This window comes from Anolis carolinensis, unplaced genomic scaffold (genome assembly GCF_035594765.1).
Source record: "Anolis carolinensis isolate JA03-04 unplaced genomic scaffold, rAnoCar3.1.pri scaffold_12, whole genome shotgun sequence".
Lineage (NCBI taxonomy): Eukaryota > Metazoa > Chordata > Lepidosauria > Squamata > Dactyloidae > Anolis > Anolis carolinensis.
The window spans coordinates 22936035-23008123 of NW_026943823.1; the positions used below are offsets into that span (position 1 = coordinate 22936035).

The 72089-nt window shown below is 42.1% G+C and overlaps 1 protein-coding gene and 1 long non-coding RNA gene across 2 annotated transcripts; one reads left to right on the forward strand and one right to left on the reverse strand.

Moving 5' to 3' along the window:
• Positions 1-35318: 35318 nt before the first annotated feature.
• Positions 35319-52935, reverse strand: slitrk2 (SLIT and NTRK like family member 2). Its single transcript, XM_062963722.1, has 2 exons — positions 52747-52935; positions 35319-41517 (listed from the first exon to the last, which is right to left on the reverse strand). Exon 2 carries the CDS (start codon positions 41472-41474, stop codon positions 38904-38906), a length of 2571 nt encoding a protein of 856 aa, XP_062819792.1. The 5' UTR covers positions 41475-41517; positions 52747-52935; the 3' UTR covers positions 35319-38903.
• Positions 52936-55099: 2164 nt separating this feature from the next.
• Positions 55100-60291, forward strand: LOC134294040 (uncharacterized). The gene is made up of 2 exons (XR_010001019.1): positions 55100-57362; positions 58112-60291. It is a non-coding gene; the product is annotated as an uncharacterized LOC134294040 (long non-coding RNA).
• The last annotated feature ends 11798 nt before the right edge of the window (positions 60292-72089 follow it).

A 72089-nucleotide genomic window follows, 5' to 3' on the forward strand; every position in this document is an offset into this window, starting at 1 on the left:
ACAGACGACAGATGAACACAGGACTTGACTTGAACTCTAGGCAGACAGGACTCAACTCCTAGGCAGACAGATCTCGACTGAAAAGATGCAATCAGTATGCACAAACACTTGTGTCTGGATACTCCCTAGTATCTGTAACAGAAGCATAATACAGGAACAAAAAACTCAGAGAGAGAATACAGGCAGAGTGCAAAGAATATATAAATGAAAAACATCGCTCCACCTGTATCTGATTGATAAAGCTCAAAATACAAGCATACTACCAGTTAAAAGTACAGACCTACTGGCTAAACATGAACTATATAATTTTGCATACATTCTAATACTTTCAACACTCCTCCACAAAATTATATTAGTTCACATTGATAAATTCAATTTCTTACAGAACTCATTATGTTTTTCAAAAGAAAGAGGTTTAGTAAAAATGTCAGCAACATTTTCAGCTGAAGGAATATAATTGAGAACAATTCTTTTGTCTTTAACAAATTGTTGTACATTTGAATATCTGACATTAATATATCTGGACCTTGTTTTCACATTTTGACTGTTACTCAAAGCGATACAGGTTTGAGAATCAACAAAAACTTGCATTGGCAATTCTAAATCAATGTTAAGACTTTTAATCAAAGATCCTAGCCATTGTGCTGATGTCAAAGCGTCAGATAAAGCTGAGAATTCAGCTTCTCCAGTACTTAGTGCTACATTTTTTTTGTCTTCTGCTCTTCCAACACACTGGTGTATTTGCATATTTTATCACAAATCCAGTAATAGATTTATTTTCCTTTAGATTTGCAAAGGAACGATCACAAGGTATTGTTAAAGACTCTTTACCATCTGGACAAATTCTGAAAACTTTTCCAGCTGTTTGCTTTAAATATCTCAGAATTCTTTTCACTCCCTCCCAGTCTGTGTGCGAAGGATTTTCCACACTATGGTACATTCTGGATGATGCAATCAGTTGCAATACAAGCATGGCACAAATTGCATTTAAACACTATCAGTACACAAATCCCACATTAACACATTCTCCACCTCTGAGAAGGACCACTTTTCCCAGCTCTGAGAAGCAGCATTGCCAGAGTGAAAACTGGAGAAGGCTTCTGTCTCTTGAAGGTTTCTGCAGAAGGAGACATTTCAGCAGGTGTTATGTATTCTCTGGTTTGTTGTATGTCTTTCGGGCTGTGTGGCCATGTTCCAGAAGCATTCTCTCCTGACGTTTCACCCACATCTATGGCAGGCATCCTCAGAGGTTGTGAGGTATGGAGAAAACTAAGCAAAGAGGTTAATATATATCTGTGGAAAGTCTAGGGTGAGAGAGGTCAGTGTGAATGTTGTGTAGTTAATCACTTTAATTAGCATTGAAAAGCTTATCTGCTGTCTTCTTCCTGCCTCTGGGGCATCCTTTGTTTAGAGTCGTTAACTGCCCTTGGTTGATTCATGTCTGGAAATCCTCTGTTTTCAGAGTATTGCTTTTTATTTACTGTTCTGATTCTTGAGTTTTTTAATACTGGTAGCCAGATTTTGTTCATTTTCATGGTTTCTTCCTTTCTGTTGAAGTTGTCCACATGCTTGTGGATTTCAATGGCTTCTCTGTGTAGTCTGACATGATAGTTGTTAGAATGGTCCAGCATTTTTGTGTTCTCAAATAGTATTCTGTGTCCAGGCTGGTTCATCAAATGCTCTGCTATGGCTGATTTCTCTGGTTGAATTAGTCTGCAGTGCCTTTCATGTTCTTTGACTCTTGTTTGGGCAATGCTGCGTTTGGTGGTCCCTATGTAGACTTGTCCACAGCTGCATGGTATCCGGTAGACTCCTGCAGAAGAGAGAGGATCCCTCTTGTCCTTCGCTGACCGTAGCATTTGTTGGATTTTCTTTGTGGGTCTGTAGATAGTTTGTAGGTTGTGCTTCTTCATCAGCTTCCCTATGCGGTCAGTAGTTCCCTTGATGTATGGTAAGAACACCTTTCCTCTGGGTGGATCTTTGTCTTGACTCTCATGGCTTGTTCTTGGCCTTGCAACTCTTCTGATGTCTGTGGTGGAGTATCCATTGGCCTGGAGAGCCCAGTTTAGGTGGTTGAGTTCACCTTGGAGGAGGTGAGGTTCGCAGATTCTCTGGTTATGTGGCAAGCAACACTTGTCAATATCCCCTTAACACTAGCCTACACTAGCTTTCAAGGGACATGAACCCCCTGTGGTTTTCACTCCAGCAACCCTAGACAAATATTATGGCCAGACAATAGCAGGAGGCTGTATCTCTTTTTCTTCCTTCTTCATTTCTCTGAGGCATCTATCCCGATACAGCAGGGATCCTCAAACTTTTTAAGCCGAGGGCCGGTCCACAATCCTTCAGACTGTTGAGGGGCCGGATTATCATTTGAAAAAAAAAAATTACAAACAAATTCCGATGCACACTGCACATGTCTTATTTGTAGTGCAAAAACAACAACAACAACAACAACAAGAACAATACTATATTTAAAAATAAAAACAATTTTAACCAACATACATTTATCAGGATTTCAATGGGAAGTGTGCTCCTGTTTCTGGCCAATGAGATAGTCAGGTTAATTAGGATTGTTGTTGTTGTTGTTGTTGTTGTTGTTGTTGTTGTTGTTGTGTGCCTTCAAGTCATTTCAGACTTTGGGCGAGCCTAAGTCTAAAATGTATTTATTTATTAATTATTTATGTAATACAATGTAATAATAATTATAATTGACTATTATACTAAAAACAAAACAATATAATTGACTATTATACTAAAAACAACAACAACAACAAGAACAATACTATATTTAAAAATAAAAACAATTTTAACCAACATACATTTATCAGGATTTCAATGGGAAGTGTGCTCCTGTTTCTGGCCAATGAGATAGTCAGGTTAATTAGGATTGTTGTTGTTGTTGTTGTTGTTGTTGTTGTTGTTGTTGTGTGCCTTCAAGTCATTTCAGACTTTGGGCGAGCCTAAGTCTAAAATGTATTTATTTATTAATTATTTATGTAATACAATGTAATAATAATTATAATTGACTATTATACTAAAAACAAAACAATATAATTGACTATTATACTAAAAACAACAACAACAACAAGAACAATACTATATTTAAAAATAAAAACAATTTTAACCAACATACATTTATCAGGATTTCAATGGGAAGTGTGGTCCTGTTTCTGGCCAATGAGATAGTCAAGTTAATTAGGATTGTTGTTGTTGTTGTTGTTGTTGTTGTTGTTGTTGTGTGCCTTCAAGTCATTTCAGACTTTGGGCGAGCCTAAGTCTAAAATGTATTTATTTATTAATTATTTATGTAATACAATGTAATAATAATTATAATTGACTATTATAATTGTATATTTATATTACATGCAATATTACTAATAATGTTGTGATATAGTTGTATAATATAATGTATGTATATATACTTGTAAACCGCCCTGCGTCCCCTTCGGGGTGAGAAGGGCGGTATATAAATGTCGCAAATAAATAAATAAATAAATTTATTTACTGCATTTATTTACTACATTTGTATCACATTTGTGAAGCTGGGGGACACCTGCTCGAACCCCTGGCCTTTGACCTGTGGGGTCCCGCAAGGGTCTATTTTATCCCCCATGCTATTTAACATCTACATGAAACCGCTGGGAGTGGTCATCCAGAGTTTTGGAGGGTGTTGCCATCTCTACGCAGATGACACGCAAATCCACTACTCATTCCCATCTGACTCCAAGGAAGCCCCTCGGATGCTGAACCAGTGCCTGGCCGCTGTGGCGGACTGGATGAGGAGGAACAAGCTGAGGATCAATCCTGACAAGACAGAGGCCCTCCTGGTCAGTCGTTCGTCGGATCGGGGTATTGGGTGGCAACCTGTGCTGGACGGGGTCGCACTCCCCCTGAAGTCACAGGTCCGCAGTTTGGGGGTCCTCCTGGATTCAGCGTTGACGCTTGAAGCGCAGGTGTCGGCGGTGGCCGGGAGGGCTTTTGCACAACTCAAACTTGTGTGCCAACTGCGACCATACCTCGTGAAGTCTGACTTGACCACGGTGGTCCATGCCCTAGTTACCTCTAGACTGGACTACTGTAATGCGCTCTACGTGGGGCTTCCCTTGAAGACGGCCCGGAAGTTACAGCTGGTCCAACGTTCGGCCGCCAGACTAATAACGGGGGCGAGTTACAGGGAGAGATCTACTCCCCTGTTTAAGGAGCTCCACTGGCTGCCGTTCATCTTCCGGTCCCAATTCAAGGTGCAGACCATCATTTATAAAGCCCTAAACGGTTTGGGACCCGCCTACCTTCGTGACCGTATCTCCTACCATAAACCTGCCCGACCTCTCCGATCATCGGGGGAGGCCCTCCTGTCGCCACTACCTATATCTCAGGCTCGCCTTGTAGGAACAAGGGAGAGGGCCTTCTCTGCGGTGGCCCCTCGCTTGTGGAACTCGCTGCCCATTGAAATCAGGCAAGCCCCCACCCTTTTAGCCTTCAGGGAAGATTTAAAAACATGGCTCTTCCGGTGTGCTTTCGGAGAGTAAATGTTCTATGCTACTCCCCCCTGATATTTATCCTCTAGACTGGTTCACTATCTGATGTCCCGTCCCTCGAGGTTTTATTCTGATCCCTTTCTCACCCAGAGTTTTAATTTTTAATCTAGTTTTTAAATGTAGTATTCATGCGGCCCGCTCGTGTTATATTGCTGTTTTGATCTTATGTTGTACTGTTTATTTTATGTAATGTATTATTTAATTGTATTATGTTATGGTTTATTGTATTGTCTTGGGCATGGCCCCATGTAAGCCGCCCCGAGTCCCCATTGGGGAGATGGTGGCGGGGTATAAATAAAGTATTATTATTATTATTATTATTATTATTATTATTATTATTATTATCACACCCTTCTCACCCCAAAGGGGACTCAGAGTGGCTTGCAAATTATATGTACATACAATATATTCGATTATTAGCATAGCACAATATTAGCATTATATATTACTATATTGAGCTATACTGTAATATCATTAGTAATATTATATGTAATAAAGAATATAGAATTAATATTATTATATGGTATTATTATTAGTGTTATATTGTATTACATTATAATATTATTATCAATATTATATGTATATACAATATATTATATTATAAAGCTGAGGGCGGGGGCCAGGTAAATGACCTCGGAGGGCCGCATCCGGCCCCCGGGCCTTGGTTTGGGGACCCCTGTGATACAGGAATGTTCTGCTTACTTATCATGGTGAGCCACTACTGACAGAGCTGCCCTCGAGGGAGACTTAAATCAAATAGTTTTTCCCCACAAGAACCTTTCAATCTGATAACTTTGTTCATGCCTACCAAAACCTTAACTCCCAAAGGCTCTATCTCGGGAGGGAGTGTGTGTGTGTATCTGTATATGAGGAAGGGGAGAATTATTAGGTTGGAGGGGGTATATTCTGCAAGCTGTTTTTTTGTAATCAGGAGATGAATCTGAACACTGCTCCTATGATTAAGCATGACCCTTTCAATCATTGCTCCCGTGCCATAGGATACCGTAATAATATGGATTGTGGTGCATTGGATGAACAATCGTATGCACACAAAGGGAGACATAATTCTCTCCTTGCTTGCTGTTTCCATCTAATTGAATCCGCAGAGAGGAGAAAAGCCACTTACGATCTCATTACAAGCTTTCTCCGAGTCAATGCCAACCTACAACAATCTCCACTGTCAGGCTGTTAGACCACATCTTTTTTTTTAGTGGAATCGGACAGGATGCATTCACTTTCCTGCTGTTCATCATTAAAAACGCATCCACAAAGCGCACTTGGGCACACGTGACTGGTTCCGTAGTCTTTTGGAAATGTGTCCAAGGCTGGAAATCCTATCATGAAATAACAAGGCCAGGCATATTTATTTATTTTATTTTTACTAACAATATTTATATTCCACCCTTCTCACCGCAGAGGGGACTCAGGGTAGATCACTATGTACACATACATGGCAAACATAGAGACAGAGACAGACACAGAGGCAATTTAACCTTCTCCAGCTTCCTGAGGGTATACTCGATTCCGGCCACAGGGGGAGCAGCTGCTTCATCATCCACTGTGACACCGAGCCCTTGATGGATGCTTCCTCATTCCAAACACTGATGGATGATTTTTATGGTGTCGCAAATGAGTTAAATTAGCCTGCCCACATAAGTGGTACCTAAATTTCCTACTTGATAGATGCAACTATCTTTTGGGTTGCTTAGTTCAACAACGAGCAGGGCTATTTTTTATTTTAATGGTCGGGTGCTCTCTCCGACACGGGCTGGCCTCGAACTCATGACCTCTTGGTCATAGTGATTTATTGCATCTGGCTACTAACCAGCCTGTGCCACAGCCCGGATGTATGGAGCAATAATTGACAATTTTATTGACCTAATTTGTAAACTGATCATACCTGGGCAACTACCAATTATTTGAAAGGGAGCAAGAGAATTCGGATCTTCTACATAGGGACAAATGTTAGCTCCAGTTATCGTGTCTTCTGCACCCTGGGTGAATCACCAGATCCCGATTGTAAACCCAGCTTAAATGGGTTGTTCACTCTGGCGTGATCATATTGGAAGTCCATCCCGGCAGGTTCCCTCCCAAAGCCCCACTTTATGTTTTGCACATGTAACTGCCTCTTTATCACTACTCATTTTTATAGTCTGTCAGTGTTTTAATGAGACCATCCCTTCGCCTTTTCCTGATCGCCTTTATACTAATTACTAGCCCTATCCAGGGTCATGCACAAGTTTCTTTCTCTGCACATGTACGAGGGTTATCCAGAAAGTAGATTTCGTTTTGGAATTAAGAATGAACAAAGTATAGGAGAAAACATTTACCATATGCAGTTGAAAGCCACACCCAAATTCCACTTCTCAACATAGTCGCCATTCAAATCTAGGCACTTATCATAGCGATGAATGAGCTTGGCAACTCCTTCCCCACCAAACTCTGCCACTTGCGTCCTCAACCAGCTGGTCACCCTTCCCGCAGCTGCGCATCGTCACCAAAATGCTGCATTGAGGACGCAATACCAAAATGCTTCCTTCTCAGTGTGATGAGGTGGTTAATGTTGGTCAAAAATTTGACACTCACCAGGTTCAGTAGATCTAGCTAATCCTAGCATGGCAAAATCTAAATTGCATGTATAACAATAACAATAACAATAATAATAACAGTCCTAGACACTTGTATTGGATCACAAGTGTCCGACGTGTGATTCAATACAACAGTCAGCAGAGTGTCTGCTGTGGACTCATCTTGTTGTGTTTCAAATAATAATAATAATAATAATAATAATAATAATAATAATAAGACATTGACAAAATTATGATCTGCTAACATTTAACCTACTGATGCCTCAATTAATGTAATTTTATGGGTATCTGTTTTTATTTCTGAAATTTACCACCCTCGGCTTATACTGGAGTCAATGTTTTCCCAATTTTTTGGGGTAAAATTAGGTGCCTCGGCTTATATTCGGGTCGGCTTATACTTCGGTATATACGGTAATTTTATTGGTATCTCGGCTTATACTGGAGTCAATGTTTTCCCAGTTTTTTTGTGGTAAAATTAGGTGCCTCGGCTTATATTCGGGTCGGCTTATACTCGAGTATATAGGTATGTATTTTGTGCAGAACAAATCCTGAATTCTAAATAGCTGCCACTGATTTCTGGTACCGATTAGAGCTGTGCACAAATCTGTTTTCTTTCGGTGCCTTTGTTTCCTTCGGTACCTTTGGAAGCATGGAATGGGATTCGAACCTGGAAGCCTTCAGGTCAGCAACCCAACCATCAAGTCACAAGGCTTTAACCCACTGTGCCACTGGGGGCTCTAAATCTATATATATATAAAAGAGTGATGGCATCAGGGCAGCGGACAAAACAACAAAACTACAGGCCCCCCAACCTCGAGATTTGACAACACAACCCATCATTCACGGCTCTAGGTTGATACAACAAAAAGAAAAGAAAAATAAAGTCCTAATTCGAGGGAAAGGAATAATTGTTTTTATCCAATTGCTGCCAGTTAGAGGACTAATCTCTGCCCACTTGGTCTCCTAGCAATCACTCAGCCCAGGGGACAGGCACAGTTAAGCCTCACTTACGCCTCTTCCACAGATTATCTAATTTGCACTGGATTATATGGCAGTGTAGACTCAAGGCCCTTCCACACAGCTATATAACCCATTTATAATCTTATATTATCTGCTTGGCACTGGATTATCTTGACTCCACACTGCCATATAATCCACTTCAGTGTGCAGTCGGACACAACTGGACTTAATGTAAGGTAAAACTTTTACCCTTGACCTTAACTACCACCAGTTCCTCAATACTTTATTTCCCAGACCACCAGACTTGGCCACAGCAACGCGTGGCCGGGCACAGCTAGTAATAAATAAATAAACTGGTACCTCAGGAAAACTGCAAATTCCAGGATTCCGTATCATTGAGTGGTCTCGAACTGCATTCATTCCACGGCTTAGTTTATTTCTTTATGTGTGTGTTTTAAGAAGTAAACATTTGGCTGTAATGATTTGTTTACCAAAACCACAGAGGAAACGGTCCCTTGAGGTGTCTTGGCTCCTGATCACTCCCAAGCAACTCCTGAAGCGTGCAAACCACTTTGAAAACAACTTGGGCAACTTTGAGACCAGTTGGAGAGCCCAGCAACGTTGTCTTCATCTCCGTCCAACTCCATCTGCTTTAAGACTTCCTTCCCTCAGGGAAGTCCCTCCCGTTCTGTGTGTGATGAACTGAAAACACCGACTGCCTTGGCTGCCTTGCAAAAGGATCCGGCATTCATCAAGATGGCTTTCAAGATCCTTTATATTTCATTCCCTCCGTGAAAGCAGCTGTAAATTCTGCTTGGGATCACGTACATAAAAAAGTTTGCCTGGTGCCAAGTTTCCTGCGTGACCTTCCAAACTAAAAATCAATGACCTGTTTCCTCCTCCATAGGAGTGATATTGATTAATGTAGAAGATAAGTTACGGAATGGTTCTCAACTTTAGTGTTTTCTTATAGCGTACACCGTATTATTCAGGGGAAATAATTTCCCGACTATGGTCTTTAACACATAGGGCTTTGAGCATATTGTTAACAGCCTTCCCTCTTTTAGGCCTTTTGTGCCAACCCAACCCATCTCTTTGGGTGTTGAAACTATAACGTGTAGAGTTTGTGTACATGTAGTGTCATTTTATAGGTGTGAAAACCTTACAGTTCTGGATTTTCTGAATAAACAACCACACACATCCAAACATTAAATATACAGTAGAGCAGGGGTCCCCAAACTAAGGCCCGGGGGCCGGATGCGGCCCTCCAAGGTAATTTACCTGGCCCCCGCCCTCAGTTTTATAATATAATATTTTTATATCAGTTTTAATAATATAATATATTGTATATACATATAATATTGATAATAATCTTATGTTATGCAATATAATACTAATAGTAATACCATATAATAATATTAATTATATGTTATATATTACATATAATATCACATTATAGTGGTATAGTTCAATATAGTAATATATAATGCTAATATTGTGTTATGCTAATAATATAATATATTGTATGTACATACAGCTACTCTAAATCCCCTTTGGGGTGAGAAGGGCGGGATATAAATGTAGTAAATAAATGCAATAAATAATTAATTTTAAGACTTAGGCTCGCCCAAAGTCTGACATGACTTGAAGGCACATAACAACAACAACAACAACAACAACAACAATCCTAATTAACTTGACTATCTCATTGGCCAGAAGCAGGCCCACACTTCCCATTGAAATCCTGATAGGCTTATGTTGGCTAAAATTGTTTTCATTTTTAAATATTGTATTGTTCTTTCGTTGTTGTTGTTGCACTACAAATAAGACATGTGCAATATGTGTGTGTGTGTGTTTATATATATTTATATATGGACAACGCCGGCTCTTTGGCTTAGAAATGGAGATGAGCACCAACCCCCAGAGTCGGACACGACTGGACTTAACATCAAGGGAAACCTTTAACTTTACCTACTGTGACTTTATTTATCTAATCAGATTCGATTATGTACTGGCAACACTAATGGTGAATAAGGTAAACGTAAAGGTTTCCCCTGATGTTAAGTCCAGTCGTGACCAACTCTGCTGGTTGGTGCTCATCTCCATTTCTAATCCCAAGAGCCGGCGTTGTCCGTAGACACCTCCAAGGTCATGTGGCCATAGGCATGACTGCATGGAGCACCGTTACCTTCCCGCCAGAGCGGTACCTATTGATCTACTCGCATTTGCATGTTTTCGAACTGCTAGGCTGGCAGGAGCTGGGGCTAACAGCGGGTGCTCATTCTGCCCCCGGGATTTGAACCTGGGACCTTTCAGTCGGCAAGTTCAGCAGCTCGGCACTTTAACCCACTGAGCCACCAGGGTGAATAAAGGCACCTTATTCAATAATCAAGCATTTTTGAAACCACTGCAACAGAACCAATAGACAAGCCAGGCTGTTGGTTGAAAGGAATAGATTCAAACTGTTTAACAAAGAATATTTCAGCAGTACATGGGGCATCTTCATTGCTGATGAGATGATGCAAAGGAGCTGTTCTGGCAATGGAAACGCTCGTTCAAAAACAGAAGCGCACCGATCCTGGAGCAATAGATTCACACATGGCTGGCCGCAGAGGTGATCTGCTGGGCGTGCGGCAATAAGCTGGACCGTGAGATGTAACCAGCAACACTTTCCAGGAACTGCAGTGTGACTAACTGCTCTCTGGAATGGGTTTCTTCCCAATACCCTTCAGGGAAGGTTTGTCCAGATGATTTCATCAATTGCACTTCCCTTGCTTGCATTCATTCTGGCTCCATCTTAGCACCTCATCACACTTACAGTCCCGTTCCCCATCCCCCCCCCCCCATTTTATGGGCAGCCATTGTGAGCCATTGTAGGAGTCACGGCTGCCACCAAACAACTTCTGGAAGTCGATCCTGGAAGTCGATCCTGATGGGGCCCATAACCATCTCCGTTCTGTTTCTGAGCGTGCCATGGTGAAAAGGGGCCTCGCAATGGGTGGTCCATGGCAGCAAGCAGAGCCGGCCCTAGGTATTTTTCAAGTGTAGGCGAACAGAATTTTGGCGCTCCCCCCCAAACCAATCACTGAAAAATAAAAGTGTTGGATAAGCGAAAATGTTGGATAATAAGGAGGGATTGAGGAAAAGCCTATTAAACATCAAATTACATTAAGATTTTACAAATTAAGCACCAAAACATCGTGTTTTACAAGAAATCAACAGAAAAAGCAGTCTCGACTGCACCCCCGTATGTTTTGCGCCAGAAGCGACCACTTAATTCGCCTCATTGTTGGACCGGCCCTGGCAGCAAGCTGTCCGTAGCAGTGAGCTGTCATCCTTCTTTGCAGAAGTGGCTAACATCTCTTTCTCTTTGCAAATTTCTTTAAAAAATTATTAATGACAGATATACTGTAATAGAGGCATTGTAGAACAGGGAACAGGCAGTTTACCTTTGCTGGTTTGTTCCAATTATAATATTGTACTTAGCAGAGAGCTGTCATCCCTGTTTAAAGAAATCCATGATTATTCCTTCCTACAGACCGTCTATTGTTTCCAAATGCCGGCTGAGATTTTTTGGCACGGCACCCAGTGTGCCCATCACCACCGGGACCACCTGCACTGGTTTCTGCCAGAGTCTTTGAAATTCAATCTTGAGGTCCTGAGAGCGGCTGAGTTTTTCCTGTTGTTTTTCGTCAATGCAACTGTCACCTGGGATGGCGACATCAATGATCCAAACCTTTTTCCTTTCCACAACTGTGATGTCTGGTGTGTTGTGTTCCAGAACTTTGTCAGTCTGGATTCAGAAGTCCCACAGTATCTTTGTGTGCTCATTTTCCAATACTTTTGCAGGTTTGTGATCCCACCAGTTTTTTACTGCTGGCAATATTTATTTTCTATTTCCTAATAAACTACAAAAGACTTCAACCTGTGTACAGCCTGGTGTGTTCAGCAAGGTGAAGCTATCCTGAGGTGCGACATCTCCCTGCTAAAAGCAGTACCTTTTTTTCTACTCGCATTTCTCCTTTCAACCTGCTAGGTAGTCAGGTGAGCTGGAACTAACGGTGGGGGCTCACCCCGACCCAGGCTCGAACTCTCAACCTTTCAATCAGCAGGATTTTTCTACAGCACGGCTGTGTAGCCATCTTTCTGCCTCCCACCTCTGTGTTTACATCTTTATGTGTTTTACCAACCACATCATTTATTGTTTATAGGATCTGAGCCAAGATGGTGTGCCTCTCCGTCGTTCTGATGCATAGGACGACCCCAACTTTCTTCCTTCTGTGTTAAGGGAAATATTTCAAAGCTCTGGCAACTTTTTAAGAATCAATTAATCTTAATAAAGAATTAGGAGCTTCACATCTGTTGTTTCAGTCACTCAAGGGAGCTTTAAAAACCACAGTAACTTCCCTTTTCTGACTCAGGAAAGTTCAACCTGATAAAAAATTCACATTGCAGAGGAACATTAATGTGCATCCGCCTGTGTGTGTTTGAACTGCAAAAACAAAGTCATAAAAGCGAGATCTGACTTTCCACCATTGAGATATAGATATTGTTAATGACCATCCGCCAATGGCTGTATAATTTCTCTCTCCAAATAATCTATGATGGAAGAGCAAGAACATTCAGTCACATTCCAATAACTCTCTTTATTTTCCCATTTAATGCCCGTGTTTCTATTTTCTCAGGCAGATTTGCTATCATATCTCTCCATTGTATCGCTGCTACCGCTGCTTCCAGTGATTTAGTATAATTTGCCACAGATAAGCAACATAAATACAGTTTGCCGGTTGATAAAATAAAAGGGAATGCATTATCAACACTCTTTATTGCTGCCTCGATCGTTCATTGCAAAAGAGGAGATTGTTGACCTTGTGTGGAAACCACATTGACTCCCCGATGAAAAGCCCTTCCAGGGAAAAGTAAAAGCTTTATGGCCATTTGGGTTTCGACTAGTCAAGAAAAGGATATATGACATTTTAGTTGTCCCTTCCACACACACACACCCAGTTGGTATATTTTTTAAAACATTGATTCAAAAACAGGGTTGACTTGGAAGTAATGCTGTAGTTAAGGGTTAAAATAAAGTTGTTGTTGTTGTTGTTATTATTATTATTATTATTATTATTATTATTATTATTATTATTATTAAATGGGCTGTAGTTGCGTTCTTTTTTTTTTCTTCTTCATTTTCTTCTTCTAATATTTTTTAAAATTCCCAATAGATATATTTCCGGAAGTTTTATGAATTTGAGATCTATAATTTTCTGAGTATTTTCATGTATCATGGACCAAAATTCTTTTGCCGTTTTACACTTCCACCAAATATGGTGGTAGGAGCCCTCCTCTTCACCACATTTCCGACATTTTAAATTCCTGTTTTTTATTTATTTATTTATTTATTTATTTACAGTATTTATATTCCGCCCTTCTTTCTCACCCCGAAGGGGACTCAGGGCGGATTACAATGAACACATATATGGCAAACATTCAATGCCAACAGACAAACAACATTCAGTTTAGACAGACACAGAGGCATTTTAACATCTTTCCAGCTTCACGATTCCGGCCACAGGGGGAGCTGTTGCTTCACCGTCCACTGGTGGCTGTTCTTCCTCATTCTTTTCCTCATGTTTTGCTGGAAGTTTTATGGTGTTGTAAATTAGTTAAATTAGCCTCCCGCATAAAGCGTACCTAAATTTTCCCTACTTGACAGATGCAACTGTCTTTCGGGGCTGCATAGGTCAACAGCAAGCTGGACTATTTAATGGTCGGAGGCTTAACCCGACCCAGGCTTCGAACTCATGATCTCTCGGTCAGTATTGATTTATTGCAGCTGGTTACTAGCCAGCTGCGCCACAGCCCATTTGAACATGGGTTCAAATACCTATCTAATCATTGAACCCTTGGCCAAGTCTCACTTTCTCAGCCTCAAATGAACACGATAGCAAACCCACTCCTCTGAACAAATCTTGCCAAGAAAACTCCGCCTTAGTATCGCCATAAGTCAGAAACAACTTGAAGGCTTGTCTTTTCCAAAATCAAATAATCTTTGCGTATCCATACCATAAATAACACACTGCCTGAGATTGGGACAATCAATGCAACCTCCAAAACTTTATTTGCTGGGCTTCACAGGCATGTTTCGGTTTCTGCAAAAGCCTCATAAATTGTCTAGCTGAGATATGTTTCACAGTAAATTATTTATCAGGGATAAATAAAACAAACATTCATGGAGTTCTCTTTGATATGGTTTCATCTATGAAGCTGCAAAGAGAAGACTAGATTGGAGCATTTTTTAACTAAACAACCTTTCTCTATCTATCTATCTATCTATCTATCTATTATCTATTTGTACTGATTTTTCAAAAATAAGAAAACAAAGCTAAATAGAACATCAAGATATCAAGTGAGACGGACATAGGTTTATTATGGGCAGTGTTTTCAGATTCAGGTGCTCATTTCATTTGCTAAATAAAGAATGTGCTGGTCTGTTTTGACAAGATAGATTGAATCTGAGCCATTAATCAATCATATTTCTCTATAAATTATATTTTGTCCGTGATGGTCCCTATTGTATTCCTACTGAATTAATAATGGTTTAAACTCTATTAACTCCTTTTAACTGTCTTGTTTCAACTCATTGGATTGTTTAAAATATTTTTAAATACCGTTTATACTCAAGTATAAGCTGACCCAAATATAAGCTGATTTTACCACGAAAAAAACCTGGGAAAACATTGACTCGAGTATAAGCCGAGAGTGGTAAATTTCAGAAATAAAAAATAGATAATAAGAAAATTACATTAATTGAGGCCTCAGTAGGTTAAATATTTTTGAATATTTACATAAAACTAATTTAAGATAAGACTGTCCAACTCAATTCCTTATTCTCAACTTCTTCAATGTCAATGTGCTTATGTATCCTTTTAATAATAATAGAGTAAAATAATAAATGTAATAATGCTAATAAATACAGTGAATAAATGTAATAATAAACAGAGTAAAATAATAAATGTAACGATAATCACATCAGACTGAAATAATAAATGTATTAATAATAATAAAAGTATAGTAAAATAAATGTAATAGTAACTATAATAATAGAGCAAAGTAATAAATGTAATAATGGTAATAAATACAGTAAATAAATGTAATAATTAACAGATTAAAGTAATAAATGTAACAATAATCACATCAGACTGAAATAATGTATTATTAATAATAATAAAAGTAGAGGAAAATAAATGTAATAGCAACTATAATAATAGAGTAAAATAATAAATGTAATAATGCTAATAAATACAGTAAATAAATGTAATAATAAATAGATTAAAGCAATAAATGTAACAATAATCACATCAGACTGAAATAATAAATGTATTATTATTAATAATAACAAAAGTAGAGGAAAATAAATGTAATAGTAATTATAATAATAGAGTAAAATAATAAATGTAATAATACCAATAATAATAGAGAAAAATAGTAAATGTACCATATATACTTGAGTATAAGCCAACCCGAATATAAGCCAACCAGGACCCTTACCCGAATATAAGCCGAGGGGAGCTTTTTCAGTCCTAAAAGAGGGCTGAAAAACTCGGCTTATACTTGAGTATATATGGTAGTTCCTCCTGATTCATTTTTGTTGTACTGGCTCAACTGACTCTCCCAGCCTTGCATGGTAGAGGGTAGGATAGGAATATCTTAATAAAGGCATAAATAATAACATTGTCAGTCTGCTATCCACCCAAGAATGTATAAAGGTCTTAAGAAACATTATATAGAATCAGCAGAACGAAATGGCGAGCCACAAACAGTAATGGGCAAAAGTCATTGGTGCGGAAATTGGCTCATGTAAAGGAACTGATTTCCCCAGGCACATTCAATGTTCACGGGATAGATGATAGCTATAGACTTTGCCCAGGACCACATTAGCGAGCCCCTTTTACAGTGCAATTTCTCATTTTTTTTCCACCAGTTTCTTTTTTTAAAATACTTGGCTAATTGGACAGCCGGACAGAGAGGAACTTCAGCTAATCAGGTATCCGTTGGCAGAATGGAGTCAGAGGCAATTAAATGCTTCTTCTCAAAGTGGCAAAGAAAGAAAAACGAGGGGAGGGTTGGATATCTCTGCAGGCAGGTCGCTCGCAATTTCGCCATAGCCTTCTGTTGTTTATGGCGATAGGCTCTCCCCTGCACATGCTCTGCTTCATTTCATTCCAGTTTATTGAAAGGGCCATAGGATTGCCAATTCGCTTGGCAAAATGATTGCCAATTCTCGGCTGGGAGTTAAACGAATGAGCTCATGCTACAGTTTTCTTTAAAATGCAAGTCAGGCACAATGTCCAAGAAAGCTGCAAAGGGAGGAACAGAATGCGAAGGAGATGACAACCACTCTAAGGAACAGAATAACATTACCCAGGCTTTCCCTGGGGCTATTTCATCTCTCCTAGAATCAATGAGAACTTGGATATTTGTCTAATGAAGCAGTGCTGGATGGAGCTCCCAGAACTGAGTGAGAAATATACCTCTATATAGGACCGGCCCAAGGTAATTGTCAAGTGTAGGTGAACAGAATTTTGGAGCCCCTTCCCCAAACCAATCACTGAAAAATAAAAGCGTTGGATAAGCGAAAATGTTGGATAGTAAGGAGGGATCAAGGAAAAGCCTAAATAAAGAACAACAGGAGAAATCCAGACAGGAAACAATCAGCTAACACCTCCCAACCAGCTAACACCTCCCAACCAAGGATGCCCCAGGGAGGAAGCAGCCAGGGCCAGCTAACACCTCCCAACCAAGGATGCCCCAGGGAGGAAGCAGCCAGGGCCAGCTAACACCTCCCAACCAAGGATGCCCCAGGGAGGAAGCAGCCAGGGCCAGCTAACACCTCCCAACCAAGGATGCCCCAGGGAGGAAGCAGCCAGGCTTTGAATCTGCAAGGCCATTAAATGCTAATCAAGCTGGCCAATTGCAACATTCACACTAGCCTCAAACAGACAAGAGCTCTTTCTCCCACCCTGGACTATCCACAGATATATAAACCCCACTTGCCTAGCTTCCAACAGACCTCACAACCTCTGAGGATGCCTGCCATAGATGTGGGAGAAACGTCAGGAGAGAATGCTTCTGGAACATGGCCAGGCAGCCTGGAGACCTCGTTTTAGGGCACTTGGAGGCACCTCAAGAGCACCTCCCAAATGATGGCAAGTGTCTAAATTGCCTTACGGGTGAAACGCCCCTGTCTCTATAAACTTGCCTTTTCAGCAGGGTATTCTCTTCCAAATCACCATCATAAGACACATGTTACTTTTTGTGAGTTTCCATGGCTGAGCTGGGTTTCAAAGACCAATTTCCCATAATCTTTAGATACATCTACTCTACATAGTAGAATGAATGCAGCTTGATAACAGATTGACTGCCCTGGCTCAGTGATATGCAACCCTGAGATTTGTAGTTTGGCGAAGCACCAACACTCTTTGTGTTGGAAATAGCAACCTTCTTCAAGACTTCACTAGTACTGTATATACTAGAGTATAAGCCTAGTTTTTCAGCAAGCAAATAAACAAACATATTTTTGGAAACTCTGCTAGTGATCTTTTGCAACCAGTGGCTTCATGTATTTATTTTCAATGTATATTTTCAAGCTGTCCCAGTGTTCCTGAGACTTCATGGCAAGCACTAACTAAATATATTTGTTGTGATGAGATGAGTTCTGACCGCACCCCCTTTGCCATGTTTACAGAGTAAATCTTGGTCAAAAGAAGAGGCGTGAAAACTCCACTCTTCCATTCAGAGAAATGCATCTCCAAGGACAAACATCCACTGGCGCAGTTAAAAAGCCTATAAGGCACAGAAGAAAAGATGCAAAAGAAAATCAAAAGGTTTCCCGAGGAAGCCTTTGATGGTGGCTAAACTGCTCAATCTAGGGTTTCAAAAGATGATCAAAACTATTTGCAATTTCTCCTGACTTGGGCTTGTATAAGCACAGAATGACAAAGAGAGCTCCTTCTGCTTTGCCACATTCTGTCTTTTGAAAGGAGGAGGAATGAAAGAAAACAGACTTCAGTTGCCAGCATTCCGACAGAGTGGGAATAAACCCATGAAATTATGAATGGATCTGGAGCAGAAAGATTGTCCGTTATGGAAAAGAAGGAGGGCGAGGATGAACAGAATTGCAGCTGGGGCTATGGAGGCATATTCTCCATCTCCAATATTCCAGAAATAAAAGAAAAAAGAGGTCAAGAAAAGAAAACCTGTTTATGCCACAACTCACTGCTTAGATGGGTACTAGCCAGATATTTTGTGGCCAAGCTCCATCGCAGAATTTTGTAGTTGAAGGAAGCAATATGAAATCTTGGCAATTGTTGAGAGAAAGTGGGGTTGTTAAAGATGACTTGCAGTTTGGGACATTGTGAAAAACTCACATGTAGTGAACGTACCCTATGTATGATATATTTATCTCTCCTCTTACCCTCCCTTATCAGTGTTTACTTTTCCAAAGCCTCCCTCACTCTTAACCAAGGAAATGTTTTGAAAAGGGAAAGAAGCCCTTGCAAGTCAGGAAGAAGAATATAGATATAACCATTAATCTTATAAAAGCATTTCCCCCCTGAAATATTTGTTAATTTCTGCTACAGATATACAGTAGAGTCTCACTTATCCAAGCTAAACTGGCCGACAGAAGCTTGGATAAGTGAATATCTTGGATAATAAGGAGGGATTAAGGAAAAGCCTATTAAACATCAAATTAGGTTATGATTTTACAAATTAAGCACCAAAACATCATGTTATACAACAAATTTGACAGAAAAAGTAGTTCAATACACAGGAATGTTATGTTGTAATTACTGTATTTACGAATTTAGCACCAAAATATCACGATATATTGAAAACATTGACTACAAAAATGGCTTGGATAATCCAGAAGCTTGGATAAGCGAGGCTTGGATAAGTGAGACTCTACTGTATAAGCATTTCCCCCTGCAAGCCTTTTGTAATCCCTATATTTGTATCTATTTATCTACATTAATTTTATATATGAATTTTCCCCTCATATGTTTGCAAATCTTTGCAAATCCTATGAACATATAGATATCTAGAGATTTTAATGTACCTGTATATATGTGTATACATTATTTTATATATGAATTTTCACCTCACATGTTTGCAAGTCTTTGCAAATCCTATACAGATATAATTATCAATATATAGAGAGATTTCTAGATAGATAGATATAAATATAGATATGTAGGGCTTACAAATATTGCAGGGGAAATTTACCAGTAGATTTGAAATTTACCAGTAGCTGTTGCATTTTCCACCCTCGGCTTATACTCGAGTCAATAAGTTTCCCCAGTTTTTTGTGGTAAAATTAGGTGCCTCAGCTTATATTAGGGTCGGCTTATACTCGAGTATATACGGAATCTCTTTTCTGAAGCTCAATGAATTGTGAAGACTAATATGTGCTGAAAGCCTATTTTGTAAAAACAAAACTAAACACCTCTTCTATATCTATAAAAGAGTGATGGCATCAGGGCAGCGGACAAAACAACAAAACTACAGGCCCCCCAACCTTGAAATCTGACAACACAACCCATCATTCACAGCTCTAGGTTGATACAACAAAAAGAAAAGAAAAATAAAGTCCTAATTACAGGGAGAAGAATAATAGTTTTTATCCAATTGCTGCCAGTTTGAAGGCTAAGCTCTGCCCACTTGGTCCCCTAGCAACCTACTCAGCCCAGGGGACAGGCACAATTAGGCCTCACTTAGGCCTCTTCCACAGATTATCAGATTTTAACTGGATTAGATGGCAGTGTAGACTCAAGGCCCTTCCACACAGCTATATAACCCATTTAGAATCTTATATTATCTGCTTTGAACTGGATTATCTTGAGTCCACACTGCCATATAATCCACTTCAGTGTGCATACTAAACATAAAGACAACCATACAACAGACATTCAATACCACCACTACCTCAACAATTTCTCACCAACACCACCAGACAACGCCAGCTGGGCACAGCTAGTTCTTTAATAAAATAAATAAAATAAAGGGGAGGGTTTTTTGTGATGAAGGGTTATAAACTATAATTAGGATTGCTACTGTTGTTGGACTAAAGATAAAGGCAAAAAGCAGAGAAGGCATGTCGAAAATGAAGCACGGTTCCGGCAAAGTCACACATTCAGTGTATTTCTTTTCTGCATTAGCCTCAGTATCACGTGCCGGAGAAAGTGAAGACATTTCATAATCACTTTTAAAGGCAATTTCATGAGAAGACAACGACAATGAATCTTAGTCATCCAAAACGACAACACCAGCACACGCAGAAGGCTTCTGCTTTCAAGGTCAAGCGGCGTATTATGAATCGGTGTCATTTCTCAAGAGGCAGTGGGATCGCGAGCAGGGTCAAAAAGTGAGCAAAGGCATGCTATAATATTTTCCTCTATGGAAAGAATGTGTCAGAACTAACAGAATCATAGCTGGGCTGTTAGATATAAAAAGCCCAGCAGCATGTGGTTTGCGTGAGCCTTTCCCATAGATATGAATGGAAGGTGAGAGGTGTGTCTGGCGTATATACACTTATGGACACAGGGATTATACTGAATAGGACAATATTTTCAGATGGGCTGATCCTGGCTCTACAACCAGCATCTGGGAGGAAGGGATGCAATGATTTCTCATTTATAATTCAAGGGGAATATTTCCTGCCTTTCTAGCTGTGATTAGTGAAAAACAAGTTTGACCTTTAAGACTGAGCCAAGCAGGAAACCCGGCTCACTGTAATTTCTCTCGCAAGACTTTTCTCCTTACATTTGAATAGATCTGACTGCTTATAGATGTATTAATCCAAAGCAGCCAAAGCATTTGCTCCATTATGTTCCACACTCTCTGCACACAATTCTCTATCAAGAAGAGTAAAGTGTCGAGGCCTGGGAAGTGATCGCACCACTGGAGTCTGCTTTCATCAGACCTCACCTGGAATATGGGGTCCACTTCTAGGCACTACATCACTGGTTCCCAAACTTATGTGGCCTGCCACCCCCTTTCCAGAAAAAAAATATGACTCAGTGGCCTCTGGAAAGGGGGCGTGGCTTAGAGGGTGGGCGTGGCTCCTGCTCAAGAGGGCGGGGCTTAGCCTCTCTCTTAGTCCAAGATGCAGGGCTGGGAGGTGGAGGTGGGCGGGGCCACAAATAGGCGGCCAGGACTGGGATGGGCGGAGCTACGAGCTCTGAGGCAGGGCTGAGCTTCTATCCCTGTCCTGGACACAGGGGGCGGGGCTAGAGGAGAGGGAGGGGCCTCTTCCCAAGTTCCTGATAGAGCTGAACCTCTATACCCCGCCCCCATGTTCTAACAAGCACCTCAGGGGAGGTAGACAGAGGCTCAGCCCTGTCTCACGCTCTTGGGAAGAGGCCCCGTCTCCACCCCTAGCCCCAGAGGCGGTGATGGTATCTATTAGGACACAGGGGCGGAGCCAGGGGATGGGCGGGGCCTCTTCCCAAATGCTGGAGACAGGGCTGAGCACCTGAGGTGCCTGTTAGGACACACAGGGGGCGGAGCTAGAGGAGTGGGTGTGGCTTATTCCCGAGAGCCCGAGACAGGGTTGAGAATCTATACCTCTCCTGAGGCGCTTGTTGGGACAAAGAGGGCGGAGCTAGGGAAGGGGGCGGGGTCTCCTTCCAAGAACCTGGGACAGGGCTGAGCCTCTATATTTCTCCTGAGAGGCCTTTTAGGACTAAAGGGTGGGCCTAGGGGTGGGGACGGGGCCTCTTCCCAAGAGCGTGAGACAGGGCTGAGCCTCTATATTTCTCCTGAGAGGCCTTTTAGGACTAAAGGGCGGGGCTAGGGGTGGGGGCGGGGCCTCTTCCCAAGAGCGTGAGACAGGGCTGAGCCTCTATATTTCTCCTGAGAGGCCTTTTAGGACTAAAGGGTGGGGCTGGGGTGGGGGCGGGGCCTCTTCCCAAGAGCACAAGACAGGGCTGAGCCTCTATATTTCTCCTGAGAGGCCTTTTAGGACTAAAGGGCAGGGCTAGGGGCGGGGCCTCTTACAGAGCCTAAGACAGGGCTGAGCCTCTATACCTCTCCTGAGAGGCCTTTTAAGACTAAAGGGCGGGGCTAGGGGTGGGGGCGGGGCCTCCTTCCAAGAGACTGAGACAGGGCTGAGCCTCTATACCTCTCCTGAGGTGCTTGTTAGAACACGGGGGCGGGGTATAGAGGTTCAGCCCTCTCAGGCACTTGGTAATTCAAATTCAAATTTATTTAATGCTTAGACCATAGGTCTTTCGCATGCAAGACAAACAAACAAATACACAAAAGCCAGACCATCAAATACAATATAATACATGCCATTAAAACCCTATATAAATCATTAAAACATTAAAATGCTGCAAATATCAATGTCAGGATATGCCCTTCAAATACTAGATATTTCATGGATTAGCACCAACGTAATTAAAAACAAGATAAAACCAAGTAAGTACAGCATTATTAAAACCCAAGCAGGGAACACATTGGATATAAAAAAAACCACTATTAGTTAAAAGCATCCCCAGCGTGTTAAGAGGCCCCGCCCCCTCCTCTAGCCCCGCCCCCTGTGTCCAGGACAGGGATAGAAGCTCAGCCCTGCCTCAGAGCTAGTAGCTCCGCCCATTCCAGTCCTGGTCGCCCATTTTTGGCCCCGCCCACCTCCCCCTCCCAGTCTTGCATCTTGGACTAGGGGAGAGGCTCAGCCCCACCCTCTTGAGCAGGAGCCACGCCCACCCCTCTAAGCCACGCCCCCTTTCCAAGGGGCGCTGAGTCATATTTTTCTGGAAAGGGGGCGGTTGGCCAAATAAGTTTGGGAACCACTGATCTAGGGTATGTTGAGCTTGGGGAGGAGAAGCCTTAGAAGGGTCATAATATTTATTGTTATAATTGTATTATTTCACTTTGTTTAATAATGTGCATTATGTTGTTATGTAATGTTTGTGTTGCTTTTATGACTGTAAACCGCCCTGAGTCCCATCCGGGAGATAGGGCGGTATATAAATAAAGTTTTATTATTATTATTATTATCAACACAATGACGTTGTATGGCACAGCAAACAAGATAGATGTGCTGGATTTTGTTTCGCAAAACCACAAGTCGAACACTTCCCAAGTGTCTAGGACTGTGTGATGTATTTTCTGATGATGTGCACAGATCCCAGTCGAGTGGCCTTTTGCAGTTGGCAGATGGTGATTTTGTCAATGTGTATTGTTTCCAAATGCCGGCTGAGATCTTTTGGCACGGCACCCAGTGTGCCCATCACCACCGGGACCACCTGCACTGGTTTCTGCCAGAGTCTTTGAAGTTCAATCTTGAGGTCCTGAGAGCGGCTGAGTTTTTCCTGTTGTTTTTCGTCAATGCGACTGTCACCTGGGATGGCAACATCAATGATCCAAACCTTGTTCTTTTCCACAACTGTGATGTCTGGTGTGTTGTGTTCCAGAACTTTGTCAGTCTGGATTCGGAAGTCCCACAGTATCTTTGCGTGCTCATTCTCTAATACTTTTGCAGGTTTGTGATCCCACCAGTTCTTTGCTGCTGGCAGGTGGGACTTGAGGCATAAGTTCCAATGAATCATTTGGGCCACATAGTTGTGCCTCTGTTTGTAGTCTGTCTGTGCGATTTTCTTACATCAGCTGAGGATATGATCAATGGTTTCGTCAGTTTCCTTGCATAGTCTGCATTTTGGGTCATCAGCTGATTTTTCAATCTTGGCCTTAATTACATTTGTTCTGATGGCTTGCTCGTCATATTGTTGTTGTTGTTATTATTATTATTATTATTATTATTATTATTATTATTATTATTATTATTATTATTTTGATAGCCATGTTTAAATATTTGGGAAAAAAATGTCCCATTGAGGAGCGGACAAACTTCCAACTCTGTGATTCTGTGATTAGTCATAGATGTATCACCCATTTTACTCCCTGGGATAATTTATCCAAAAGTGTAGGTATTGAGCCTAAAACTTTCCGCATGGAAATCATCTGCCACTGAATTATGACAACGTTTCAAAAAACGTAGGCGACGAAAGTCATCCATCCACATGTTTCACAGGCAAAGCATTTCAACACGTCTTTTTTTTTCCAGCTGCAGTTTTTGGAGAGCAACTATCTTCTAATAATAAAAAGGCGGCAGAGGAGGGGGAATTAATTGGCTTATTATGCAAAAACTCCAGAGAATTGAACTCCGTTGGGAGCATAATTTACAGACAGCATTTCTGGTTAACCATCTTGGAGTTTTTGTGGGATAAGCAGAAGGTAATGCAGAGTGGCAAAACATCTCATTGCTCAGCATGCGAAATGTAAACTGAAAGCCCATAGATACTAAGTTCTTTTTTCCTCTGTGTATATGTTTGCAAGATAAAAGGCAAACCTAAAGTAATCACCTTCCTTTTATTTATCAGAATGCATTACTCAAAATGTACAGATGGCAGGGATCTACAAAAACATTGGCTACTAACAAGTAAAGATAGAATTGCATTAAATCAACTTACAGTAACAACATTGTTGAAAGTTGAATCCATAAAAGTTCAGTCTTTTAGTAGCCAATGTTTTTGTAGTCAATTTTTTCAATACATTATGATGTTTTGGTGCTAAATTCATAAATACAGTAATTACTACATTACGTCACCATGTATTGAACTGCTTTTTCTAACAATTCGACAGAAAAAGTTCTGTTTAGTAGCTGAACAGAAAAGTTCAGCTACTAAAGGACTGAACTTTTATGGATTTAACTTTTGGTGCTTACTTTGTAAAATCATAACGTAATTTAACGTTTAATAGGCTTTTCCTTAATCCCTCCTTATTATCCCACATTTTTGCTTATCCAACATTCTGTTTATGTTGGATAAGTGAGACTACTGTACATAACAGAATTTTTTTTTTTTTAGTAGCACGTCAATTGTGGAATGTCCGACCCAAAAATGTTAGGATTTTCCATTTATTTTAAACTTCCAGCAAGCAACTAAAACAGCGCTATTCCACTTGGCTGTTGATGCTTGAAAATGCTCTGTTTTTACAGTTTTAAAAATTATTGTTTCAAAGAATTTTTAAATATAATTTTAATGTGTTTTTGAAAAAAAGTTTCATGTGTTTTTAATGGTTCATTGCCTGGGAAGCCCTTGTGGACTGGGAGGCCATACAGTAATACTATTTACTGTATATACTCAAGTATAAGCCTAGTTTTTCAGCCCTTTTTTTAAGACTGAAAAAGCCCCCTCGACTTATACTCGAGTGAGGTTCCTGGTTGGCTTATATTTGGGTCAGCTTATACTCGAGAATATATGGTACATTTATTATTTTTCTCTAGTATTATTGGTATTATTACATTTATTATTTTCTCTATTATTGTTGCTACTATTACATTTATCACGATGTCTTGAAAACATTGACTACAAAAATGCGTTGGATAATCCAGAACCTTGGATAAGCGAGTCTTGGATAAGTGAGACTCTACTGTACTCTGAAATTCTCTTGATCATGAAGATATATTCCTTGTCTTGTAAGGAGTCTCTCTTTTTTAAAAACTAGGATTTCTGTATATGATAGGGAGTGGGGAGAAGTACAGTAGAGTCTCACTTATCCAACGTTCTGGATTATCCAACACATTTTTGTAGTCAATGTTTTCAATACATCGTGATATTTTGGTGCTAAATTCGTAAATACAGTAATTACTACATAGCGTTACTGTGTATTGAACTACTTTTTCTGCCAAATTTGTTGTATAACATGTTTTGGTGCTTAATTTGTAAAATCATAACCTAATGTGCTGTTTAATAGACTTTTCCTTAATCCCTCCTTATTATCCAAGATATTAACTTATCCAAGGTTCTGACGGCCCGTTTATGTTGGATAAGTGAGACTCTACTGTAGCTGGTGGATTTTGCACAAGTTGTGCATTTATTTTGCACAAGTTGTTATTTGAATACAGATCTAGACATGTTTCATTATTTTTGAATGTATATTTTCTGATTGTATATTAGACTGTTTGTGCCAAATAACTAATAAAAATAATTTCCAAAAAAAAAAAAGGGAAAAATAAGGTGTTGAACTGCACGGATTCCAAACTGTGGACGTTCCTCTAGTTATCCATGACTCTTTATCCATTCTGAGGATACACTTCCACAATTTGGGCAGATATTTTAGGAAAACTGAAACCGATAATGGCTCCAAAACTTCATTAATATGGAAGCCTCTATCTAAATGAGAGCAGCACCAAGCAACTCCTCAATCTATTCCAGAACCACCTTCGATAAATTGAATGCAATTGAGAATTGCAAGTGGAGCAGACTTTCTGGCGACTGGTTATTCCGTCCTCGTCAAATCAGTCCATTTTTCTGCAGTTGCAAATTAACACTGGATTTAGCTCCGTGTCACTTTCTGCCCATCTTCGCCCTTCTGTTTAAAGAAACATCCATTAAAGAAATCAGTACAGCTGAACATGATTAGTTCAGGAGATCAATCATTCATTCTTAAACCTAAGAAATGTCCATTGCACTCAGCTGGAGAGAGTGACAAAGACTGGAGCAGAAACATCACTGTCAATTTTACAAGCTGCCTCTGAAGTCTCAGTAGATTATCCAGTAGATTGCACATTTGGCAGATGTACCTTCAACAGAATAATAAGATGGTGCTGGCTTCTTCTGAAAGACTCTGACACAATATAAATAGGTGTTTCATTGGCCTCTCTGTCTTAGGGCTCATTCACATTGGGCAATTGAGTTCAATGTAAATATGCCCTGGAACAGGCCCAGATCCAGCACATTGGATGATGGGTGTCTAAGGGCAATAACAGTGGCAAGAGGACCACGATCCATCCTCTTTTCCTGTACTGATGAGTTCAGGGGAAACTTGTTGGCACCACTTTCTAGTCTGGACAGTGAACTAGATTGCATAGGACTTGATCTAACTGTCCAGATTACCTTTAGAACATGGAATATTTGGGGTTTGGTCAAGATGGCAAAAGCTATCTGTGACGGCGCGAGTGGCACCATCTATATGTCGAACTGTAAGTTGCAAGATTTGAATTGTTGTATCATGCCTGATTTTGCCTTTTTACCCTGTAAATGTAGTTGGATTGATTGGTTATTTGTAGCTGTCAATCAATGTTGTTTGCACCAGTTATATTGCTCCCTCAGCTCAATTGTTTGACTCCACCCTTTCCTGGAGTGGGTTAGTGTTTCCTTTTTTATTCCACCATCAAGCTTTCTACCAGATGGACGCGAGAGAGAGACTTGGCTCTAAAAGCCCTTGATTAAGTTACCTCTCAGCACCAATTCTGAGGTTCTTACCCTTGAGACTTATGCTTCATGTTCAGGGCCAACCTGAATGACGTTGAGGAGTCTCAAGTGCCTTCAGATCAGTTCTTTGGCATCAGAGGAAGACTGTGTGTCTTCAAACATAGGCCATTTGGACTGAGGCTGAGGGTTGCTCCGGCATTCACAGCCATTGAGAAAGGGGGACCTGGAAAAGCTTCTCAGCTGCAGAGCTCCTTGGACTTAAGACAACCAAAGACTGTAATGTATATTTTCCTTTACCCCTTTGAAACTTCCAGCTTATTGGGATAACCTTTTGTGAACAATAAGGAGGGCAAGAAGCAATCCCCTGGGGAAAGATGTCACGTCCATGCCTCTTTCGCTAAGAGTTATAACCCCAGGCACATCTATACCCTCCCAACCTCTGAGGATGCCTGCCATAGATGTGGGCAAAACGTCAGGAGAGAATACTTCCGGAACATGGCCATACAGCCTGGAAAACACACAACAACCCTGTGGCAATGAAAGCCTTCGACAACACATCAAATGGAGACAGTTAGAGAGCATGCGCTATCTATTTATCTATCTCCGTGTGAATTTCATGCAAACCGGTATCCTCTTTGATCCTCAGCTTTGATGATGCATTTCGTGCCTATCTGCCTGTCTGTCTTTTTCTCCTTCTTATTCTATTTCTAAATGGGATTAAAATTCGACCTCTGACACTGTATTATGGAAGGCTTAGATGTTGCAGCAATCAGCAAGGCTGTTGAAACCAGATATTATAGCCACTCTTGCAGCTGTTATGACACCAGCATTTATTCTGCAATGTTTTGGAACCGAGAAAGCCATGAGAGGACAAGGCCCTGTAGATTTCGCCCCTTGGGCTTCTCTGGCCAGCCCTGCCAGTCAAAACACGGGAGAAGAACATATCGTCTCTTTTAAATGAAAAAGGAGATGGGAAGTACAACATTCCCCCCCAAGACACAATCACGGACACTACAAAGCCTAGAGGTGCCTAGTACGAAGGTTGAATGAAAAGTCATGCCTCCACCTTCGTAACTCCTCAAGAGATGGCAGTCCTGGTCTGCGGCAGGTCCTGGCTTGTTCAGTAGACTCTCCTCTACAGTTCCATTTGGAGGGAAGCCTTAGCATTGAATGGTTGTGTTGTTAACGTGCGAAGTATGGAACCCTGCACAGATGGGAAAGCCTTAGCATTGGACGGTTGTGTTGTTAAAGTGTGAAGTATGGAACCCTGTGAAGACGGGGAAGCCTTAGCATTGAACCAACCGTCTGCGCAGGGTTCCATACTTTGCACTTTAACAACACAACCATTCAATGCTAAGGCTTCCCCGTCTGCACAGGTTTCCATACGTTGCACTTTAACAACACAACCGTTCAATTCTAAGGCTTCCCCGTCTGCACAGGGTTCCATACTTTGCACTTTAACAACACAACCGTTCAATGCTAAGGCTTCCCCGTCTGCGCAGGATTCCATACTTCGCAGTTTAACAACACAACCGTTCAATGCTAAGGCTTCCCCGTCTGCGCAGGGTTCCATACTTCGCACTTTAACAACACAACCGTTCAATGCTAAGGCTTCCCCGTCTGCACAGGTTTCCATATTTCGCACTTTAACAACACAACCGTTCAATTCTAAGGCTTCCCAGTCTGCACAGGGTTCCATACTTTGGACTTTAACAACACAACCATTCAATGCTAAGGCTTCCCACCAAATAGAACCGTAGAGGAGAGTCTACTGAACAAGCCAGTACCTGCCGCAGACCAGGACTGCCATATCTTGAGGAGTTCTGAAGGTGGAGGCATTACTTTTCATTCAACCCTCATATTTTCAAAGTAACAACGAGAACAATTAAAGTTTCCAGATCTTAGGGCCTCTTTCCACATCTCCAGTTTTGATAAACCATCTCTAGATGGGAACAAGGAAGCTCCAGACAAGAAGACAGGAACGATGTGCAGATTTCGAGCTCTCCTATTAGAATAAATGCTTCACGGTCTGCAAGGACGGATTCCAGTTAAGTGGTCCAAATATTGCCTCGGCAACTGGATTCTTGGTCTCTAAACCATTCTATTTGGATCATAGGATAGGAGAAGAAAATAGCTATCAAGTCTAGGTGTAGAAAGACAACATGCTGGAGAATATTGCTGTAAATTTCATGGGAAAAAGACTGCTTGTTAAATAATGCCATCCGATACAAACATACACCATAGAAGACTACTTCCTGTTGGCATTACTCCAATAAAAACAGCTCTGATTGCCAGCACAGACACTCATATATATATATATTCCCATGATTTAAGATTCCTTTTCGTCAGTAGACAAGCTATCATCAGCAATGGCCAAAGCTTGAAAATTCCATCCAAGAGGGTCCGGTTCTATCCCCGCATGATAATAAAAGGATTATTATGTCCGGTAACCTATTTATGAAAAGGAAACAGTGCGCTCCTTTCAGAAGCCATCAATTGCTTTAATAAGGAATTGAAAAGCTCGCCCTACTTTATATGCTGAGCACCATTCCAGTTGCATAAGGATTTACAATGGGGAAAAACAAAACTGGTTTTGTTGTAAATAAGAGCAATTGGTGGAGGGGGAGGTGGCGGGAGAGGAAGGAGGAAAAAGACAACTCTCCGCAATTACCATTTGCACCGAGGGGGGAAAAATGATTTACAGGCTAATAAGGATCTATCAGGTTTTTGTTAATTAAAAACCAGTTGCACGTTCGCGGGGAATAAATAGATGTTGAAGACAGCCGTGGTGAAAATTAAAGCAAAGAGACACATGAAAGCGAGGCATGTTTGTTGCTGGGTTTAGCTCTCAAGGCAGCTTTGGCTTATGAATGAGAGACCTCCAATAATTATCAACAGACCTGCTCGAGTCTTGCAAATGCAAAGCCATGGCTTCTTGGATTGAGTCTTGCAAATGCTCGAATCTTGCAAATGAAAGCCATGTCTTCTTGGACTAATTCTATGAATTAGTCTCCCGTTTTTAATATTGTATGTTTCACGTCGATTTTAACGATTGTTTTTACTGATATTGATGTTTTTATTGGGATAATTGTTTTATTGCTGTGTTATTGACATTTGATTGTTTTATTGGGCAAGGCCCCATGTAAGCCGCCCCAAGTCCCTTCAGGGAGATGGGGCGGGGTATAAAAATAAAGTTATTATTATTATTATTATTATTGACACAACGACGTTGTATGACACAGCAAACAAGATAGGTATGCTGGATTTCGTTTCACAAAACCACAAGTCAAACACTTCCCAAGTGTCTAGGACTGTGTGATGTATTTTCGGATGATGAGTGCAGATCCCAGTAGGGTGGCCTTTTGCAGTTGGCAGATGGTGATTTTGTCAATGTCTATTGTTTCCAAATGCCGGCTGAGATCTTTTGGCACGGCACCCAGTGTGCCGATCACCACCAGGACCACCTGCACTGGTTTCTGCCAGAGTCTTTGAAGTTCCATCCTGAGGTCCTAATAGCGGCTGGTTTTTCCTGTTGTTTTTCGTCAATGCGACTGTCACCTGGGATGGCGACATCAATGATCCAAACCTTGTTCTTTTCTACAACTGTGATGTCTGGTGTGTTGTGTTCCAGAACTTTGTCAGTCTGGATTCGGAAGTCCCACAGTATCTTTGCGTGTTCATTTTCCACAACCTTTGCATTTTCCACAATCCCACCAGTTCTTTACTGGTGGGAGGTGGTACTTGAGGCATAAGTTCCAATGAATCATTTGGGTCACATAGTTGTGTCTCTGTTTGTAGTCTGTCTGTACGATTTTCTTACAGCAACTGAGATTATTATTATTATTATTATTATTATTATTATTATTATTATTATTATTACCCCGTGAGTTCAATCTTAAGGTCCTGATAGCGGCGGCTTCTTCTTCTTCTTCTTCTTCTTCTTATTATTATTATTATTATTATTATTATTATTATTATTATTATTATTATTATTATTATATTATTGGATCGATCCAACACCTCCTCCTTTCCCAAGCATCGTTGTCTGTCCCAAATAGGAGAGAAATAAGGTTGAACACTGTGAAAGCCACCCACTGCTTGGCTATCAGTCTCTTCTCAGTAGATGTAAATCAAGGAAAAGCTTCATGAGAACCACCACTCCTCTTAATGTTCCTCCAGCAACAGCAAGAATATCCTTCTGGGCAGCAAAATCAGGCAATTCCAACTGTATGGCCCCCCATGAGGATCTTCTTTCTTCCGGGGCAAACCAAGAATGGTCAACTTCTTAGTCTTTGAGTTGGGAGATCAAAAGACAGCCTGGCAAAATGGCACAACCTAGAACAATGATGGGCAACCTTTGGCACTTGGTGTGTCAAAATTCACCAAAAAACCTAGCATGACTTGGGTGGTGTGTCACTTTGAGAGAGAAAAACATAATTTCGCAATATGTATACTTTAAATAACAAAAATATATAATTATAATATATACAGTAGAGTCTCACCTAACCAAGCTAAACGGGCCGGCAGAAGCTTGGATGAGCGAATATCTTGGATAATAAGGAGGGATTAAGGAAAAGCCCATTAAACATCAAATTAGGTTACGATTTTACAAATTAAGCACCAAAACATCATGTTATACAACAAATTTGACAAAAAAGTAGTTCAATATGCAGTGATGTTATGCTGTAATTACTGTATTTACGAATTTAGCACCAAAATATCACGATATATTGAAAACATTTACAAAAATGGCTTGGATAATCCGAGGCTTGGATAAGCGAGGCTTGGATAAGTGAGACTCTACTGTAACTGTATTTAATAAATCAAAAACTATTTACTACTCTTATTTCCATGTACAACAATCCATGGTACCTCTTGCAGTTTCCACGCTGATTTCTCTCTATTCTAGTTTCACTGTAGTCATGAATAATAAATATAATAATAATATAATAGTAATAATATAATAATATACTACAATAATAATAATAATAATAGAATTTATATATATATATATATGTAATGAAATTTCGGCCTAGGACAAAACAACAAAACTACACGTCCCAGAAACACTAAACTTGGTAGCACAACCCCTCATCCATGCCTCTGCGTTCATACAACAAAAAGAAAAGAAAAATAAAGTCCTAATTAGAGGGAGAGGAATAATGGTTTTTATCCAATTGCTGCCAATTAGAGGACTAATCTCTGCCCACTTGGTCTCCTAGCAACCAACTCAGCCCAGGGGACAGGCACAGTTAGGCCTCACTTAGGCCTCTTCCACAGATTATCTAATTTGCACTGGATTATATGGCAGTGTAGACTCAAGGCCCTTCCACACAGCTATACAACCCATTTATAATCTTATATTATCTGCTTTGAACTGGATTATCTGGACTCCACACTGCCATATAATCCACTTCAGTGTGCAGTCGGACACAACTGGACTTAATGTCAGGAGAAAACCTTTACTTTTACCCTTATACTGCCAGGGATAAGAAGATAATCTGGGACCAGATCCTAGGATATAGAGTAGTGTGGATCCAACCCGAGTCTACACTGTCAGATAATCCAGTTCAAAGCAGATAATCTGGATTGTATACAGCTGTGTAGAAGGCGCCTCGATGTTACAGTAGAGCCTCACTTATCCAACATTCGCTTATCCAATGTTCTGGATTGTCCAACGCAGTCTGCCTTTCAGTCGTCAATGTTTTTGCAGTCAATCTTTTCAATACATTGTGATGTTTTGGTGCTAAATTCGTAAATACCGTAATTACTACATAACACTGCTTTTTCTGACAAATTTCTTGTAAAATATGATATTTTGGTGCTTAATTTGTAAAATCATAACGTAAATTGATGTTTAGTAGGCTTTTCCTTAATCCCTCCTTATTATCCAACATATTCGCTTATCCAACGTTCTGCCAGCCCAGTTATGTTGGATAACTAAGACTCTACTGTAGTTTAAACTCGGAGCTATCCAAAGTACTGATCCTTTCTGTAGAGATTCTTTAAAATCGAGACCATTGGTGTTCAAACTTGGCCCCTTCGGATGTTTGGAATTCCAACTTCCAGAAGTCCTGGCCAGCTTGTCGGATGATCAGGGATTCTGGGAGCTGAAGCCCAAAACACCTGGAAGGTAAAATTGGCATCACTGAACTAAACTAAATTCTGGAGTTTTTTCATGCGACAAAACAATTGCAACATGATTTCACTTTGACTACCATGGCTGAATTCTATGAAATCCTGGGATTTATAGTCTAGTGAGTTGTCTGGAATTCCAGACAAGAAACAATCAGGTCCAGCTAACACCTTCCAACAAAGTATTCCCCCAGACAGGAAACAGCTGTGGAATGATGTTCAGAGTGGGAGAAAGAGCTGTTGTCTGTTTGAGGCAAGAGTGAATGTTGCAATTGGTCAGCTTGATTGGCATTGAATAGCCTTGCAGCTTCAAAGCCTGGCTGCTTTGAGTCGTCTAGAATTCCAGACAAGAAACAATCAGGGCCAGCTAACACCTCCCAACAAAGTATTCCCCTAGACAGGAAACAGCTGCGGAATGATGTCCAGGGTGGGAGAAAGAGCTCTTGTCTGTTTGAGGCAAGAGTGAATGTTGCAATTGGTCAGCTTGATTGGCATTGAATAGCCTTGCAGCTTCAAAGCCTGGCTGCTTTGAGTCGTCTAGAATTCCAGACAAGAAACAATCAGGGCCAGCTAACACCTCCCAACAAAGTATTCCCCTAGACAGGAAACAGCTGCAGAATGATGTCCAGGGTGGGAGAAAGAGCTCTTGTCTGTTTGAGGCAAGAGTGAATGTTGCAATTGGTCAGCTTGATTGGCATTGAATAGCCTTGCAGCTTCAAAGCCTGGCTGCTTTGAGTCGTCTAGAATTCCAGACAAGAAACAATCAGGGCCAGCTAACACCTCCCAACAAAGTATTCCCCTAGACAGGAAACAGCTGCGGAATGATGTCCAGGGTGGGAGAAAGAGCTCTTGTCTGTTTGAGGCAAGAGTGAATGTTGCAATTGGTCAGCTTGATTGGCATTGAATAGCCTTGCAGCTTCAAAGCCTGGCTGCTTTGAGTCGTCTAGAATTCCAGACAAGAAACAATCAGGGCCAGCTAACACCTCCCAACAAAGTATTCCCCTAGACAGGAAACAGCTGCAGAATGATGTCCAGGGTGGGAGAAAGAGCTCTTGTCTGTTTGAGGCAAGAGTGAATGTTGCAATTGGTCAGCTTGATTGGCATTGAATAGCCTTGCAGCTTCAAAGCCTGGCTGCTTTGAGTCGTCTAGAATTCCAGACAAGAAACAATCAGGGCCAGCTAACACCTCCCAACAAAGTATTCCCCCAGACAGGAAACAGCTGAGGAATGATATCCAGGGTGGGAGAAACATCTCTTGTCTGTTTGAGGCAAGTGTGAATGTTTCCATTAATCACCTTGATTAGCATTTAACGGCCTTATAGATCCAAGGCCTGGTTGATTCCTCCCTGGGGGGAATCCTTTGTTGAGAGGTGTTAGCTGGCCCTGATTGTTTCCCGTCTGGATTTCCCCCGTCTTCTGAGTGTTGTTCTTTATTTGCTGTCCTGATTGTAGAGTTTTTTTTTTAAATACAGCCCAGAAAACTCCCAGCAACACAGTGATTCCGACCATGAAAGCCTTCGACAACACAATGACTTGAACATATCAGTACACACCTGTAACTCATACTTTGGAACCTGGCTCACTTACTAAAACTCTTACCATGAAATTGAAGCAACATTTGGTGGTCACCGGAAGATATCTACTAATGCATTGTGATGAGCAAACCCAAGTATTCAGCTCTTTCGGTTAGACTTGGCCAAACACAACACAAACTAGAACCTGATATCAGAAAAAAAAACTATACAGAGAAAACCTTTACCCCAAATCATTTTGTTCTTTTATCTTCCCAAACCCATTAGAAATGTTGACTCTTATCATTAAACGTATAAAAATATCTAATTTTAATGCAGAAAAAATATATTACAGGTAAAGTAATGTCCTCTTAATTAGGCAAATAACCTGGAAAACACTGAACATTACAATGGTGTTAGGAGCTGCAGCATAAATGAAGTCGGGCCGTCCACTGAGCAGGTTGCTTGGAAATATGTTAAATGACTTGAAAAAAAAATTGATGAACTATTTACTCCCATCCCAGAGAGTCGAACATCCTGATCCATCACTAAAGTGGGTTGCTGTTGGTTTTCTGGGCTGTATGACTATGTTCCGGAAGCATTCTCTCCTGACGTTTCGCCCACATCTATGGCAGGCATCCTCGGAGGTTGTGAGGTCCGTTGAAAACGAGGCAAGTGTGAATGTTGCAATTGGCCAGCTTGATTAGCATTGAATAGCCTAGCAGCTTCAAAGCCTGGCTGATTTGAGTTGTCTGGAATTCCAGACAAGAAACAATCAGGGCCAGCTAACACCTCCCAACAAAGTATTCCCCCAAACAGGAAACAGCCAGGCTTTGAAGCTGTGGAATGATGTCCAGGATGGGAAAAACATCTCTTGTGTGAATGTTTCCATTAATCACCTTGATTAGCATTTAATGGCCTTACAGATCCAAAGCCTGGCTGATTCCTGCCTGGTGGGGTATATATATTCATGGAATAATGTCCAGGGTGGGAGAAAGAACTCTTTATCAGTTTGAGGCAAGTTTGCAATTGGCTACCTTTATTATCATTTTATTAGCCTTTCACCCTCAAAGCCTGGCTGCTTCCTGCCTGGGGAACCTTTTGTTAGGAGGTGTTAGCTGGCCCTGATTGTTTCCTGTCTAGAATTCCTCTGTTTTCTGAGTGTTTTTCTTTATTTACTGTCCTAATTTTACAAATTTTTAAATACCGTTAGCCATATTTTGTTAATTTTCTATTGAAATTGTTTGTGGATTTCAATTGCTTCTCTGTGTATTTTGACGTGGTGGTTGTTAGCGTGGTCGAGCATCTCAGTGTTCACCAATCATATGCTGTGTCCACAGATATATTAAACCAACTTGCCTAGTTTCCAACAGATCTCACAACCTCTGAGGATGCCTGCCATAGATGTGGGCGAAACGTCAGGAGAGAATGCTTCTGGAACATGGCCAGACAGCCCAGAAAACTCACAGCAACCCAGTGATTCCGGCCATGAAAGCCTGCGACAACACATCTCTAAATTCTTAGTTCATTACAAAGGGTTGTGTAAAACAAAATCTAGGTGCTGGGTGGGATGGATAATAATAATAATAATAATAATAATAATAATAATAATAATAATAATAATAATAATAAAGGTCTCGGAGCTAGTTTTGCCATCACTTAAGCAGTAGGCCCTTTTGATCGAATGCAGCCAACGTATAGATCTCTATTTTACATCTGCTGTTGTTCTTTTTTAAATTTTCCAGAGAAGAAAAAAAGAAATACAATACATTAAAATAGATTCAAATTTATCAAAGCTAAGCGCAACAATTAAGTAATAACATACTTAAAGTGCAAAGGCACTTTAACACTCACACACACACAAAAAAAGAAGGTGACACCCAGTGGCTGAACTTGGTCATTGAAAGAGCTGCAATTTTGGACAATATTATTTACAAAAAAGGAGCAAGGAGGAGATGGATGCTAGCCTAAGTCAGAAGAAGAGAGGAGGAAATATTTGGAGATATCATCTATTTAATACATTACTTTTTTTAAAAAATGTTCATATCTGCATGTATATCGTGGAGGGTGAGATCATTTTTATAGCATCCTTTGACTGCCCTTTTCCTTCCAGATAATAAACCAAGGCAAAAGAATAATAATATTCAGGGTTGCTGCAAATTTTGCAGTCTGTATGGTCATCTTCCAGAAGCATTCTCTCCTGACGTTTCACCCACATCTATGGCAGGCATCCTCAGAGGTGCTGAGGTCTGTTGGAAACGAGGCCAGTGAGGTTTATATATATCAGTGGAGTAACATTTCCATTAATGACCTTGATCAGCATTTAAATGATGGTGGGGTATAAATAAAGTTGTTTATTATTATTATTATTATTATTATTATTATTATTATTATTATTATTATTATTAATGGCCTTACAGATTCAAGGCCTGGCTGATTCCTGTGGAATGATGTCCAGGGCAGGAGAAAGAACTCTTGTCTGCTTGAGATAAGTTTGAATGTCGCAATTGGACAGCTTGATTAGCATTGAATAGCCTTACAGCTTCAAAGCCTGGCTGCTTTGAAAAAGACAAGAAACAATCAGGGCCAGCTAACACCTCCCAACAAAGAATTCCCCTAGACAGGAAACAGCTAAGCTTTGAAGCTGCAAGGCCATTCAATGCTAATCAAGCTGTCCAATTGCAACATTCAAACTTATCTCAAGCAAATAAGAATTCTTTCTTTCTCCCACCCTGGACATCATTCCACAGGAATCAGCCAGGCCTTGTATCTGTAAGGCCATTAAATACTAATCAAGGTGATTAATGGAAATGTTACTCCACAGATATATGAACCCCACTTTCCTAGTTTCCAACAGACCTCAGAGTCTCTGGGGATGCCTGCCATAGATGTGGGAGAAACGTCAGGAGAGAATGCTTCTGGGACATGGACATACAGCCCGGAAAACTCACAGTAACCCAGTGATTCCAGCCATGAAAGCCTTCGACAACACCAAAAATCTCTTCTTACAGTCCCAATATGTAAAAGGGCTGGAATGCAAGAACAAAATAACTTAACGGGACCCAAAGAAAGAAAGAAAGAAAGAGAGAGAGAGAGAGAGAGAGAGAAAGAAAGAAAAAAGAGAGAAAGAGAGAAAAGAAAGAAAGAAAGAAAGAAAGAAAGAAAGAAAGAAAGAAAGAAAGAAAGAAGAGAGTAAGAAAGAAAGAAAGGAAGGAAGGAAGGAAGGAAGGAAGGAAGGAAGGAAGGAAGGAAGGAAGGAAGGAAGGAAGGAAAGAAGGAGAGAAGGAAGGAAGGAAGGAAGGAAGGAAGGAAGGAAGGAAGGAAGGAAGGAAGGAAGGAAGGAAGGAAGGAAGGAAGGAAGGAAAGAGAGAAAGAAAGAAAGAAAGAAAGAAAGAAAGAAAGAAAGAAAGAAAGAAAGAAAGAAAGAAAGACAGAAAGGGAGAAAGAAAGAAAGAAAGAAAGAAAGAAAGAAAGAAAGAAAGAAAGAAAGAAAGAAAGAAAGAAAGAAAGAAAGGGAGAAAGAAAGAAAGAAATGAAGAAAGAAAGAAACGAAGAAAGAAAGAAAGAAATAAAGAAAGAAAGAAGGAAAGGGAGAAAGAAAGAAAGAAAGAAAGAAAGAAAGAAAGAAAGAAAGAAAGAAAGAAAGAAAGGAAGGAAGGAAGGAAGAAAGAAAGAGACGAAGAAAGAAAGAAAGCACCCTTCATAGTCCTGGCACATTATAAGGATTGTTGTAGGCTTCCAATGATGAAAAAAAACCCTCAAGGATTTGACAAATCGCGTTGGCGGGTCAAGTTCGGACCTGGGTTAGTTTTGCTTTTGTGAAAAAGGCTTTTTCTCCCCCGGAAACGCATCCTGCGGGACCCTCCCCCAAGATCCCCAAACCCACCCACTTCACAGCTGGCTGATGGCCGTTTGTTTCTCCAGAACTTCGAGGTAGTCTGGTTCAGTCTGTAGCTTTCCCGGGAGCAGAGGAAGGTCAGGTTTGGACTGTTCCGCAAAATACTTCTGCGGAGTCCCGTACAAAACGGTCTTGTTTATCCTGTCCTGGTTCTGCCGCCGGGACTCGTAGGAAGGGGCGAACTGCCTTTTGGGGAGGGTGCAAAAGTTATAATGGACCAGGCTTCCGCTGGGCAGTTCCTTGACCCGTTCCACAATGTTCTGATAGAGCAGCTCCGGCTCCCTGGCAAAGGCCTGCTTCTCGAGCATTTCGGCCGCCGTGATTGTAAATGCCAGGCTGGCCGAGTCCTCTTTCTTAGGCTCGAGGTTACTATAGCTATACTCATGGAGGTTCCTATAGTAAGCAACCGGGTCGCCTTCCTTCTGCATATAGATGGGGTTCTGGCACATTTGACCCACGGGCGGTGGGATATAGTTATAGACATGACCTTCGGCCTTGTCGTGCCCCTCGCTGTTGTAGCACCCGTACTGCAACTGGAAGGAACTTACGTCGAGGTTGTTGGCGCTGCTAGGCACGCTCGGCATGCCCTTGCGGCGTTTGAGCACAAAGACAAAGAGGCCTGCTCCGAAACAGACCGACAAAATAAACACAACCAGCAGGCCCAGGATTAAGACGGAGAGGGGGACCTCCGTCCGCAATTCCGGATACGAACTGGGAAGGACGCTGATGGCGTTGGGCACGTCTGTGTTTGTGTTGCGATCTGGAGCGGAGAAGGAGGAATCCAAGATATTGGGGTTTTCGGGGCAGATGGCTTCCTTGCTCAGGGTCTTGAGATGTTCTCCCGCATGCTTGGACGGAGAGTCGCAGACGACTTCGTTAATGACGACCGGCGTCCCCGACTGCTTGTTGTTTTGCTCCGTGACGCGCTCGATCCAGTTCCTCAGCCCCATAATGTCGCAAGTACAATCCCAAGGGTTTTCTTGAAGATCGATCTGGATCAAGGCTGAAAGCTGGTCGAGGACCCCTCGCACAGGCAAGAAGGAGAAATGGTTGTTCCTCAAGTTGAGCCTGGTGAGGGTCGTGCCCGCAAACACGTTGTCCGGGAGGGACCTCAGCAGGTTGTTGTTCAGAAACAAGAGGTGGAGGTTCCCCAGCGTATCAAAGGTCCGTGGCAGGATCTCTTTGATGACGTTATACTCTAAATACAGATACTGCAAGCTGTGGAGCCCTTCAAACATGGAAGGGTAGAGGACCTCAAGGTAATTGCCGTTGAGATAGAGTCGGCGCAAAGCGGTGAGGTTCGAGAAGGCACCTTCTTGGATGACGGCAATCCTGTTATTTCCCAAGTGCAACAAATCCAATGAGCTGTATTCCAAGAGATCGGTTTTGTAGATGGTTTGCAAATAGTTGCTTGTTAGGTAGAGTTTTCTCGGACTGGTGGGCCTGGGGTGGAGATCGGAAACGTTGCCGATCTTTTTCTCTTGGCAGTTGACATTCAACCCGTTGTCAGAGCCTTGAGAAGTGCAGACACAACCGGTGGGACAAGTGAGTGGCACAGGGGACTTGGTTTGGTAAACCATGATTGGTCCAAAAATCTGCCTGTCTTTCGATACGGTCACCCGCGGGGTGGGGCGGTTCCTGGTTTTGGGTGGGCGGCTGGCTTTGGGAGCCCTGGTTGCACCAACGGCAGAGTTGGCTGTTGGAGGATATTTCTGGATGTGCGTGTCCGAATGGGATGGATGCTTCGAGTCCCCGGCACTTTTTCGAGGACAAAGGTCCTGCCTGGTGAGTTGAGTGACATCCTTGCCATGCAGTCTGAACGGTGTCTCGCAGACAATCTCCCCAACGAAGACGGTGATGGTATCTAGCCAGGCTTTGAGCGGTAGGAGGTCACAGGTACAGTTCCAGGGATTCTCCTCCAGCTGGATCTCCATGATGCCCCCGATGTGTTCCAGGACACCGGCAAAGGGCATCATCTTGAGCCTGTTCCCTCTGAGATCCAGGTGAGTGAGCAGGACAAAGCGGAACACGTTGCTCGGCAGGGACAGCAGGAGGTTATCATTGAGGATCAACACTTTCAGCTTGTTGAGCTTGCTGAAAGCTCCTGCCTCAATGGCGCTGATGTAGTTGTAATCAGCCTGGAGGTACTCGAGGCTCTCCAGACCCAGGAAAGTGTCCTCCCGAAGGATTTCCAACTTATTGTTGTTGAGGTGCAACCTCTTGAGAGTCCGGAGGCCAACGAAGGCCCCGGTTCGAATCTCCTGCATGTCGTTGTTGCCCAGGTGGAGGGTCACCGCGTTGGAGTAGTTGACGAACTCGTTGGGGTAGAGCCGGACGAAGGCGTTGCCATTGAGGAAGAGCTGGTAGATCTTGGACGGCGGAGGCAGGAGGAGGCTGACGGTTGTAAATCCCTTGTTTTCGCAATTAATATTCAGCACGTTCTCTTTCTCCTCGCAAGGGCAGCGGCTCTTGCTGCAAATGTCTTTGGCAGGTTTGCGGCTCTCCGTCGTGGGCGCGATCCCAGCCACTGTGAACACACTGAGCAGCCAAACACCCTTCAGCATCTTTATGCTCCGGCGAGCCCAGCTTTGGCACCTGCGGTCAAACCTTAAATGGGAGGAAGAAGAAGAAGAAGAAGAAGGAAGAAGAATCCCGGTTGACACAAAAAAAGACAAGCTAGCGGCCGAATGGGAAGGCAGGACCAAGCAAAGGAGAAATCCTTTGTGAGTCGCGGTTGAGTCCCTCCATGGTCCGCATCCCTCCCTCTTCTCCCCTTCATACTCTGACATCATCACAATCACAGGGTTGTTGCATGGCCATGTTCCAGAAGCATTCTCTCCTGACGTTTCGCCCACATCTATGGCAGGCATCCTCAGAGGTTGTGAGGTATATGGAGAAACTAATCAATGTTGAAGAAATAAACAACCACTATAAAGGTTCAAAGGGGGGAGGGGGGCATCCTTTGTTCAGAGTCATTAGCCGTCCTTGGGGCTCCTCTGCCCTCAGTGTTGCTTCCCATCGACTGTTCTGATTTTTGAGTTTTTTTTGAACAAAGGATGCCCCCTAAACAAGAGACAAACCTTTCCAATGATTAGCGCTTTATACTGTATATTAAGTTGAGGGGGAATGCTAATAAATACACACACAAACACATGTACAGTAGAGTCTCACTTATCCAACATAAATGGGCCAGAAGAATGTTGGATAAGCGAATATGTTGGATTTTTTTTTCCCGTGACAGCAGCAACCGGAGTTGCTTCTGGAGTAGGAGAATTGGCCGTTTGCAAGGACGTTGCCCAGGGGACGCCCGGATGTTTTGATGCTTTTACCATCCTTGTGGGAGGCTTCTCTCATGTCCCCGCATGGAGCTGGAGCTGATAGAGGGAGCTCATCCGCACTCTCCCCAGGTGGGATTCGAACCTGGCAGCCTTCAGGTCAGCAACCCAACCTTCAAGTCACTTAGTCCACTACGCCATGTGGGGGCTCCAATATGTTAGGGTTGGATAATATGTTGGATAATAAGGAGGGATTAAGGAAAAGCCTATTAAACATCAAATTAGGTTATTATTTTAAAAATTAAGCACCAAAACATCATGCTATACAGAAATTTGACAGAAAAAGTAGTTCAATATGCAGTAATGCTATGTAATAATTACTGTATTTACAAATTTAGCACCAAAATATCATGATGTATTGAAAACATTGACTACAAAAATGCGTTGGCTAATCCAGAATGTTGGATAAGTGAGACTCTACTGTATGTATATTAGATCATCTTGCAAAGGCCACAGAAATAGTCAGGCCTCTCTGAGTATAGAGCTATCTTCCTTCTATGTAAAAAGGATAAACGAATACTATAAAGTTTCAAAACATAAGTTGCACCATATACATATATGGTGCTCTGAATTACATAGTGCAACTTATGTTTTGAAACTTTATAGTATCCGCTTATCCTTTTTACATAGAAGGAAGATAGCTCTATACTCAGAGAGGCCTGACTATTTCTGTGGCCTTTGCAAGATGCTCTAATATACACATCTCTTTTTATGTTTTGAACCTTTATAGTGGTTGTTTATCTCTTCAACACTGTCTAGTATAGACATTTGTGTGTATTTATCAGTATGGAGAAACTAAGCCAGAAAGGTTTATATATATCTGTGGAAAGTCCAGGGTGTGAGAAGAACTCTTTGTCTGTTGGAAAGCCAGTGTTAATCACCTCAATTAGCATTGAATAGCTTCATCTTCTGGCTTCTTCCTGCCTTTGTTCAGAGTCATTAGCTGCCCCTGGAACTCTTCTGCTTTCAGAGTGCTGCTTCTTATTTACTGTTCTGATTTTTGAGTTTTTTAATACCGGTAGCCAGATTTGTTCATTTTCATGGTTTCCTCTTTTCTGTTGAAATTCACAAGCATGTGGACAACAGAAAGGAGGAAACCATAAAAATAAACAAAATCTGGCTCCAAAATCAGAACAGTAAATAAGAAGCAACACTGAAAACAGAGGAGTGCATTGAATAGCTTCATCTCCTGGCTTCTTCCTGCCTGGGGGTATCCTTTGTTCAGAGTTATTAGCTGCCCCTGGAACTCTTCTGTTTTCAGAGTGCTGCTTCTTATTTACTGTTCTGATTTTTGAGTTTTTTTAAATACTGGTAGCCAGATTTTGTTCATTTTTGTGGTTTCCTCTTTTCTGTTGAAATTCACAAGCATGTGGACGACTTCAACAGAAAGGAGAAAACCATAAAAATAAACAAAATCTGGCTCCAAAATCAGAACCGTAAATAAGAAGCAACACTCTGAAAACAGAGGAGTTCCAGACATGGGAACCAAGGGCAGCTAATGACTCTGAACAAAGGATGCCCCCAGGCAGAAAAAGCCAGGAGATGAAGATTTCCAATGCTAATTAAGGTGATTAACTGCAACATTCACACTGGCTTCCAACTGACAAAGAGTTCTTCTCACACCCTGGACTTTCCACAGATATATATACAGTAGAGTCTCACTTATCCAAGCCTCACTTATCCAAGCCTCTGGATAATCCAAGCCATTTTTGTAGTCAATGTTTTCAATACATCGTGATATTTTGGTGCTAAATTCGTAAATACAGTAATTACAACATAACATTACTGCGTATTGAACTACTTTTTCTGTCAAATTTGTTGTATAACATGATGTTTTGGTGCTTAATTTGTAAAATCATAACCTAATTTGATGTTGAATAGGCTTTTCCGTAATCCCTCCTTATTATCCAAGATATTCACTTATCCAAGCTTATGCCGGCCCGTTTAGCTTGGATAAGTGAGACTCTACTGCAGGGGTCCCCAAACTTTTTAAATTGCGGCCCAGTTTATGATCCTTCGGACTGTTGGAGGGCCAGACTATCGTTGGCCACCAAGCAATAATAATAATAATAATAATAATAATAATAATAATAATAATAATAATAATAATAAAGGGGGTTGGAAGAGACCCTTTGGGCCATTGAGTCCAACCCCCTTCTGCTTTTGGGCACCAAAAACACAAGCAAAGCACCCCTGACAGATGGCCTCCCAGCCTCAATAATAATAATAATAATAATAATAATAATAATAATAATAATAAAGGGGGTTGGAAGAGACCCTTTGGGCCATTGAGTCCAACCCCCTTCTGCTTTTGGGCACCAAAAACACAAGCAAAGCACCCCTGACAGATGGCCTCCCAGCCTCAATAATAATAATAATAATAATAATAATAATAATAATAATAATAATAATAATTGGAAGAGAAGAAGAGAACCCTTGGGTCATTTAGCCCAACACCCTTCTGCCTTTGTGCCGTGGGGGCCGGATAAATGGCTTCGATGGGCACCAAAAGCACAAGCAAAGCACCCCTGACAGATGGCCTCCCAGCCTCGATAATAATAATAATAATAATAATAATAATAATAATAATAATAATAATTGGAAGAGGAGAAGAGAACCCTTGGGTCATTTAGCCCAACGCCCTTCTGCCTTTGTGCCGTGGGGGCCGGATAAATGGCTTCGATGGGCACCAAAAGCACAAGCAAAGCACCCCTGACTGATGGCCTCCCAGCCTCAACAATAATAATAATAATAATAATAATAATAATAATAATAATAATAATAATAATAATAATTGGAAGAAAGGAAGAGACCCTTTGGGTCATTTAGCCCAACCCCCTTCTTTTGTGCCATGGGGGCTGGATAAATGGCTTCAATGGGCCGCATCCGGCCCCCGGGCCTTAGTTTGGGGACCCCCGCTCTAATGTATATATAAACCTTCCGGAAAACATACAACACCCCTGTGATCCCGGCCATGAAAGCCTTCGACAACACGTCATCACAATCCCTCCAACAGCTCTCTCTGGGCCTGGGTCTTCGGAAGGGATCTGGCCCCCTCCCAAACCCAACAAATTCCTGGAAAGGGGAGGGAGAGAGATGAAGAGAAAGAGAGAGAGAGAGAGAGAGAGAGAGACGTGGGAAGCTTCAGCTTGCCAACTGCCATGCCCTACTTAACTCTCCCATTCCTGAAATCGGTGGGAGCTCTTTGCCAGCCTCCCAAAGACCCCTTTGTGCCAAACCAGAGCCCGGCTCAGCCTTTCCCCGCTCCCCCATCCCCACCTCCTGCATTTCCATCCTCTTCTAAAGCTCCTCGTCTGGTTTGGAATCCCATGCCATGATCAAGAGAAGGGACATCTCAAGACTGCCTGAGAAATAACCCTTCTCTGCCCCTTTTCTGTCTTTTCTTTTTCCCCCTATTTCTGATGTGTTCCAATGAGGAGTGTGGAAAAAATGCGGCCGTGCTGTGGAATTTTTGCAGAAATACTTCAATAGGTTTTTCCCCCTGACGTTAAGTCCAGTCGTGACCGACTCTGGGGGTTGGTGCTCATCTCTATTTCTAAGCCGAAGAGCCGGCGTTGTCCGTAGACACCTCCAAGGCCATGTGGCTGGCATTAATATTATATGCATATACAATATATTATATTATTAGTATAGTATTATGGCGTATGACTGGGCATTCAATGATGCTTCTTATGCAGTCTAGGGTACAAATAAAATTATTATTATTATTATTATTATATAAAGGTAAAGGTTTCCCCTGACGTTAAGTCCAGTCGTGACCGACTCTGGGGGTTGGTGCTCATCTCTATTTCTAAGCCCAAGAGCCGGCGTTGTCCGTAGACACCTCCAAGGCCATGTGGCTGGCATTAATATTATATGCATATACAATATATTATATTATTAGTATAGTATTATGGCGTATGACTGGGCATTCAATGATGCTTCTTATGCAGTCTAGGGTACAAATAAAATTATTATTATTATTATTATTATATAAAGGTAAAGGTTTCCCCTGACGTTAAGTCCAGTCGTGACCGACTCTGGGGGTTGGTGCTCATCTCTATTTCTAAGCCCAAGAGCCGGCGTTGTCCGTAGACACCTCCAAGGCCATGTGGCTGGCATTAATATTATATGCATATACAATATATTATATTATTAGTATAGTATTACGGCGTATGACTGGGCATTCAATGATGCTTCTTATGCAGTCTAGGGTACAAATAAAATTATTATTATTATTATTATATAAAGGTAAAGGTTTCCCCTGACGTTAAGTCCAGTCATGTCCGACTCTGGGGGTTGGTGCTCATCTCCATTTCTAAGCCCAAGAGCCGGCGTTGTCCATAGACACCTCCAAGGTCATGTCGCCATAGGCATGACTGCATGGAGTGCCATTACCTTCCCGCAGGAGCAGTACCTATTGATCTACTCACACTCTGGGGGCTGGTGCTCATCTCCATTTCTAAGCCCAAGAGCCGGCGTTGTCCGTAGACACCTCCAAGGTCATGTGGCCATAGGCATGACTGCATGGAGTGCCATTACCTTCCCGCAGGAGCAGTACCTATTGATCTACTCACACTCTGGGGGCTGGTGCTCATCTCCATTTCTAAGCCCAAGAGCCGGTGCTGTCCGTAGACACCTCCAAGGTCATGTGGCTGGCATTAATATTACATGCATATACAATATATTATATTATTAGTATAGTATTATGGCATATACACCATGATTGGGCATTCAATGATGCTTCTTATGCAGTCTAGGGTACAAATAAAATTATTATTATTATTATATAAAGTAAAGGTAAAGGTTTTCCCCTGACGTTAAGTCCAGTCATGTCTGACTCTAGGGGTTGGTACTCATCTCCATTACTAAGCCATTACCTTCCCGCCGGAGCAGTACCTATTGATCTACTCACACTCTGGGGGTTGGTGCTCATCTCCATTTCTAAGACGAAGAGCCGGCGTTATCCCTAGACTCCTCCAAGATCATGTAGCCACTGGCATGACTGCATGGAGCGCCGTTACTTTCCCGCCAGAGCAGTACCTATTGATCTACTCACACTCTGGGGGTTGGTGCTCATCTCCATTACTAAGCCGAAGAGCCGGCGTTGTCCGTAGACACCTCCAAGGTCATGTGGCCATAGGCATGACTGCATGGAGCGCCGTTACTTTCCTGCCGGAGCAGTACCTATTACTCTACTCACACTCTGGGGGTTGATGCTCATTTCCATTTCTAAGCCAAAAAGCCGGCGTTGTCCATAGACACCTCCAAGGTCATCTGGCCACTGGCATGACTGCATGGAGCGCCAATATTACCTTCCCACCGGAGCGGTACCTATTGATCTACTCACATTTGCATGTTTTCGAACTGCTAGGTTGGCAGGAGCTGGAGCTAACAGCGGCCGCTCATGCCGCTCCCGGGATTTGAACCTGGGACCTTTCGGTCTCCAGCTCAGTGCTTTTACACACTCTGCCACCGGGGCTCCAACTTCAATAAAGCTCCATCAACCTTGCAAAATAATAACTCCCTTGGTTGCTGTGATTTTTCCAGGCTGTCTGGCCATGTTCCAGAAGCATTCTCTCCTGAGGTTTCGCCCACATCTATGGCAGGCATCCTCAGAAGTTGTGAGGTCTGTTGGAAACTACACAGATATATCTGTGGAGCAGTGGTCCCAGACTTATTTGGCCTACCGCCCCCTTTCCAGAAAAAAATATTACTCAATGCCCCCTGGAAATTAATTTTTTAAAATTTTTTAATAGCAATTAACAAAAAGATATACTGTCTTAATGTTTCTACCTGTTTCACCTGTGGCCATCACCACCCCCCTGGATCGCCGCAGCGCCCACCAGGGGGCGGTAGTGCCCACTTTGGGAATCACTGCAGTGGAGGAATGTTTCCATTAATCGCCTTGATTCGCATTTAATGGCCTTACAGATTCAAGGCCTGGCTGATTCCTGCCTGGTGGCACAGTGGGTTAAAGCGCTGAGCTGCTGAACTTGCGGACGGAAAGGTCTCAGGTTCAAATCCCGGGAGCGGAATGAGAGCTCGCTGTTAGCCCCAGCTCCTGCCAACCTAGCATTTCAAAAACATGCAAAATGTGAGTAGATCAATAGGTACTGCTCCAGCGGGAAGGTAATGGTGCTCCATGCAGTCATACCCATGGCCACATGACCTTGTAGGTGTCTACGGACTACACTGGCTCTTCGTCTTAGAAATGGAAATGAGCACCAACCTCCAGAGTGTGAGTAGATCAATAGGTACTGCTCCGGCGGGAAGATAATGGCACTCCATGCAGTCATGCCAGTAGCCACATGGCCTTGGAGGTGTCTGCGGACAATGTAGGCACCTCCATAAATAAATAAATAAATAAATAACAGGCAAGAGATCTTTCTCCCACCCTGCAGCTTCAAAGCCTGGCTGTTTCCTGCCTGGGGGAATACTTTGTTGGGAGGTGTTGGCTGGCCCTGATTGTTTCTTGTCTGGAATTCCAGACAACTCAAAGCAGCCAGGCTTTGAAGTTGCAAGGCTCATCAATGTCAATCAAGCTGGCCAACTGCAACATTCAAACAGACAAGAGTTCTTTCTTTCTCCCACCCTGGACATTATTCCACAGATATATAAGCCCCACTTGCTCAGTTTCAAACAGACCTCACAACCTCTGAGGATGCCTGCAATAAATGTGGGTGGAACAGCCTGGAAAACTTCTCTGTGTCGTCTGACATGCTGGTTGTTAGAGCGGTTCAGCAATTTCTGTGCCTGGGAAAATCCTCTTTTTTTTGGAGGTGTTAGCTGGCCCTGATTGTTTCACAGCAACCCTGTGATTCGGGCCCTGGAAGCCTTCGACAGCACATCGTCTCCTAGCCTTAACTCTCTGGTTGACACCACACACTGCTAAGATGCCTTTGCCTCATTTCGCTTCCCACAAAGGAGAGAAAAAGATGGGGGAGTTTGCAGGAAAGGGCTGAATGTGTTGTCAAAGGCTTTCACTGGGTTGCTCTGAGTCTTCCAGGCTGCCTGGCCATGTTCCAGAAGCATTCTCTCCTGATGTTTCACCCACATCTATGGCAGGCATCCTCAGAGGTGGTGAGGTCTGTTGGAAATGAGGCAAGTGGGGTGCATATGTATGTAATGTATGTAAGGTGCATTGTGTTAAAGCACTGAGCTACTGAACTTGTGGACCGAAAGGTCTCAGTTTCAAATGTGGGGAGTGGAGTGAGCTCCCGCTGTTAGCCCCAGCTTCTGCCAACCTAGTAGTTCGCAAACATGCAATTAAGAGTAGATCAATAGGTTGGGAAAGTAACGGCACTCCATGCAGTCATACCAGCCACATGACCTTGGAAGTGTCTACAGACAACGCCGGCTATATATATCTATATAGGGGAATTCCGGACAGGAAACAATCAGGGCCAGCTAACACCTCTCAAAAAGGATTCCCCCAGGTAGGAAGCAGACAGGCCTTGAAGCTGCAAGGCCATTCAATGCTAATCAAAGGGATTAATTACCAGCCAGGCACAGAAATGCTGGATCTATATATATATGTGGCACAATATCCAGAGTGGGAGGAACAACTCTTCGTCGGGTGGAGGCAGGTGTGACAATTAATTGCAAGAGAAAGGCGGAAACCATGAAAATCAACACAATCTGGCTTCCAGTATTTAAAAAAACTCTAAAATCAGGATAGTAAATAAAGAACAACACTAAAAAAATAAATAAATAGGGGAATTCCAGACAGGAAACAATCAGGGCCAGCTAACACCTCCCAACAAAGGATTCCCCCAGGCAGGAAGCAGCCAGGCACAGAAATGCTGGACCACTCTAACAACGACCATGTCAGACGACACAGAGAAGCCATTGAAATCCACGAGCAGGTGGACAATTTCAACAGAAAGGAGGAAATCGTGAAAAGGAACAAAATCTGGGTGCAAGTATTTTTTTAAAAAGACTCTAGAATCAAGACAGCAGAGAAAGAACAACACTCAAAAAGGGTTGTTGTGTGTTTTCCGGGCTGTCTGGCCATGTTCCAGAAGCATTCTCTCCTGACGTTTCACCCACATCTATGGCAGGCATCCTCAGGGGTTGTGAGGTATATGTTAAGTACATATGAGGTATATACCTCACAACCTCTGAGGATGCCTGCCATAGATGTGGGTGAAACGTCAGGAGAGAATGCTTCTGGAACATGGCACAAACAACAACCCTGTGATACCGGCCGTGAAAGCCTTCGACAACACAACACTAATAAAAATAGGGGAATACCAGACAGGAAACAATCAGGGCCAGCTAACAATTCCCAACAAAGGATTCCCTCAGTCAGGAAGCTTTTGAAGCTGCAAGGCTTTTCAATGCTAATCAAGGTGGCCAATTGCAACATCCACACAACAGAGAAGAATTTTTTCTCCCACCCTGGACATCATTCCACAGATATATAAACCCCACTTGCCTCGTTTCCAACAGACCTCACAACCTGTTACGAAGACTTATTGAGGATTCTGGAGGAATGGATTCTAATCTTGGACATGCTTAAAATTTTATATACAGTAGAGTCTCACTTATCCAAGCTTCTGGATTATCCAAGCCATTTTTGTAGTCAATGTTTTCAATATATCGTGATATTTTGTTGCTAAATTCGTAAATACTGTCATTACAACATAACATTACTGCGTTTTTCTGTCAAATTTGTTGTATAACATGATGTTTTGGTGCTCAATTTGTAAAATCATAACCTAATTTGATGTTTAATAGGGTTTTCCTTAATCCCTCCTTATTATCCAAGATATTTGCTTATTCAAGCTTCTGCCGGCCGGTTTAGTTTGGATAAGTGAGACTCTACTGTAAATAAATCAACCTCTGAGGATGCCTGAGCATAGATGCAGGCGAAACATCAGGAGAGAATGCTTCTGGGACATGGCCAGCATTTTTGCCTATTTATTGTAAGCCACTTTGAGCCTTTTCGTGGGGAGAAAGGAGGGGGTAAAAGCGATGTAGATAAATAAATCAACCTCTGAGGATGCCTGAGCATAGATGTGGGCAAAACGTCAGGAGAGAATGCTTCTGGGATAATGGCCAGAAAAATCCCAGCATTTTTGCCTATTTATTGTAAGCCGCTTTGAGCCTTCTCGGGGGGAGGAAGGAGGGGGTAAAAGGGATGCAAATAAATAAATCAACCTCTGAGGATGCCTGATAATAATAATAATTATTATTATTATTATTATTATTATTTTATTCTTATACCCCAGCCCATCTCCCCAAAGGGACTCAGGGCGGCTTACATGGGGCCAAGCCCGAACAGAACAATAATACAAAACAATAAAACCAAAATGCAGGCAAAACGTCAGGAGAGAATGCTTCTGGGACAACATGGCCAGAAAAATGCCAACATTTTTACCTATTTATTGTAAGCCGCTTTGAGCCTTCTCAGGGGGGGGGGGCAGAAAGGAGGGGGTAAAAGTGATGCAAATAAATAAATAAATCGACCTCTGAGGATGCCTGAGCATAGATGCGGGCGAAACGTCAGGAGAGAATGCTTCTGGGATAATGGCCAGAAAACGCACAGCATTTTTGCCTATTTATTGTAAGCTGCTTTGAGCCTTCTCGGGGGGGGGGGGGGAGAAGGGAGGGGTAAAAGTAATGTAAATATAATGTAATGTAAATATAAATAAATAAATAAACCGCTGAGGATGCTCGCCACAGATGCGGGCGAAACGTCAGGAGAGAATGCTTCTGGGATAATGGCCAGGAAAGTCCCAGCATTTTTGCCTATTTATTGTAAGCCGCTTTGAGCCTTCTCGGGGGGAGAAAGGAGGGGGTAAAAGGGATGTAAATAAATAAATCAATGCTCAGGATGCCTGAGCACAGATGCGGGCGAAACGTCAGGAGAGAATGCTTCTGGGACAACATGGCCAGAAAAATGCCAGCATTTTTGCCTATTTATTGTAAGCCGCTTTGAGCCTTCTCGGGGGGGGGGGGGGCAGAAAGGCGGGGGTAAAAGTAATGTAAATATAATGTAATATAATATAATGTAAATATAATGTAATGTAAATATAAATAAATAAATAAATAAACCTCTGAGGATGCCTGAGCAAAAATGCGGGCGAAACGTCAGGAGGGAATGCTTCTGGGACATGGCCCAGCATTTTTGAGTCTTCTCGGGGGGAGAAAGGAGGGGGTAAAAGTGATGTAGATAAATAAATCAATCAACCTCTGAGGATGCCTGAGCAAAAATGCGGGCGAAACGTCAGGAGGGAATGCTTCTGGGATAATGTCCAGAAAACGCAGAGCCGCCTAAAGAGAGTGGGGTTCAAGGGAGGAGAGCTGGGGCGGTTTCTAAAGATGGGGAAGTTTTTGGGGAGAAGGAGAAGAAGAAAGGAGAGAATGTGGGAGAAGGAAAAAGAGAAGAAAGAGGAGGCAGAAGGAAGGAAGGAAGGAAAGAGAGGAAGAAAGAGAGAGAGAGAAAGAGAGAGAGAGGCTGAGATCTCTCTACTAGTCTCTGCTCGACACTCACTCGTTGAGAGAAGAAGCCTCGGCCGCTCTCCTCCGTCTCCTCCGCCTCCGCCGAGTGCGGCATCGTTCGCTTCCTGGGGATCCGGAGGCGCAAGGAGACGGATCTCGGGGCTCCTCGCGCAGCAGCTCCGACGCCTCCCGAAGCCCTTTGAACGCGCAGCCTTTGGGCAGGCGCCACTTGGACTCAGCCCCCCCTCCCCCCCCCGGCGAGGTGACGTCACGCGCTGAAGATAGGCAAAGCGGGGGGGGGGGGAGGCAAAAGGAAGAAGAGCTCTTGCCTTGATTGATAGATAGATAGACACAACGTTGGATGAGCGAAGGTTGGATGAGCCAGACTCTACTGAAATCCAGAGTTGGAAACTGTTATGGGTGCAGGGTTGTTGTATGTATTCCGGGCTGTGTGGCCGTGTTCCAGAAGCATTCTCTCCTGACGTTTCGCCCACATCTATGGCAGGCATCCTCAGAGGTTGTGAGGTATGGATAAACTAGGCAAGGAAAGGAAAAAAATATATCTGTGGAGAGTCCAGGGTGTGACAAGAGTCCTTTATCAGTTGGAAGCCAGCGTTAATATTGCAATTCAACACCCTAATTAGCATTGGAAAGGTTTGTCTCTTGCCTGGGAGGCATCCTTTGTTCAGAATCATTAGCCGTCCTTGGGGCTCCTCTGCCCTCAGAGTGTTGCTTCCCATCTACTGTTCTGATTTTTGAGTTTTTTGAACAAAGGATACCCCCTAAGCAAGAGACAAACCTTTCCAATGATTAACTGAAACATTAGCGCTTTATACTGTATACAGTAGAGTCTCGCTTATCCAACGTTCTGGATTATCCAACGCATTTTTGTACTCAATGTTTTCAATACATCAAGATATTTTCGTGCTAAATTCATAAATACAGTAATTACTACATAGCATTACTGCATATTGAACTACCTTTTCTGTAAAATTTGTTGTATAACATGATGTTTTGATGCTTAATTTGTAAAAGCATAACCTAATTTGATGTTTAATAGGCTTTTCCTTAATCCCTCCTTATTATCCAACATATTCGCTTATCCAACATTCTGCCAGCCCATTATATTGGATAAGTGAGACTCTACTGTATTAAGTTGAGGGAAAATGCTAATAAGTACACATACACACACACACACACACACAAACACATGTATATACATATACACATACATATATATATATGTGTGTGTGTGTACATGTATATATTAAGTTTTTTTGGGGGGAATGCTAATAAATATACACACAGGTATATACATATATACATGTGTTTGTGTGTATATATATACAGTATATATCTATATACAGTATACAGTAGAGTCTCACTTATCCAACATAAACGGGCCGGCAGAATGTTGGATAAGCGAATATGTTGGATAATAAGGAGGGATTAAGGAAAATCCTATTAACCACAAATTAGGTTATGATTTTACAAATTAAGCACCAAAACATCATGTTTAACTACAAATTTGACAGAAAAAGTAGTTCAATACGCAGTAATGCTATGTAGTAATTACTGTATTTACGAATTTAGCACCAAATTATCACAATGTATTGAAAACATTGACTACAAAAATGCGTTGGATAATCCAGAACGTTGGATAAACGAACGTTGGATAAGTGAGACTCTACTGTATATCTGTGTGTGTGTGTGTATTTATTAGCACCTCCCCCCCCCCAAAAAAAACAACCTTAATGCACCCATAACAGTTTCCAACTCTGGATTACAGTAGACTCTCACTTATCCAACTTTTGCTTATCCAACATTCCGAATTATCCAACACAGTCTGCCTTCCTCCTGGATCCACGTCTGTTTCTCTAAGCAGCAAGGACTGAACCTTTTACCGATTTAATTTCCAACAATGTTGTCACTATGCGTTCATTTTGTGTCATTCTTTCTTTATTTGTAGTCAATTGGTTTGTAGCCAATGTTTTTTGTAGTCAATGTTTTCAAGACATTGCAATGTTTTGGTGCTAAATTCGTAAATACAGCAATTACTACATATTGTTACTGTGTATTGAACTGCTTTTTCTGTCAATTTGTTGTAAAACGTGATGTTTTGGTGCTTAATTTGTGAAATCATAACCTAATTTGATGTTTAATAGGCTGTTCCTTAATCTCTCCTTATTATCCAACATTTTTGCTTATCCAACGTTCTGCTGGCCTCTCTCTGTGTATATATATATATACAGTAGAGTCTCACTTATCCAAGTTAAACGGGCCAGCAGAAGCTTGGATAAGCGAATATCTTGGATAATAAGGAGGGATTAAGGAAAAGCCTATTAAACATCAAATTAGGTTATGATTGTACAAATTAAGCACCAAAACATCATGTTATACAACAAATTTAACAGAAAAAGTAGTTCAATATGCAGTAATGTTATGTTGTAATGACAGTATTTACGAATTTAGCACCAAAATATCACGATATATTGAAAACATTGACTACAAAAATGGCTTGGATTATCCAGAAGCTTGGATAAGCGAGGCTTGGATAAGTGAGACTCTACTGTATGTATGTATGTATGTGTGTGTATATATATATATACATATATATAAAGGTAAAGGTTTCCCCTGACCTTAAGTCCAGTCGTGTCTGACTTTGGGGCTTGGTGCTCATCTCCATTTCTAAGCTGAAGAGCCAGCGTTGTCCGTAGACCTAAACCCTACTTTAGAAACGAGAATTGAAACATTTTTTTCATCGATCGGACATGCCTAGTAGACAGCTTTGTCCACATTTCTCCAGGGAAGGCCATAGGGTTGAGTCAGAGAAAGAAAGACACACCGGCCAAAATCCTATTCTTCATCCCCATTAAACCAATGGGATTTGCTGGTGTGTTGCCTCAGCATTCAACAACTGGCCAAGGTCTTGTATTGTGAGATTTAATATTTTACATGTCTCTCGTTCATCTCCCACAAGACTAAGAAGGAAAGGTATCACATCCCTGGTCTTCCCAGAGTTGGAAGAGACCACAAGTACCATCTAGTTCAACCCGACCTTCCTATGCAGGAATTCACAATCGGCTTGTTCCAGAGACTCAATAAGGGCAGCAAGTCCGGCACAATTTCTGCTGTTCCATCAGCTTCTGTGCTGTTCCATCAGCTTCATTTTTCATCTGCCTTTTTCAAAAGCACCATTTTGACAGCAAGCCTCCTCTGCTCAAGCCTTGTCGGCCCCTGAAGGAAGGATTTTGAGTGGTAGGACCCAAGGGTGCTTGGAGACATCTTGGACTTCAAGGCATTTGCATGCTTAAAACTTCATGGACTGGAGTTTGGGGGTGTGCATCTCTTTGAGATGTGGGCAAAGAATGAATGAAGGTTGTTCCCTTCCCTGTTCTGTGAGATATACTCACACCCTCCTTCTCCACTGGTCTGTCTGGACCAAGCAATGGAAAGCAGCTGCTCTTATTCCTCCAAATGTACAGGGAAGCTTAATTGGAACACAGAGCACCCTTTATTTATTTATTTATTTATTTATTTACAGTATTTATATTCCGCCCTTCTCACCCCGAAAGGGACTCAGGGCGGATCACATTATACAGACATAGGGCAAACATTCAATGCCCATAAACACATCAAACAGAGACTGAGACAGACAGACGCAGAGGCAATTTAACCTTCTCCTGAGGGGGATGTTCTATTCTGGCCACAGGGGGGAGCAGCTGCTTCATCATCCATCATCTTATTCATGATTTTAACATTTTATCTTGTATGTGGTTTTTATGACTTGTTTTTATGGTTTGATTATTGGTTTTATTGGTTAATTGTCTTGTTTTTATTGTTCTATTCAGGCTTGGCCCCATGTAAGCCGCCCCGAGTCCCTTCGGGGAGATGGGGCGGGGTATAAGAATAAAATAATAATAATAATAAAATAATAATAATAATAATTATTATTATTATCCACTCTGATGGCACTTCCTCATTCCAAGTCATAAATTAGTTAAACTTGCCTTCCACTTTTATAAGTGATACCTTATTTCCTACTTGATAGATGCAACTATCTTACGTGTTGCTAGGTCAGCAACGAGCAGGGGCTATTTTTAATTTTTAATTTATGGGTGCTCACCCCGCCACGGGCTGGCCTCGAACTCATGACCTCATGGTCAGAGTGATTTATTGCAGCAGCTCAACAGCCTGCACCACAGCCCGGCCCCACACCCTTTTCCCTCCTTCTCTCATTCACTCTGCAGCTCAACCACTTGACAGCTCCCATGATATTTTATCTACCTTTCACAAGAAACCACCCAGGAAATAAAAGCAAGACCATACCTAGTTGGGTGATACACCATCACTCTTTGGCAGACCTTGTCAGACTACAGCACCCACCTTTCCATAGCATTTCCAGAGCCGGCCCTAGGTAATTTTGAAGTGTAAGCAAGCAGTATTTCTGCCCCCCTCCCAAACCAGTCACTCACAGCTTCTCTCCTCGTCCAGCCCCGGCCTCCTTCCTCGCTGCAAGGAAGGGCTTTGGGGCTTTGGCCAGGAGGGAAGCGGCATTTCCTTCTCCAAAGCACCGGGCTCCTTGCAAGAAGGAAAGGGGCCACTGCTTTGGGGAGGAAAGAAGCGGATCTTATGGGTTTATGGTTCCCATCCCCTTGATCAGGTCATGTAAGTGTTATTTATTGCTATAATTGTATTATTTTACTTTGCTTAATAATGTGTTATGTAATGTTTGTGTTGTTTTTATGATTGGAAACCGCCCTGAGTCCCATCCGGGAGATAGGGCGGTATATAAATAAAGTTTTATTATTTACTAGCTGTGCCCGGCCACGCGTTGCTGTGGCGAAGTATGGTGGTATGAGAAATAAAGTATTGAGGAATTGGTGGTAGTTAAGGTAAAGGGTAAAGGTTTTCTCCTGACATTAAGTCCAGTTGTGTCCGACTGCACACTGAAGTGGATTACATGGCAGTGTGGAGTCAAGATAATTCAGTTCAAAGCAGATAATATAAGATTATAAATGGGTTATATAGCTGTGTGGAAGGGCCTTGAGTCTACACTGCCATATAATCCAGTTCAAATCTGATCATCTGTATTTTATAGGCAGTGGGGAAGAGGCCTAAGTGAGGCCTAACTCTGCCTGTCCCCTGGGCTGAGTGGGTTGCTAGGAGACCAAGTGGGTGGAACTTAGCCTTTGAACTGGCAGCAATGGGATAAAAACAATTATTCTTCTCCCTCTAATTAGGACTTTATTTTTCTTTTCTTTTCGTTGTATGAACGTAGAGGCATGGATGAGGGGTTGTGCGGCCAAGTTTAGTGTTTCTGGGATGTGTAGTTTTGTTGTTTTGTCCTAGGCCGAAATTTCATTACCCTTTTATATATATAGATTATATTATTATTTCTCTCCCTCTTTTTGCAGCTGGAGTCTGGGCGCCTGAATGTGCCTCAACTGCGCCCCCCAGACGATGGCGCCTTCAGCAACTGCCTACTTCGCCTAACGGTTGAACCACCCCTGATTGAGCCATGGCTGTTAAAGTGGTGTCAAAGTGCATTCACTGGATTGTAAGATGCATGTGTTAAATAGCATTTACATTACAAGATATAGAGTTTAAAAAAACAAATCTATAACTGCAGTATAGATTTTACTGTGTTCTCTGGGGGCCTGATTTTTGGAAACAATCAGAGCATGACTCTTACTCTCATCCTCATATCCTGCACAAGCCATGGCTCTTAATGTGCAGGCAGCATGAGCCTGTGTCTCTCCTCCTCTGAATGTGCCTGCCCTTCGTGAGCATTTCCTCTTCCCTTGCCAAGGTGTGTGGAACGTGCGATGCCCTCTCCAGAAGCCGGTGTGCCTGCTGCCTCTCTTTGAGCGTTGGCGTTTGCCATTGTTGCATGGCGAGATATTTTTATTCCTCACCCCACTATGATTATTAAGAAAAGCCAACAGTTACTGCATTTAGCTGTAAACACAGCTTGCGGTGTCATAATTCTGTGCAAAAGTAGAGAGCTGAAAGGAAGGGGGCAGAGAGGATGTGCAAGGGAATGGGGGGCAAAGAGGTGGGCCCTTTTTGTCAGTGCGGAAAAATTGGGGAGCCCACACGACGAAGGGCAAAGGGAGAAGGCAGCTGGCAAAGTGCCCACCTCTCCTGCTGCTTGCCTCTGTTCCCTCGCTTTTGTAACAACATCTGGTGCTCGGCAGCAGCGTGGCAGGGGGTCATTGCTCCATCTCCTGGATGAGACTCCAGAAGAAGTGGAGGAGCAAATGTGGAAGTAACTCATCCTGGGCATCAACTCACTGGGTGGGCTCCATTCCAGGCGAGGATGGCTCACTCAGCTCCAGGGGGTTAAGGCTCCCCGACCGAGCAACGTTTCCTCCCGTTTGGGCAGTTTGGAAAACGGCACAGAAAACAACTTCAGTGCTCTGAAAGAAAGGCAAAGCATCCGCAATCATAGAGCAACGGAGAGAGATGATACAGTTGGTCCTCTGCATTGCAGATTCCGCATCCATGGATTCAACTAACCACAGTTTGAAAACCAGAATCCAAAAAGTACAGTAACTTTTGATTTTGCCATTTTATGTAAGGCGTACCACTGTATATAATGAAACTTCAAAATCTATGGATTTTGGTACTTCCCTGTTTCCCCGAAAATAAGACATCCCCAGAAAATAAGACCTAGTAGAGGTTTTGCTGAATTGCTAAATATAAGGCCTCCCCCGAAAGTAAGACCTTGCAAAGTTTGTGTTTGGAATTATGCCTGCCAAACAGAACCCCAGAGCATTCAGGATTGGTAAATGTACGTACCATAGATTGCTGTACATGAAAATAATGGTAATAACAAGAAATTCTTGATAGAATTAAGTTTGTCTGGTTATGCTGGTTTGTGATGATATCTACTGTACAGTATATAATAAATGTTCATTTTTTTGTTCAACAATAAATGTGAATTCTTCTTCATGGAAAAATACGACATCCCCTGAAAATAAGACCTAGCGCATCTTTGGGAGCAAAAATTAATATATGACACTGTCTTATTTTCGGGGAAACACGGTAGAGCAACGGAGAGATATGATACAGTTGGTCCTCTGCATTGCAGATTCCGCATCCATGGATTCAACTAACCACAGTTTGAAAACCAGAATCCAAAAAGTACAGTAACTTTTGATTTTGCCATTTTATGTAAGGCGTACCACTGTATATAATGAAACTTCAAAATCTATGGATTTTGGTACTAGTCACAAGGAATTCAGGAACCCAGTCCCAGCAGATACCATAGTCCTGTTGCAATTGTTAATGTGGGATTTGTGTATTAGTAGTGTTTAAATGAAATTTGTGTCTAGCATGTATTGCATCATCCAGGAAGTGTGTAAAGAGTTAATGTTACTGTTACTGTTAATGTTACTAAGAGTTACTGTTTTTTTTTTTTGATTTCTTGATGTAATGTCTATTATCATCTATTGTATTGCTTTTAATTGTGTTATGATATGTTGTTTTTATATGTTATATTGTATTGCTCTGGGCGTGGCCCCATGTTAGCCGCCCCGAGTCCCCGTTGGGGAGATGGTGGCGGGGTATAAATAAAGTTTTATTATTATTATTATTATTATTATTATTATTAATTTGGTAAGAAGCTGTATTGACCTTGGACTCAACTGACTTCATTCATCTGCTGCTACGCTGTGCGCATTACTCTAACAGCAATGACTACAGTGAAAATACATTGCTCCCCAATCAGCTAAATAAGGAGACAGCAACTAAATGTGGGTTGAACTATGAGCAACTTTTATTATATGTTACCAATCAATTACTGTGTGAACTGCCAACTGTTTTATGGGTTTGAACTTAGTGTGTGTAATGAAACTGAGGCAGTGGATATCCATGCCCTACTTCTCATCAAACAAGGGTGAGACACTATGGTCCCCGGTGTTATGGATTGATGATGATAAATGGAAGCTCTTACGTGTGCCTGTGATCCAGAGTCACCTGCAGAACAATAACATGCCACTCAGGTTTTCAGAACAGAAATACAGGCACTTTACTGATTCCAAGAGATCAAAAACAGTAGTATTTACAATGGTCCCTCTGATCACTTACAGAAGTCCACAGATCTGCTTCAAGGAGAATACAGTCCAGGTTCTTCTCCCTCTTTTTTCAGCAGCAAACAGGCCTCAAAATAGCAAGGCCTCTCTGAGTACACACTGCTCCCTTCACCAGCACTGAAAAACTTGTCCAAACTGGTTCTACAGCAGCAGGACAGAAACAGTATCAAATCAATCCCCAGGTTTTTGCAGGCTCAGCCAATCAGCTTCATGCACTTCATTTTCCAGTTAACACACACAGCGCAGTGCGACACCTGGCTACATCTAACTGTGGCTTCCAGGACAACCATTCAGGGAAGCAGATGGAGAATTCCGTCCCAATTCCAGAGGGTATTGAGACCAGAATTCTCCCCGCTCAAGGTCACTCCTGTTCACCTTCACCTCAATTCATTTAATCACAGGGGATTCCACTTTATTCTATTCCTTCAATTGGAAAAGTTCCCATGTTTATCTCATTCTCAGTCCCTTATCTGTGATAATATTCTCAGGTTTCCTGTGAAACAGAGGTGGAGAAAACGAGGCCCATGAACCACATGTCAATCTCAGGATTTGATATCACAACCCCCCAAACCCCCTCAAAACTCTAGGACCCAATACTACATTGGTGATGCTAGAATGAAGTTGCAGGGAGATATGTCAGAATAATTCGCAGCGTAGCAGCAGTTGTATGTTGTCAATGGAGCGCAGAACGAAGAGACGTCAGAAACGATGTTAAAAAGTATATACAAAGCTTTACTTTACAAGATAAACAGACTTGCAGACGAACACTGGCTTGGCTTTTCTCTAGGCAGACACCAACTCAGAACAGAGCAAAATCTCAACTGACACAATCAGTAATGTACTTGAGTCTGGATACTCCCAAGGTTCCAGCCACACATCAAGGTCAACACAGCTTCTCAGACATTAAGCCTTTACAGACCATAGCATTCTCTGGATGATGCAACCTGCATGCAATACATGCCAGACACAAATTTCATTTAAACACTACCAATACACAAATCCCACATTAACAAAAAATAGCTGTTATTTGTTGATGTTGTTGCTTAAACTGACCATAAGACAAACTTATCTTAGGATTTTTTTTCCATTGACAATATTTTCCTGTCTGCAGGTTATTTACCCAATGTGCAAATGAGATGCTAATTTATGTTTTTTTAAAAAATTATAGCACTCCATTGCCCATGGACTTTTCCAAAGGATTCTGTTTTGCCAACCTAGAAACTCCTATTTTGGTATCTAGGAAGTAGAGCGAAATAATATCATCCCTAACACCAGCGTGGACTCTCCAGACAGGAAAAGCCTCGTCACATCTTAATTTGTTTGTGCAATTGCACAATTGTTGCAAGGCCACCCAGGCCTGGCTGATTCAATCCTGCTCCCAGCACCGAAGGTGAGTTATGATTTATTGAGCTTGGCATTGTAAGGGCACACTGTGTCGACTTCTGAGACAACCTTTTGGCAGGGAGAGCTCTCTGGCAGACAAAAAATAGTAACAGGTAGGCGTTGAGGAAGCGAGAGAGTCCATGCGTCCCAGGCAACCTGACCTGAATTTAATGAACTACCATCAACGGTCTTCCAAAAACCCCACCGATGACAGCAGGAAATCTATGCATACACAACTGCAGAGAATGGCCCTCAAGGGTGGGAGAAAAGGAAACACATTCACATCTAAATTTATAGAAGCCTTAGGTGATATACCAAGATAGAATCTGGGCCAGGAGGATATTTTGGAACCCAAATGCCTTCTTTTAAAGTCCGCGAGAGCAAGGCACATCTCAGGACAAATCAAAGGGTGGCAAAAATGTCCATCGTTTGGATTTATACCAAAATGAAGCTATAATTTTAGATCAGATACTTAGTTACACAATGATCTTAGTTCTGTAGCTAAATAGTAGAGTTGTGCAATGCGGGTAAACCTCAAGTCGTTTCGTGTCCCGGCTTTCAGTGGGGGCCTCAATCCATTTTTTGGGAGCCTCCTGAATACGGGAGGACAACTATCTGTTTTTGTGGACAAAAACGGTGTGGACGGGGCCGTACGCTCTAGGTCCCACAACATGACTCATAACCAGAAGTTCTTCATTTCATTAAGATTCACTATTATTATGCTCATGCAAAGTCCATGGCTGTATATCTTATAGGTATGGGGTTGCTATCTTTCTGTCGTTTGGTTACAAAGAGTGTATTGAGAACAGACAGCTGGAGAAACATCAAAGCATTGTGCAGCATCTGCTTTTCTTGACATGCTTCACAACTGGGAAAACATTCCAGACGTAGCTTGCCTGAAAAATTACATTTTGCAGGGTCATGCTTGTTTATTAACTAACTACCATAAACGTGAATCTTCAGAGTTACAAGACTGTAAACTGAGTTGACATGCTTAGCAGCTACGAAAGGGGACAAACCCCCTCCCGCCACGATGTTTAGCAGTCTGGACATATCTTGAATCAAGATCACCTTGACTCTGAAGCTTCCACTTTTGTAGCAAAAGAAAGCTTCTGAAGCATTTTCAAGGGCTTGGAGAAGTTAATTAGAATCTGCTAAGAAAATAAACCAGGCAGTTCTTTGCTCTTAGAGCAGAACTGGGAACTGTGTGACCCACTGTCGGCATATGGGGCCTGGGAAAGGGGGGTCTGGTATTCTTTGTCCTCTCCAGACTACTGCAGATCCAACCTAGACACTGGGCACAGCTTATGTAATGAAATTTCGGCCTAGGACAAAACAACAAAACTACACATCCCAGAAAAACTAAACTTGGCAGCACAACCCCTCATCCATGCCTCTACGTTCATACAACAAAAAGAAAACAAAAATAAAGTCCTAATTAGAGGGAGAGGAAGAATTGTTTTTATCCAATTGCTGCCAGTTAGAAGGCTAAGCTCCGCTCACTTGGTCTCCTAGCAACCCACTCAGCCCAGGAGACAGGCAGAGTTAGGCCTCACTTAGGCCTCTTCCACACTGCCTATAAAATACAGATTATCCGATTTGAACTGGATTATATGGCAGTGTAGACTCAAGGCCCTTCCACACAGCTATATAACCCATTTATAATGGACTTAATGTCAGAGGAAAACCTTTACCGTTTACCTTAACTACTACCAATTCCTCAATACTCTATTTCCCATACCACCAGACTTCGCCACAGCAACACGTGGCCGGTCACAGCTAGGATTCCATAAATAAATAAATCTTCAAATCCTCAAAGGTTAAACCCACAAATGGGAAGGACTGGTCAAAATACTAAGAGACTTTTGGCCTCTAGCAACTTCACTTTCTGCCACTGCGCATCTCACCAGTGTATAGAAGATGATGAAAATGATGCCTGATCAGTACATTTAAAAAACTACAAGTCCCAGAATCCTTCAGTTAGAATAATAATAATGATAATAATAATAATAATAACAACAACAACAATAATAACAATAACAACAACTTTATTCTTGCATCCCACCCCATCTCTCCGAAGGTCCTCACATGAGGACCAAGCACAAAATACACCACAAGGTACATTTAAAACATATCTATATATATAAAAGAGTGATGGAATCACGGCACCAGACAAAACAACAAAACTACAGGCCCCCCAACCTCGAAATTTGACAACACAACCCATCATCCACGGCTCTAGGTTGATACAACAAAAAGAAAAGGAAAATAAAGTCCTAATTAGAGAGAGAGGAATAATTGCTTTTATCCAATTGCTGCCAGTAACAAGGCTAAGCTCCGCCCACTTGGCCTCCTAGCAACCCAATAAAAAATAATAAAAAACACTAAAAATAATTAAAAACACTAAAAAAATTAATACAATAAAATACTATAATAACAGAAAATAACTAAAAATAATACAAGAAAATAATAAAATATAATAAATAAAAAGATAACTTACAATAAAATTAATTAAAAAAATAAAAATTACACAACAATTTTTAACCAATACCACCACCACTTTGCCACAGCAACTCGTGGCCGGGCACAGCTAGTAAATATATAAAATCAAAGGCATATAAAATACAATGAAACATACTCACAACGACAAATAGCCTTCTATTGATATGGCTACATAAATAATAGTTAGGGGATTCTGGGAATCCGATATGTCTCCAAGTTTTTCAATATATTATGCCGATATTAGGGCCAATCTCAGAGTATAAACCTTAGCCTAGATCAATGGTTTCTCAAACTTTTTTGAGCAGGGACCATTTGATCAGGGAGCACTCTCCAACATCAGTACCAAAAGGATTACAACTCGGTTTTTGGTCAACTTTAGATTTGGTTTGGGTATTTGGGGTACTGTTTCAGAAATTTGTATTGGATAGATTACATTTGCTATAATTTCTGATACAGAACGTATTCCATCCAATAGTTGTCATTTGTTTGCCCACAGTAAAACATACTTAATAATCTACATTTTTCCCACCCTTGATCTAGGCCAGTGGTTCTCAACCTGTGGTCTGTGGACCACCAGTGGTCTGCAAGGTGTGGTCTATCCAATGCAATTTTCTGAATCAGCACGCCAAATAACCCCAGGAACAGGCTGAAAAATGAAGACACCAAGAAAAAAATGGCCGTCGCAAAAGCATGTCGCAGAAAACAAAGAATATATACCTTTGGCTTATCTAAATTGACCAATGGCTGAGGGTCTTTCTCACCTTCCACACCCACTTGGCATAAGTGATACCTGTGAACTCACTTGTTGATTTCAAGCTAACTTTTGGTCTTGGAACTTTCTGGAGAAAGGCACCAGCTCACAGGAAGGGAGGGAGGGGCATAAGCAGAGGAAAAACCAGGGCTGGGCTGTGGCGCAGGCTGGTGAGCAGCCAGCTGCCAGCTGCAACAAATCACTCTGACCAAGAGGTCATGAGTTCGAGGCCAGCTCAGAGCCTGCGTTTGTCTTTGTCTCTGTTCTATGTTAAGGCGTTGAATGTTTGCCTTATATGTGTAATATAGACACCCTTCACGGTGTATATATATGTAATATATACACCCTTCAGGGTGAGAAGGCCAGAATATAAATACTGTAAATAAATAAATAAATGAATAAATAAATAAATAAATAAATACCACATAGGCAAAAGTTTACTACTTTCTGGCTTATGGTCCCTTCAGAAGCTCATGGGTAAATAAAAGCAGGTTAGTCTTCAATGTGCAGCAACATTTCCCCCTCCCCCTTCCTTCCCTTTTTTAAGCCCAATTCCTTTTTTGACAACTCAATACATGTCTCTCTGCTCCTTGAAAGACTACATTGGAATCAAGCCATAATGTTCCTTTAAATGCAAGCGTTTCGAGAGGCAGCAAGTGTTTGGTATGAATGCACGATGTCTCCGGGTATTTTTTTTTAAAAAATTATTATTTTTTGAAAACCTAAGCACACTGCTCATTTTTTTGATTTATGTCACGCAACTTTTTTTGATTTATGTCACGACGCTACACATGACTCCGGCACGAAATGGGAATTTGATTTTGAGATGCTGAACATCTTGTTTGGGAACCGAAGGGAATAATAGGCCTGGGCTCCGGAGCGGAGGGGCTTTCAGAAGCAGCCAGTCACAAGTTCCCAGCTTTCATCCTTCCCCTCGCCTTGATTCAGGCGGATAAATACTTGGCCGGCGTTTCCCACCGCTCTTGGATCCTCGCCTCTCTGGAAGTATGAAAGAAAACATGCTCCCAACCCCCCCAAATCCCCGGCTTCCATATATGGGAAGCAGCCGCCAAGCCTTCTTGAACGCAAGCCAACCTCGCTGTCACTTCCATGCATTGTGGAAGGCTCTCGGCTCAGGCTCAGACTTGCCAATCCATGTAAAAAGGGGAAACACACACAGGATTCATGGCCATGGATTCAGAGGCCGACCAGCTGGGCTCGGCCGAGTCTTTTCAGCCTTGCGATTTTCACATCTCTTCCATTCACAAAGTGCGCTTGGCTCCTGGGGAAGAGGAGGGAGGCCCATCATTCCCCAGTGTTGTCACTGGTCTTGAAAGAAGCCTTTCTTTGAAGAGACTTATTTTAGCCCTGACAAACGGAGATTTAATTTTTAAACACACACACTCTCTCTCTCTCTTCAAGCGGGTCCAGCCTCTGCAGTCCAAATGGACTCTTAATCCCTTCCCTTCTTATTGCCATAGGGATTGCTTTGACAACTGTATTTTGCTAAGCCATGCAGAGGAAAAGAAAAGAGAGAAAACAAGAAGGCTCTGGTAAAACTGAAGTTCTCGCCGTAGTTGCGGGAATGAGATATCTAAGGAGAGAATTGGATGACACTGGAAATGAGAAAAGAGAGGAGGGGATGGGGTAAGAATAAGAGCGGCTCGCACCACAAAATCCACAGCAGCATATTGATACTGCAAACATCTGGGCAACCTCGGTGATGACCCTGCCAATCTTAAGATGTGCTTGCCTCAGCTTTCCATGCTTTCTGACAGCAAGGGACGTTTTTCCTGTTATGGACATGTAAGCAGCAATGGCATCACAAAGCCACCGATTCACTCACCAACCAGTCAGGTTAACCAGAATGGAAATATATGGCAGCCAGTGAAGTTCTGGGTTGATAAGAGAGGACTGCTAGAAGGCAGGATAGGACGATGACTTTGGAAAGAACCAACAAGCTTTTACAAGGAAAAGGCAACCAAATACAGTAGAGTCTCACTTATCCAAGCTAAACGGGCCGGCAGAAGCTTGGATAAGCGAATATCTTGGATTATAAGGACGGATTAAGGAAAAGCCTATTAAACATCAAATTAGGTTATGATATTACAAATTAAGCACCAAAACTTCATGTTATACAACAAATTGGACAGAAAAAGTAGTTCAATACGCAGTAATGTTATGTTGTAATTACTGTATTTACGAATTTAGCACCAAAATATCACGATATATTGAAAACATTGACTACAAAAATGGCTTGGATTATCCAGAGGCTTGGATAAGCGAGGCTTGGATAAGTGAGACTCTACTGTACTTTGATCAGAAGAGAAGAACGTATCTGTCTCCTGATGATATACTGTGAGAAGTACAGGGAGCAACACTAAGGTCTTAGACGTGGATTTGCACTATGCATACATTGTCATCTAATTTTCATGTTTCTGTGGGATTACACCCTCAAGAAATTGCTTTTATTTAACTTGATAATGATACATTACTAAAATACTTTACACCTAAAAAAAAAAAAAGGGGGGGGGTAAGAATAAGAGCTTTCTACTCACTCCCGCAATTTCTAACATGGCATTTCTCTCATAACTGACTCTACACTTTGATGAAAGAGAAGAGAGAGGAGAGAAGTGGCTAAATGTTTTACTAGAGGCTAAAGAGTGACTCAAAACTCAGAGCCACCCTAAAAGAAAAGCACACCCACCTACAAGTCCCCAAATGCCATGCACCCACCCACCTGTACTTTCCAACCAGAGCCGGTCCTAGGTAATTTTCAAGTGTAGGCGAACAGAATTTTGGCACCCCCCCCCCCCAAACTAATCACTGAAGTAACAGCATTGGATAAGCGAAAATGTTTGATAATAAGGAGGGATTAAGGAAGGAAAAGCCTATTAAACATCAAATTACATTAAGATTTTACAAATTAAGCACTAAAACATCATGTTTTACAACAAATCAACAGAAAAAGCAGTTCAATACCTTGCAGAGGCAGTCCGCAGGAGACAGGAGTTGCTTCGATGGCGCCCCCAAAAAGATGGCCCCACAGGCAACTGCCTAGTTGGCCTGGTGGTTGAACCGCCTCTGGGTAAAAATAAGAGCTTTCTCTTCACTCCCTTAATTTCTAACAGGGCATTTCTCTCATAACTGACTCTACACCAGTGGTTTCCAGACTTATTTACCCCTTTCCAGAAAAAATATTACTCAGCACCCCCTGGAAAGGGGGCGTGGCTTAGAGGGGTGGGCGGGGCTCCTGCTCAAGAAGGCAGGGCTGAGCCTCTTCCCTAGTCCAAGATGCAGGGCTGGGAGGGGGAGGGGGAGGTGGGCAGGGCCACAAATGGGCAGCCAGGACTGGATGGGCGGAGTTACGAGCTCTGAGGTAGGGCTGAGCTTCTATCCCTGTCCTGCGGTGCCTGCCAGGACACAGGGGGCGGGGCTAGAGGAGGGGGCGGGGCTCTTGCCAAGTGCCTGATGGGGCTGAATCTCTATACCCCACCCCCGTGTTCTAACAAGCACCTCAGGGGAGGTATACAGAGGCTCAGCCCTGTCTTGGGCTCTTGGGAAGAGGCCCCGCCCTCACCCCAGCTCCGCCCTTTAGTCCTAAAAGGCCTCTCAGGAGAGGGATAGAGGCTCAGCCCTGTCTCACACTCTTGGGAAGAGGCCCCGCCCACACCCCTAGCCCCGCCCTTTAGTCCTAAAAGGCCTCTCAAGAGAGGGATAGAGGCTCAGCCCTGTCTCACACTCTTGGGAAGAGGCCCCGCCCATACCCCTAGCCCCGCCCTTTAGTCCTAAAAGGCCTCTCAGGAGAAGGATAGAGTCTCAGCCCTGTCTCACACTCTTGGGAAGAGGCCCCGCCCACACCCCTAGCCCCGCCCTTTAGTCCTAAAAGGCCTCTCAAGAGAGGGATAGAGGCTCAGCCCTGTCTCACACTCTTGGGAAGAGGCCCCGCCCACACCCCTAGCCCCGCCCTTTAGTCCTAAAAGGCCTCTCAAGAGAGGGATAGAGGCTCAGCCCTGTCTCACACTCTTGGGAAGAGGCCCCGCCCACACCCCTAGCCCCGCCCTTTAGTCCTAAAAGGCCTCTCAGGAGAGGGATAGAGGCTCAGCCCTGTCTCGGGCTCTCACCCCATTAAATAGACACAGCTTGCATAAGACACATCATGGCTTTCTTCTATTCTAATTGGCCCAACATGCAGGGCTCACGGGGAAACCCCATGTAAGCACGCGGCAATCTCTCCATGTGCCGTGTGCTTCTGGGTAGAGCAGAAGGAGCCACGACTGGCAGCCACGTGGTCTGGCTCTATCAAACAAAGCATGGTGGTGAATCTGTTTCTATTTTATTGTTATACTGTTATTGTTATTGTTTTTGCTTTATATTTTAACTTGTTTATACCTTGTATTCTTTTGGGCTAGGCCCCGTGTTAGCCATCCCAAGTCCCTTCGGGGAGATGGTGGCGGGATACAAAAATAAAGTATTATTATTATTATTTTTATTATTATTATTATTATTATTATTATTATTATTATTATTATTATTATTATGGCACAGCAAACAAGATAGATATGCTGGATTTCGTATCCCAGAATCACAAGTTGAACACTTCCCAATATTCTAGGACTGTGTGCTGTATAATAATAATAATAATAATAATAATAATAATAATAATAATAATAATAATAATTGTTATTGTTATATTATGACACAGCAAACAAGATAGATATGCAGGATTTCGTATCCCAAAATCACAAGTCGAACACTTCCCAAGTGTGTAGGACTTTGTGATGTATAATAATAATAATAATAATAATAATAATAATAATAATAATAATAATAATAATAATTGACATCCAAAGAAGCCAAAGAAGCTGAAGGAAAATGGTTAAAACGAATCTGTGCACAAATCTAAGTACATTCTAATACAACATGCTTGCTCAGTAGTAACATCGTTTTTGCTGAAGATTTTGGTGCTGTTATAGGCAATGGTTGTGTGTTATGTTTTGTTTTTGATTTATGATACCTGTCAATGGATTGTTTTTGTTGTTTTCCAGTTCGGTTCCCTCTTCAGAATCACTGGTCATCAGCTGAGAGCCTAGATGATTAAATTATTATCCCGATAATGAGATTTCATATGATTAGTGTCAATTACCTGGGTAACCTTTAAGTAGGTTAATAGGCAATGCAGAATAATAATTATCCTGTAGATAGAGGCTGCCTAAGATTAAATGAAAACAAGGCTTCTTTTGAACACTCACACACATCCAAACGTGACCCCGCACATCCTCAAAGCATCAGCTATAGCTAGAGACTCATTGAGTGGGAAAAGGTCATGACATTCCTTTAATACACCTGTTTACATTGCTATTTAACAGTTCTACTGGATGGCCTTCATCCATTGGAATACAAGGGTCCCTATCTTCAAGAAGGGAAAAAAGAACGACCCAAACAATTACCAATGTCCTGTCAGCCTCACATCAATACCAGGCAAAATTCTGGAAAAGATCATTAAGGAAGTGGTCTGCGAACACTTAGAAACAAATGCGGTCATTGCTAATAGTCAACACGGATTTACCAAAAACAAGTCATGCCAGACTAATCTGATCTCTTTTTTCGATAGAGTTACGAGTTGGGTCGATACAGGGAATGCCGTGGATGTAGCGTACCTGGATTTCAGTAAGACCTTCGACAAAGTCCCCCACGACCTTCTGGCAAACAAACTAGTAAAATGTGGGCTAGACAAAACTACGGTTAGGTGGATCTGCAATTGGCTAAGCGAACGAACCCAAAGGGTGCTCACCAATGCGTCATCTTCATCATGAAAAGAAGTGACAAGTGGAGTGCCACAAGCAGGGCTCCGTCCTGGGCCCGGTTCTGTTCAACATCTTTATTAACGACTTAGACGAAGGGTTAGAAGGCACGATCATCAAGTTTGCAGACGACACCAAACTGGGAGGGATAGCTAACACTCCAGAAGACAGGAGCAGAATTCAAAACGATCTTGACAGACTAGAGAGATGGGCCAAAACTAACAAAATGAAGTTCAACAGGGACAAATGCAAGATACTTCACTTCGGCAGAAAAAATGGAAATCAAAGATACAGAATGGGGGACGATGCCTGGCTTGACAGCAGTGTGTGCGAAAAGGACCTTGGAGTCCTCGTGGGGAAGAAGTTAAACATGGTCCAACAATGTGATGCGGCTGCTAAAAAAGCCAATGGGATTCTGTCCTGCATCAAGAGGGGAATAGCGTCTAGATCCAGGGAAGTCCTGCTCCCCTCTATTCTGCCTTGGTCAGACCACACCTGGAATACTGTGTCCAATTTTGGGCACCACAGTTGAAGGGAGATGTTGACAAGCTGGAAAGCGTCCAGAGGAGGGAGACTAAAATGATGAAGGGTCTGGAGAACAAGCCCTATGAGGAGCGGCTTAAAGAGCTGGGCATGTTTAGCCTGCAGAAGAGAAGGCTGAGAGGAGACATGAGAGCCATGTACAAATACGTGAAGGGAAGTCATAGGGAGGAGGGAGCAAGATTGTTTTCTGCTGCCCTGCAGACTAGGACACAATGGAAGAATGGCTTCAAACTACAGGAAAGGAGATTCCACCTGAACATCAGGAAGAACTTCCTCCCTGTGAGAAGGGCTGTTCACCAGTGGAACTCTCTCC

Bases quoted from the DNA above. Each gene is read 5' to 3' on its own strand.
- slitrk2 (XM_062963722.1), bottom strand. From the start codon at position 41,474: ATGCTGAAGGGTGTTTGGCTGCTCAGTGTGTTCACAGTGGCTGGGATC.